Consider the following 72,089-nt stretch of genomic DNA (forward strand, 5'->3'; position numbering starts at 1 on the left):
CACAAACACACACAAACACACACAAACACCCGCTCTCGCATACACACATACACACACCTCCAGTACCGACACACACATCTACAGTACACCCACACTCACATCCACTCACACACACAAACAAACACACTCTCTCACACACATATACACAGGCACACACACACCTTCAGTAACAGTACACACACTCACCCTCTCTCACCACACACAAGCACAGACCTACAGTATGCACATTCACACACACACACACACACAGACGGCTCCCTACAAGGTCACCACTGTCAGGCAGCAGTCCAATATGTAAAAGTGAAACTAAACTTCCGCAGCAGGGTGACTGATCCCTGAGCTGTCGATCAGCCAGGAAGAATACTTCCCACATCACACGACAGATCGGCTCCCAAGGCTAGCGCAGACAGACAGACAGACAGGCAGTCAGGCAGGCAGGACAGGCAGACAGACAGGCAGGCAGACAGGTAAGGCAAGCAAGCAGGCAGACAGGACAGACAGGCAAGCAGGCAGACAGGCAGACAGGCAGACAGGTAGACAGACAGACAGACAGACAGACAGACAGACCAGACAGGCAGACAGGCAAGCAGGCAGGCAGGCAGGCAGGCAGACAGGTAAGCAAGCAGACAGACAGACATGCAGGGAGGCAAGCAGGCAGGCAGGCAGGCAGACAGACAGGTAAGCAAGCAGACAGACAGACAGACAGACATGCAGGCAGGCAGGCAGGCAGGCAGGCAGGCAGGCAGGCAGGCAGGCAGGCAGACAGGCAAGCAGGCAAGCAGGAAAGCAGGCAGGCAGGCAGACAGGTAGACAGACAGACAGACAGACAGACAGGCAGACAGGCAGAAAGGCAGACAGGCAAACAGGCAAGCAGGCAGGCAGGCAGGTAAGCAAGCAGACAGACATACAGACAGACATGCAGGGAGGCAAGCAGGCAGACAGACAGACAGACATGCAGGCAGGCAGGTAAGCAAGCAGACAGACATACAGACAGACATGCAGGGAGGCAAGCAGGCAGACAGACGACAGACATGCAGGCAGGCAGGCAGAACAGACATGCAGGCAGACAGACATGCAGGCAGACAGACAGACATGCAGACAGACAGACAGACATTGCAGGCAGGCAGGCAGACAGACAGACAGACATGCAGGCAGGCAGACAGACAGACAGGCAGACAGACAGACAGACAGGCAGACAGGCAGGCAGGCAGGCAGTGTCCCTGCTCCCCTCAGAGCTGCACTCTTTCTGTCCTGATGGGCAGAGGCTAAGAGGCTGAGAGGCTGAGAGGTTTGTGAAGGTTGGGGGTGTGTGTTTGTGTGTTTGAGTGGAGGTTGCATTGGGTGTGTGTTTGTTTGTGTGGAAGCTAGGTTTGGGGGGTTTGGATGGTTGGCCAAACACAGCAAAAAACACAACCCTGGCATACTGAATGAACCAACAGCATAACATTACAACACCACCGACGGCCTTTAAATCCTCTGAGCAATGTGTGTGTGTCTAGGGTGTGTGTGCGTGTGTCTGTGTGTGTGTGTGTCTGGGTGTGTGTGTGTGTGTCTGTGTGTGTGTGTGTGTGTGTCTGGGTGTGTGCGCATGAGTGTGGGGGCATCAAATGGCTACCTTATTACAAATACATCTGTGCTTAAACACACAAACACTTACATACACACACACTTACATACACACCGACACTTATATTCACACACACACACTTACATACACACCCTCCAGCTTGTACACCACTCTCCCTACTGGAAGTCATGATAGATTGGGGGGGGGGGTCCAACCCCCCTGTCCCCCTCTGCTGGGCCTTAGCTCCTGAATATGCATGCATCACAAGATTATGCTCACAACTTGGACACAGAGAATACTAATTGCCAGTTGCTCCCAGCTAATGACACAAACATAACCCTTTGTTCAACTGCATTGACTTACTGAGCTCCAAATTATTTCTTGCGGCTGGCAATTATGTTTTCACTGCTTGTGGACTAGTGTGAACAGAGATCACATTAGTCTAACTGAGGGGAAACTAAAATGTGAAGCGTCTTTTCTCAGTCGACCAAACTGCACTGTAAGACAGAAGACGTGAGGTCCGATTCAACGCTACCTTTTGAAAGCCGAAAGATAAATAAATGAAGCTGAAAAGAACAGAGGTACTTATTACGTGTTATTCGTGACGCTTTCATCCAAAGCGACAAACAAATAGTGCTCTTAGAAAGCACAGCAGAAAGTGAAGGATCAGATGAGATTAGGGGGGGTCAGATGGCTGGGCGGTTAGGGAGTTGGGATATTTACAGTTTTTCTCAGTCGCTTTGGTGCATCTCTCACATCACTATTTACATTTGCACAACAGTTAGTTCAACCTCCACAACATTTAGTCATTTGTGCACATCATAGTAGCAGTTTATCATTCCTTCCAACAAATTGCAAATGCGTTTGGACATGCATCAATTGCTTTCTTACAACTCTCTGCTGTTTTATAACATTATCATTTGCTTATGTCATGTCAGACAAAATTAACTATACTTGTGAATGCTGAATAGTCATTCCATATAAACCTAATAGTCCTCATTTCATTGTTTGAGTCATTATATAAAAAAAAATTGGAACTAGTTGTCAAAATCTGTCAAGCAAAATTTAAAAAGTTTTTTAAAATCTATTTTTTCCTGAAAATGTCTCCTAAATTGAACCATTTCTCTCAGGTGAATCTCAGCTTTCACTGAAGAGAAGGGGTGTGTGAAGTATCAGTTGCAACCAATGATAAGCCACTTCTCTATAAGCACTGTCAGAGCTGAGTCCCATAAACCCCCACTTTACAAGCACATATGAACCAAGCAGGACATAGTGTGTACCATTTCTACAATACTGTGACACAGAAATGGAAGGTCAGCGTTGAGGAAGAGGGGTGAGGGTGCGGGGAGGAAGGGGACAAGACAGGGGAAGAGGAAGAAGAGGCCAAGTACATAGGCGGATCCCTGATGTTGTTGTTGCATGTTGTACTGCAATATTGTTTACCGTTGTGCACAGCTGTACCCAAAGGGAGTTTATATTTGTTATAAATAAGGGTGTATTTTTTCGTTTGCACAATGCTATGAACAAATTAGAATTGCAAAGAGCATATGCAGTAAAAATGTGAAACATACATATTCAGTGTCTTGTACTCATTTACCTCCTTAAATACAGTAATGTGTAACTTTACTGTATTTTTCAAATGGCTGTGCAAATAGTATATAGTGCTGTCTTGAGCATTTTCAGGTAGTGTCACCAAGATCTGACTTTTTTGCATTGGAAAACATTTACAGAGTAAACTGTCATAATGAAAACATGACAAAGCCATTTGACTATCTTGTTCATAAACAATGGTGTCCGGACTTTTCATCTTGATGACACTGACACTTTCATTGACATGAATACTTGCTTTTGAGGAATGAGTTATCCATTTTGAGCAAGTGACACGCTTTTGCAGGTTATCAACTAGGTTTTGCAGTTTGTACTAATTGTTTTGAGAACTACATTAACTGTTGTGCAAATGTAAATAGTGATGTGAGAAATGCACCAAAGCGACTGAGAAAAACTGTAATCAGAAGGTTGCCGGTTCAAATCCCAGCCGTGCGAAATGACGTTGTGTCCTTGGGCAAGGCACTTCACCCTACTTGCCTCGGGGGGGAATGTCCCTGTACTCACAGTAAGTCGCTCTGGATAAGAGCGTCTGCTAAATGACTAAATGTAAATGTAGTTTACAGTATTTCCGTGGTCATTGTCAAGGAACGGTCTGTATAAAAACTGGTCACATCATAAAGTACCCACATCTGAGCTACCAGGCTGGGTAAACAAAAAATTATATCACAGGTACAAAATCTCTCAATTATTGAAGTACAGTAAAAAAAAAAACAATCACAGTAGCTAGATTATTTACATAAAGTGAGCGAATAATGGTTGGGTTAATTAGATCTTAGTTCTTGATTTGTGCTCATGGTATACTGAAGGTCACAATGTGTCACCTCTGAGATCATTACTTTTTTATCTCTCTCTTTCTCTCCCTATCTCTCTCTCTCTCCCATTTCTCCCTATCTCTCAGTCTATCTCTTTTTCCCCTCACCATGTCTTCCTATTTCTATCTCCATCTCTCTCCCATGTCTCCTCATCTCTCCCTCCCCATCTCTCTCTCCCTCTCCAGAGCGGTGCCTGGAAGCAGATCCCAGACAGTTTGTGTGTGCAGTAGAAATGCTCCAGCTGCTTTTCACAGAAAGATACTCACTAAGACAAGGAAATGCTCTCGCTCAGATTAATGACTACTTAAATGCAAGCGGACAGCAGTGGAATTAACAAGAGTCTAACCCCCCCCCCCCCCCCCTCCTTCTCACCCTGCCATCAACACCCCCATCATCCCCCCTCCTTCTCATCCTTGTTTTCAGAAGATTGTGCTCCACTGATATCTAATTAGAAAACTTCACCATGAAATGTGCACTTCACACTTATCTCCCCTCTGGCTTGACAATCTGAAGGGAGTCACAGCTATCTCACCACCGGCTGGCCAATCAGAGCGAACAGTTTGTTCTGCTGACTAGCAGGGTGGCACCCTGAATCAGAGGAGATGAGCTAAGCACAGCTCCATCCCCCTGTCATTCCTCACTTCCGACCATGATCAAAAAGTGTCAGCCCTCAGTCCATCCACACAGCACGACCCCCCCGTCAACCGAAACCACTGAGCTACGCAAGGAAAGAGAATGACTCGAGGAAGTGATGATTGGCTGGAACGAGGCGTCCAATGCCAGGCCCAGGATTCAGCAGTTGGGGACGATGACAATGTAGGATCAGGGAAGGGTGTGATCTTCAGACAGGGAGCCTGTGGAGGCTGGAGGTGATGGATGGGTCTCTGTACGGGGGAGAGAGGGACTCCAAGTACTTTTTCTACTGTCCCCAATCGTCCCATTCATCTGCGTCAGGGCTAAACTCAGATGTGCTGGAGTTGGAGTGGAGTTCATTGTGAAACAGGCTCGCTTTGGAAACAGCCACACTCTGTCCAATCATCCGTCCAATCTGTTCTCCAATTCCCAACAAAGAAGGCTCGCTTATGAACCCTCAGCCTGCGCTCCAAAACTTCTACAAGGGACAAAATGAAATGTGGGCTCTGCCAGCGGCTAGCAAGGGAATCAGCAGGGTACAGATTACTGCTGCACATGACAAGACAACCTACCCCCTACACCTGCCGGGTATTGAATATTGGATACTGATATTGTCTCCAATCAAAGAATAGCAAACTATTCATTTGTTTATAAATAAGTTAAAAAAAAGAAAGAACTGATAAATAAACAAGTCAATACGGAAAAAAGTTATAAATAAGTAAATGAGTGTGTCTGTGTCTGCTCTTCCTCTCCTCCTCCCCTCCCCTCCTCCTCCTCTCCTCTCCTCCTCCTCCTCTCCTCCTCTTCCCCTCCCCTCCCCTCCCTTCCCCTCCTTCTCTCCTCCTCTCCTCCTCCTCTCCTTCTCTTCCCCTCCCCTCCCTTCCCCTCCTTTTCTCCTCCTCTCCTCCTCCTCTCCTCCTCTTCCCCTCCCCTCCCCTCCTTCTCTCTTCCTCTCCTCTCCTCTCCTTTCCTCTCCTCACACTCTCTTATTTTCTTCTCTCCTCAAACTTCTCATCCTTTCCTCCCCTCATCGTCCTCTCCCCTCCTCTCCCCTCCTCTCACCTCCTCTCACCTCCTTGTGATTTGTTCCTTTCCTCCTCCTCTCCTCCTGGTCTCCACCGCAGACACATGGTCTGTTCCTCACCAGGCACACTGTCACATCAAATAAATTGCCTTCGCTCTGAAGAGGTCAAAACAACACAGAAACGTCATTATTTTCTCTGCAATTGATCATACCTCGGGAGACACAAGTCAATAGTTTCTATAATTGCGCTGTCCCCAGTCCCAGCAGGGAAGAGGCTGAACGCAAGCGAGGTACATCCACCGTCCGTCTCCATCACACCGTGTGTCGTGTTCTCGCCTTGCACTCCGCTGAGGTGTGTCAATGGTGAAGGTATTTAAAGATCACTGATCATAGAAGATATTTGCATGGAAGACCAGATCACAAGTGGTTCCTGCCTCATTTTTTCCCGTCCAACGTACGTTTTATACATCACATTTACATCCTTTGGAAGGTAAACATGTTAGTTTCCCTGAAGCTCACCTGGAGTTCAATGAAAGATGAGTCTGAGTGGTTATGTTCCTGAGGTTGGACCCCATTACAGCAGATCTGGTTCATACTATGTGCAGCCTCTCAGCCTGCTGACTTCACCTGGTGCCAAATCTCATCCGTGACCTTGGTCACTGCATGAATTGCCAGCTCCTGCATGCTGCTAAGCTCCACGGTGTTCCTGTTACCCTGGATAACTCGTTACCAACAACCTCTTCCCTGGAAGGAAGTGGAACAGTATACACATTCTCCGACACACACAGCACACACACACATGCATCAGTATTCACACACAGTACACACACACACATACACTTCCAGGACACACACATACACACACTCACGGACACACACAGTTAATATAGACAAACACATCAAGGACACACACACACATATTCAGGACACATACACACATCCAGGACACACACACACACACCCAGGACATACACACATAGACCCACATTGTGTCAATATCATGACTCCCTAATGTAACCATCTGCTCTTCTCCGAGATTCTTTTATGCATAAAATGCTAAGCAAGCTTTGGCAGGAAGCCCTTCATCAGCATATCCATGCATCACAGCTGATTAACCAGTTACCTGGGAGAGAGACTAAATTGATCTTTTGTGGGTCTGATGGGAAATTAAAAACGTCTAACAACCTGGAGTCCCACTAAGCTAATGGAGAGAACACAGAGGGGGCAGAGAACACAATTCACAAACACTCACCGACAACACAACACCTTCCAGGAACCCTCAAAACAATGACCCTGAAAGATACATGAAACATTAGGAGCAATTAGTGGTTTAAGGTGATTGGTAGAGAGAGAGAGAAAGAGAGAGAGAGAGAGAGCGAGAGAGAGGGACAGCGAGAGAGAGAGGGAAAGAGAAAGAGAGAAAGGGACAGAGAGAGAGAGAGAGAGAGAGAGAGACAGAGAGAGAGAGAGAGAGAGAGAGAGAGAGAGAGAGAAACTCAGACAAACATCATTAACACTAACAGACGGGAAAAGAGAGATAAAGACAAAGAGAGAGACAGAGAGCAAGGAAGCAAGAGAGAGAGGGAGAGAAAGGGAGAGAGACGGAAAAGGAGAGAAAGAGAAACAGAGAGATGGCGATCAGGCAACCATCATTAACAGTTGCATGTGTCGCCTAAATAGACGCGCGATCCCTCATTAATCATGGGAGTCAGATGGCTGAGCGGTTAGGGAATCGGGCTATTAATCAGAAGGTTGCCAGTTAGTTTCCTGGCCGCGCCGAATGACGTTGTGGCCTTGGGCAAGGCACTTCACCCTACTTGCCTTGGGGGGAATGTCCCTGTACTTACTGTAAGTCGCTCTGGATAAGAGCGTCTGCTAAATGTAAAAAAAATAATAATAATCACCCAGTCTCTCAGCAGCGTCAGAGCAGGAGCCAACACCAAGCGTGTCTGTGGACGACAGTCTGGTCCTGCTGAACTCTGCCTCTGTCTGATCCCTCTCTTCTCGCTGTTCCCATTTCCTGTGAGTGACAGGGGTCTCCGGAGGACAGTGGCAGGGGCTGTTGCCGCGCTGTCACCGCCCTCCCGCCCGCCCGCCTTGCAGGGGACAGCTGTGAGATCGGCCGAGTGCTCCGTGACGGGGCCGAAGGTGCGGGACGTCTTGACGGCTGTCGGAGGGATGAGAACTTCTTCCTTCCGTGTGACAGGCTGGGCCTGATGTAAGGCAGGCAGAGATGCAGGCAGGCAGGCAGACAGGCAGACAGACAGGCAGACAGGTAAACAGACAGACAGGTAAACAGACAGAAAGGTAAACAGACAGGCAGGCAGGCAGACAGGCAGACAGACAGACATGCAGCCAGACATGTAGACAGACAGACAGGCAAGTATGCAGGCAGGCATGCAGGCAAGCAGAACAGACAGTGTCTTAAACTGTCAATTAAAAGGAAACTTCCAGAACCCGATTGGTTCCTCTGTCAGATCCTCATACAGGAGCGTCATTAGGCCGCGTCCAACACACAGAGAGCTGTTCTGGAATGTGCATCTCGGCCCCTTCACAGTCACCAGGTTGCACTGCGCAGGAAAGCCCTGAAGACTCTCAGAGGATCAGTCAGTCCATGTCTGGAACTCAAAGCAGTCATGCTCCAATGTTACATAACGCAACACAAGTACACCTCGTGATTCAGCATGGGGGGAGGAGGAGGTGAGGGGGGGAGGAGGAGGTGAGGGGGGGGGGGAGGAGGTGGGGCAGGATTGACTGTGAAGATATCAACACCCCCCCCCCCCTTAAAATAAAAACAATCCTCACACCTCCCTCCTTCTCACCTCGTCTCCAGCCAACATAGCTTCATCCGGCCCTGGGCCCGAGGTTGCACAAGTCACGGTACATCTTGTCAGGATCATATTTTCACTGCCTCCATTCCCCAGTGGCGGTGACCTTTGCACTCCCCAGACGCCCAGCCTGCTCTGACATGGCTGTGAACGCAGCCCAGCATGGCTTCACCCTGGTCCTCCCAACTTGGCTTCCCCCGGCCCCCCCGGCCCCCCCCACTGCCCGTGCCGAGATGGAGAACCTCCATCCTCTCATTTATTTATTGCTGTCTCTCTCTCTTGTTCTCTCTCTCTCTGTCTCTCTCCCTCTCCCTCTCTTTTGTTCTCTCTCTCTGTGTCTCTCTCTCTATCTTTCTTTCTGTCTTTATCTGTCTTTTACTCTTTTGCTTTCTGTATCAATCCTCTCTCTCTCTCACACACACTCTCTCTCTCTCTCTCTCTCTCTCTCTCTCTCTCTCTCTCTCTCTCTCTCTCTCTCTCTCTCCAGAAGGGGCTTCCTCCATCTTCTACTCCATTAGGTAGAGCAGGACATGTCTGTTTGCACAGAAGGAGCCCTGGGTTTAAGACAACTGGCACAGAACCAGGACTGCTCTGTCATCTTGTGTTATCGAGTTAAAACTCCCTCATTTCTCTGACCCTCGCCTTCGTGAAATATTGAGAGGCTGTTTGACGAAAAGTAAGCCCACCATTTCAACGTGCTCTGCTTGTAAATGCTTCTTTGTTCAATTATTCATGTAGGTAGTAAATGTGCTAACAAGCCTATGGTAGACTGGGGTGTTCAGAGCAGAAAAAAATCTTTTTCAGCTTGGATCTCGAATTTCTTTTGAAAGATATTCACACATAATTAATTCTGCACACTTTTAAACCAGTTCTCAGCAATTAGGCATGGCTTGTGAATGACTGAATTGATCAATTTCTGTTTTGTAAGCTGTAATAAGTTCCGATCTGGGCTCATTATTTGGTAATTGGATGTTCCAAACATGCTAAAACCAGTCTCGGAACGATGAGGTCAAACCTGTTAGTGAAGCCCTTCCTCTCCATAACAACCCAACAAACCCGAGACAGTAAACCACACCATCAATATATGACAGACAGACGTGCACTCAGTCTCGTACCACACCATAAACTTTTCTCTTTGTTCTTTGAGCACACATCCGCTGTATCAACAGGAAGCCAGCTGAGTGGCGTTGTTACAGCAGCTTCTGTTGAGCGGATCATGGCTGGCACCTGACAACAAGAGCCATCGGTTCCTTCATCACTGCATAGCTGCTGGTGTGGAACCCTCGCTGTGACAGATGGCCAGGAGAGCCCGAGGAACCGCGGGCAGAACCCAGGATCCCCAATACGGGCCTCCAGGTTCCCGCCGGAAGACCCACCCAGCACTGGGAGGTTCTGGGAAGAACGTAAAAATAGATAATTAGTCAGGAACAGCTGGTGAGGGAGGCATGCACCGCCTGCAAGGGCCCAGGATCTTTAAAGAGTTGTACGCAGCGAGGAGGAGGAAGGGTGGGAATGAGGGGAAGAGAATAAGAGAGGGTGTTGTTTACCTTGATGAATCATTTGTATTAATCAGTAGGTTCACCTGTACTGCCAAATGGCTGTGCCGAGTGGACCAGGTCTACAGCAAGTTCAATCACAGGTATTTAACTCAACAAGAAAGCAAGTTAAGCTCAATATATAAATTCAGATTGAGACACTAAATTAAACATTTAACACTGGTCTGAACTTTCAGACCTTATCTCCCTCGCCTTTCAAGTGGAGTCTCTGGTATCTCAAGCCCTCAATGAACCATCGTCTGACAGCAAGCCCATCTCTGTGATCTAATCTTCCTCTGAGTCGATTTTGTTTGAAATCTGGACACATGCTATCTCTGCAAATTACATCAAAAGCATCAGCAGATAGCCTCCCAGATCCTGGTGGGGGTGGTGGTGGTGTGATGTGGGGGTGGGGGGGGGGGGTGGTGGTGTGGGTGGGGGGTGATGTGGGGGGGCGGGTGGTGTGGGGCGGTGTGGTGTGGGGCGGTGTGGTGTGGTGTGAGGTGGTGCAGAAACGATTCATCTACTGACGGCCAGCTTAACGAGCCAGGACAGGAGAGAGAGAGAGAGAGAGGACAGGACAGGACAGGAGAGAAAGAGAGAGAGAGAGAGAGAGAGGACAGGAGAGGACAGGAGAGAGAGAGAGAGAGAGAGAGAGAGGACAGGAGAGGACAGGAGAGAGAGAGAGAGAGAGAGAGAGAGAGAGAGAGAGAGAGAGAGAGAGAGAGAGAGAGAGAGAGAGAGACAGCGAGAGGACAGGAAGAAGAGAGAGCACAGGAAAGAGAGAGGACAGGAGAGAGAGAAGACAGGAGAGGACAGGAGAGGACAGGGCCTGTGACCTTAGGGGAGAGACGAGTACAGAATCTCTAATTTATGCAGCATCATCAGCCTTTCCTGAGCTAGTCAGCACATCAGCTACTCTATCAGTGTAGCCCTCCTTCCTCACACCCTCCCTCCCTCCCTCTCCTCCTCCTCACCCCCACCCTCTCAACCAAAGCTCAAACCTGTCCATTAGGCAAAAATGTGCTCTCTTTCGTCAAGACTGATACATACGGGGCTGAATAAATAAATAAATACACCGACACATCAAGAAATGGGGCCAGGGAGAGAAAAGGCTGTTAAAAATCCATCAGAATGTCATTTTGTGAGTGACTCTCTCTCCGTCTCTCGTTCCCCTATCCTCCCTCTCTCTCACCCACTCCTCTCTCTCTCTCCCTACCTCCCTCTCTCTCTCTCTCTCTCTCCTCCCTCTCTCCCCTCCTTCTCTCTCTCTCCCTCCCTCTCTCTTTCTCATGATAGGCATCAGCTCATTCCAGACCTCACTCCTATTAACCTGTTCACAGGTTGCCAGCAGAGGAAGTTTTTTTTTTTCCCCTTTTCTTATATCTATCGGTATGTCCTTCCTCCATCTTCCACATGACCCCCCCCCCCTCACACACACACATACCCACACCCCCCACACACATTTCATTGGCAGTGCATCTGTTATGTGCATGTGATGATAAACTTCGACAATTTGTGACAATGAACCCGTACATGCTGCCCTACCTGCAGAAGACTGTGATGCGTGTAGAGGAACAAGAACATGCGTGGAGAACAAGGCGAACATGCCGGGAGGGGAAGGAGAACATACATGGAGGAGAATGAGAACAGGTGTTTCCCAAAGCTTCAGGTTGAGCCAGTCAGCCCCAGCTCGACTGGTTATCAAACACTGTGTTACATTTACATTTAGTCATTTAGCAGACGCTCTTATCCAGAGCGACTTACAGTAAGTACAGGGACATTCCCCCGAGGCAAGTAGGGTGAAGTGCCTTGCCCAAGGACACAACGTCATTTGACTCGGCCGGGAATCGAACTGGCAACCTTCGGATTACTAGCCCGACTCCCTCACCGCTCAGCCACCTGACTCCACTCAGGTGTTAGTGGGGAGCAGGAAGCCTCAGATAGAGCTGAGGCCTTCCGACCAGGAGAGGAGCCTTTGAAGGGGGGTGTGCGCTCCCTGTCAGCCCAGCGGGAAACCTCCCAGGCAGCAAGACCCCCTGGCTGGGCGGGGTGGAGATCCACCGTATCAGGGCCTCAGACCAGCCTGGGAGCAGGATGACGAACAGGAGGACGTGTCAGGCGCAAGGCAGGGATACTTTGATATTAGAATTCCAGGCGTTTGTGTGTCGCTCTGAGGAGGATAATCCTATTACGACCCGGGGTCACAGAATATGAGAGACTGTGGAGCTCCCCTTCAAAATAAACTGCTTATGGCTGACGGGAGTTACCCAAAAAAAAGCCGTCAGAACTACATCAAACCGTAGCCGAAAGTGAATTAGAACATCCAATTTAGAAACGGGAAATACCAGAGATATTGAAAACTGAGAGAGAGCCGCAATTAGATCAACAAGCGGGGGGAAAACTTTTTCCAGTCAGATTTTACACTTCATCTCGTGTGTTTTCAAGATCCAATGGTTTTTCATTACACTCTGTCAGTTTTCATTAGGAAGCATGGGAATCTAATTTTGCTCCATGTATCTGACAGTCTCTCAAACTAATTCATCCTGTCAAGGTACAGCCACAACAAGAACAGCAGATGGTGCTTGTGTTTGTTTCTTGTCCACACGAAGCTCTGGATTTACTTCTACTCCCTTATCAACCTTCTACATAAACATCCACTGTTTAAAATAGCTCCTCAAAGACATGCTTCCTTTCCTGGGGTCTTGTAAACCGGATCATGTATACCTGCGGATTCAATTCTTCTGTCAAACGTAGACCGACCATGTTCAGGAAGGCAGAGCGTAATACCGCTATGGGATGTGCAATACATCCAAGCAACTTAATCAATACTTGTGTATCATTGATAGAATACATTTATTCCATGCCGACATTTCACTCACAGTGAGCACTCTGTGCTGTGCATCATTGATCAACATTGAATCAATCACTGCGAAGTCAGAGAGCATGTTTTTACAGAAGACAACAAACGTCACTTCAACAAACGTCACTTCTAGAAGGAATCTTCGTTTAGGCCTATCGTCCAGGACGCAGAAATTGGTGAATAAGTCAAGTCCTGTACTTGACTTTTTCTATCGCTTTTTTTCTATTTGTTGAACCAAATCAGGAGTCTTGCACAGTATTTATAAGTAGTGCTTGAGACAGGTCTGCTGCTGTTTCTGAGTCTTCAATCTATCGTAGCCTATTTCTTTATTAATTCTACTATTTTAGCACACCACATACATCCACACCCCCCTACATGCACACCAGACTGTCCTTCCAGCACTTATTTATTGTTGACCTGATGTGTCTTTGTCCAAAGAGCTTTTCATCAGGACGTGTTTCATTCACGGACACACTGCTGCATTCCTGCCGTCTGTCAGGAACGTGACGAAGCCTCGTACAAAAGTCCAGGGAGGGGAGAGCTTTCAGACACACCCTCGCTGTTGACTTTCCCCCGCCCCCACCCCCCCCCCCCCACACACACACACACACTTCCTCTGATCATCAGGGAACCCCATACCCCAGTCCAGAGCAGCCCAACGTCTCCGGGGCGCAAAGAAGATCTTCAATATTAATAGAATATTACAAGAAGATAAAGGATGAACCACAGAAGACTTGTGTTCCGACACAAATAAAGAGTACAGAGGTTAATACTGCGATCCAAGGGTAGATCTGGATCATTGTTGGGAGATTGAAAGGGTCTGTCATGGGGCCGGGTCTCTCCCGTTCTCTTTCTCCTTGCCGCTCCACCGCTGTGCATTGCTGTCTGATTCATCTTAATGAATTATGCAAATAGCCTTCATCTCAAATCATTTAGGATTGTTTCCTTATTGTTTTATTAATGCACTTTTCAATTACTGTGCAAAATCACGCAGGCCTTTCGTAAGACACACGGTGCTTGGTATTCACATCCAGATCTTTATTAAATCCTTCGCGGTCTCAGAAGGCTTGCACGCAGGAATGAGAAATTAGTCATTACTGTAATTTAATGATTTCTTACCAAACAAGAGGCAACCTGTATCGCTAACCGTAGAGAACCCTTCACCCCCGCCTCCTCCCCCCTCCTCCCCACCTCCTCCCTCCTCCCCGCCTCCTCCCCCCTCCTCCCCACCTCCTCCCTCCTCCCCGCCTCCTCCCCCCTCCTCCCCACCTCCTCCCCCCATCCTCCCCCCTCCTCCTTCCTCGTCCCCCCTCCTCCCCCCTCCTCCCCCTCCTCCCCACCTCCTCCCCCCTCCTCCCCGCCTCCTCCCCCCATCCTCCCCCCTCCTCCTTCCTCGTCCCCCCTCCTCCCCCCTCTGGCTCTCCCCAGGGTCTGATCCCAGGAAGCATGTCTCTAAATTTGTACTTAATTAATTATGTTCATTATCACGAGCAGTCACTGGTGAATATACTGTTTCAATTACTGCTGAGAATTGGCTTACAAAATATAAAATTCCCTTTAAACCAAAGGCTTGTTTCAAGTCTCTTTAGAAACCACTTGGGCTGGAGTTGCAGGCTACTTTTCTGGTTTAGACAACGCACCATCATGAAGATTGGGCTTTTAAGTTGAATTAGGACATAATTTATTCTTTTTCTGGATCATCTCTTGGCGTGCTGGCTGGAACTCTGGTGTTTCCTGTCTCAATTGAGTCACAATCCTCTCTCTATCCTGGTCCTCGGGACCCCCTATCCTGGCGTGTTTTAGATGTTTCCCTGACCGCACCCCCCTCAGAGGTAGGCTATACTCGGCCGACGTCCCCCCCCACATGGGACGGAACCCGCCACCTCCGACCTCCTATGGGACCACTACTAAGCCATCGAAAAGCTATAGCGGTTTAATGGCGCGAAGACCTGAGGGGTGAGTTTAACCGATCTACACTGGCTATTCCAACACACCTGGTTTGAATGCATCAGGCTTCTACTGATCTTAAAGCTTAAATCAGTAACACAGGTCTTCTACAATCAGTGCAAATAGAAAAACATCAGAAGATCAAGGATCCAAAGTGCGTAGTTCTAACTAACAGTATTTCCATGGTCAGGGCCAAGGTATGGTTTTTATTTCACCAGACATAGTGCAAAACATTTAAATTGAGCCTGCACTATACCCTCAACAAAGTGCGTCGAAAAAAGCCGCCATGACAGATCAGTCACACGATAGCCGACTCTATTTACATTTTGTAAAAAATAAACAAAAGTTCGTCCTTATGAAAATTGAATTTGCAGGCCAAAACATAAACACACTTCCACCAGATGTGAGCCGCCGTTCTGGAACGGGCGTCCAGCTGCCACCGGGAAAAGAGCTGGGGAAAACGGGAAAAATGTAAAAGATGACGCTGCATATTGATAAGAGTAATAATAGCTACAGTGGTTAGGTCTATCTGCGTTGAAACGGAGGGGTGTGTCATTCGTCCTAGTGCCCCCACCCCCTGATTACCACGGCAACACCAACTGTATGGCAGCCAGGGTGGGTTAATCCAGGCAGAAGCTTGACAGGGCCACTGATCTGTCTCTCTCTCTCTCTCTGCCCCCCTCTCTCTGAGCTCTCTCCGTGTCCATCCTCCCCTACCCCGCCCCTTGCCCCAGACGGCTCGTGCTGAATCCCACAGACGGTTTATTCTCGGTAAGCTTTTAATGACATGCACTAACAACGCTCGTGGGATTTCTCAAAGGCAGCACATACAGCAAATCGCTCGAGCTGAATATTTTTTTTCTTTAAAATAAAATAGGCTAAATAAAACATCTTTGTGGATGAGGCTTTCGTTTAGCAGCTGGAGTGGAAGCCGTAGTTGGTGATGCGTTTTCACTAAATGGTAAAAAAAAGGCTTAGAGTTGTTATAGTTAAAAACGATATGCATCATCGTTGGCCGTATGTAGCACATCTGAAGTCTCTCATCTGTATTAAAAAGTAATTTGTAACAGATGAGGGGGGTAATTATTGAGTTTATAGAACATATCACGGCCTCCGTGTTCACGCCTGTATCGTTCAGAGTTGAGCGTTTTCACACAGAACCAAGCTTCATTCTGCGCGCTATTACCCTTCAAAAATCCGCGGATTATCAAGTGGCTAACTGGGAATTAGTTCCACTAAAACCCAGGATAATAACTTTCACTAACAGCATTACTACACTTATAAAATTCTCTATGAAGGCCTATACTTACATTTTGTATACTTCTAGTATACTATGCCAATTGTAGGCTCCTTTTAGTTCATTATAATATTCGGATTGTAACTCATCTGAGACTGACAGCAACATCATGGATGTCGCTCGTGACTCGTCAGTGGGCTAACTTGTACACGTGTCTCTCCATGTCGCTGTTAAAGATGCCAAAGAAGACCGTCACAGAATACCACAACGTTCCCATCCAGAGGTGTCCATCGAGATAGGTTTATTGACATAATACTGACATTTGTAATTAAGGGTGGTTACCAGGTTTAGAAACAGATATCAATAACAGTTAGAGACCAATTTAATGTCATTTTAACTGGACCGTGAGACTCCGAACACTCAAAACACCTTTACACATTGTTTTTTGCTGTTCTATATTCACTTGTCGAATCTTCTTTCAATGTATCAAACCTTTAAAAAAGCAGCGGTCCAACTGAGGTCACGAAAACCAAACACATCTCATTTGAAAAATTAAACTAAGGGATATTAGTTTTATGAGGCCGAAAGGAATTAAAACTTTGACGATATAAACAGATCTTTAATAACACAGATATATCAGGGATGTTCAGTCACTGGGCTATCGGCAGACAAACAAATGGACGAAAAATTAATACTGGAATATTTTCACATGATGATTTTCACTTGATTCCGTTTAAGGGTGTATCTTGCGTAATTCCAAAGTATGTCCTTTCTCATTCAACACCTTGAAATCCGGGTTCAACTGCCCAGGCGGGAAAACAAACACAGCGTTCTGGAAGGAGAATGTCTCACGAGGTTGGATGGATTCTAAACAGTTATCCTTCAAGATAGGCGCTCGCTTGTGTTGCCAGGCCCGCCCTTTTCCTCCTTGCATCCAATCAATGGAATGTCTCTGTTATTCTTGTTTGTCCTTAATGGTCCCTGGTTTCTACCAGTCATCAACACTCAACCAATCACATGCAGCAGTCCCAAGGTTTCTGTGCAGGAACAGGAAGCGTGACGTCCGGTACCAAGGATCCACAGAGGAGTAGAGGACTATCGCGTGACCTGGAATAGAATAACGAGATGTTACTTTTCACGTTTAGAATCAGAAATCAGAATCAGAATCAGAAAGGGATTTATTCGCCATGAAAGTTTGCACAGACAAGGAATTTGCTTTGGCAGGAAGGTGCATACAATAAACATATACCTAAAATTTAAATATGTGGACTAACTATACTAAGGGTACATAAACTAGCAGTACTAAGTGGGATAAATATAAGTTGCCGTAAATTACAATATAAAAATACAAAAATACAAATATTACAAAAAATACAAATGTACAAGATACCATGTTGTGGTGCAGTGCAAAAGCAGTGTGTTTTAAGCAATAAGTCATTTGAGTCAGTGTGGTCCCTTGGCCTTGTTGAAGAGGCCAACAGCGGAAGGGAAGAAACTGTTTTTGTGGCGTGAGGTATTGGTCCTGATAGACCGCAGCCTTCTGCCGGAGGGGAGTGACTGAAACAGGGAGTGTCCAGGGTGGGAGGAGTCGGCCTAGTTTAGCAGATGCTTTGATCCACAGCGACAGGACTTTGGGACAGGAGGTTTTGGCACCACTAATGGATGGTTACAGATGCGATTAAGGGTGATCATGACAGAGAATGTGGTGAGAGCCTCACGGGCCAGTCTGCTCTGATTGGACGACTCGTCCAAAAGAAGAGGGAGAAATCTAGGCAATACTAGTTAATGCCAGTACTAATACTGAAAGTTAAAGGGTTAGAAATAAAACCTATATCAAACTACCCATCTTGTTTCAGATTCCCAGTAACTAACATAGTTAGTAATGTAGCTCCAAGCTGCCTCCCAGTATTGCAGCTCGCCTGAACAGCTGGGGGTCGACAGCTGCTGCCAACTCCACTGTCACCCAGTCAGACCTGTGTTTAAAACCAGGGAGATCATCCAGAGAACAAGCTTCTCTGAGCTTCCCAGGCCCAGACCAGGCCTCAGCTAGACACCAGCCTTGTGGTGCTCAGTTAAACGTGTCTCTCTGGACTGGGATGAGATCCGTCTGCATCTCAGCCTCCCAGGGTCTGCATGCTGCATCTCCACACAGCCTCCCAGGGTCCCAGTCCTGCATCTCCACACAGCCTTCCAGGGTCCCAGTCCTGCATCTCCACACAGCCTCCCAGGGTCTGCATCCTGCATCTCCACACAGCCTCCCAGGGTCCCAGTCCTGCATCTCCACACAGCCTCCCAGGGTCCCAGTCCTGCATCTCAGCCTCCCAGGGTCCCAGTCCTGCATCTCAGCCTCCCAGGGTCCCAGTCCTGCATCTCCACACAGCCTCCCAGGGTCCCAGTCCTGCATCTCCACACAGCCTCCCAGGGTCCCAGTCCTGCATCTCCACACAGCCTCCCAGGGTCCCAGTCCTGCATCTCAGCCTCCCAGGGTCCCAGTCCTGCATCTCAGCCTCCCAGGGTCTCAGTCCTGCATCTCCACACAGCCTCCCAGGGTCCCAGTCCTGCATCTCCACACAGCCTCCCAGGGTCCCAGTCCTGCATCTCCACACAGCCTCCCAGGGTCCCAGTCCTGAATCTCCACACAGCCTCCCAGGGTCCCAGTCCTGCTCTGTGTTTCATGTGTTGATTCATCAGATGCAGACACACAGGGTGTGTGTAGTTGAACGGCAGCAGGTCATCATGGAGAGCAGAGTTTGGACAGCCTTCGTTCCTGCTCTCTCTCTCTCTCTGGCCCGTCACTGGTCTAAGCCCAGTGTGAACCCACAGTCATCCACTCTACCACCACTGTCTCCATCTACAATACTCTCCTTCGCTTCACACACACACACACACACACACACACACACACACACACACACACACACACACACACACACACACACACACACACACACACACACACACACACACACACAGACACACACAGACACATGCACACAAACACACAAGATGATGTGGCTAGGCAGAGATGGGATTTTTTGTACAGTAGTTTCGTTTATTACATTAAAAACACCATGAACATTATTCAGGCTGACATTCTGCTGGCATAAGTACTTCCCAGAATATGAATCCAGTGGAAGCCAGCAGAGCAACATGCTGTACTTGTATAAATAAGACTGTTGTCCTTTTTTAGGAGTTTTGCCCTTTAAAAGTGGAACACTTCACAACAACTTTCACAACAAATCATGCTACTTCTTGAACTGGTAAGAATGAAGTTAACACACAAACACACACCAATATCTGCATACACGTGCACGCATGAACAGATTCATATTTTCATACATTTTCACGCACACACACAAACGCTCACACCTCAGTTTCTATTTTGAAATATCTGCACCTATTAGTGTAATCTAATTAACAGCTGGCAGGGGTTCAATTGTTTTGTCCCAGCACCCACAGAGAGCTGTGTCAGGTGACGAAGGTGAGAGGGGCTTACATTTCCTGATCTCTCTCCCAGACCTCCTCCATCTCCTGCTCCCTTGCTCGCTGTTCAGGGACACACAGTCTAATCTTCGCATTGCCGTGGCAGCGCTCCAGAACCCTCGCCATGGAGACCCCGGACAGCGAGGGCATGAGGTGGAGATTCAGGACTGCGCCTCTCTGGCTCGCTAACGGTAACCCCCCCATCCCCCCCCCCCCCCCCCAAAAGCATCTTCTGAAATAACAAAATATATAGGAGGGGAGGAGTAAACGAGGAGGGCGGAGGAAGGTGGGCCATCATCTCACCAGGTTGGTGTCTGTACACCTTCTCCTCTTCCCTCCCTTCCCCTCTGGTATCTTGGCATCTTGTTTGTATGTTTGTTTGTTTTTCCTCCTTTGTTTTGTTTCTCTGTGATTCTTTTGAAGTTCCATCCAAGATGCGCATACATCTCAAAGACAGGACCCCACCGGAAGCCTCTCTCTCTCTCCATCTCTCTCATCCTATCTCTGCCTGTCTTTCTCTCTCTCTCTCCCTCTCTCTCATCCCATCTCTGCCTGTCTTTCTCTCTCTCCCTCTCTCTCATCCCATCTCTGCCTGTCTTTCTCTCTCTCCCTCTCTCTCATCCTGCTGCCAAGTGGAAGTAGGACAGGCTGCCTCAGCACACCTGCAGTATCTGCATCAGTGCTGCTAGTGAGAGATGTAGGTTGTTCAACTAGGGGGCTGCCATGCTTTCTGCTGCTGCTCGAGCTGGGAGTGGAGTTTAGGAGAGAGAAAGAGAGAGAGAGAGACAGGATACTGAGAGAGGGGGGGGAGAGTTGGAGAGAGATGGAAGGAGAGAGAGATGGAGGGAAAGAGAGAGATGGAGATGGAGGGAAAGAGAAGGAAGAAGATGGAGGAAGAGATGGGAATAGGAGAGAGATGGACGGAGCGGGAAAGAGAAGGAAGAAGATGGAGCAAGAGATGGGAATAGGAGAGAGATGGACGAGAGACACTGAGGGAGAGAGTAAAAAAAAAAAAACGTCATCGTCGTGGCCGCGGTTGTCAGAGCGACGGCGGAGCCCCACCTTGGTGGTCTTGACCTTGCTGCCGGTGCTGCAGCTCCACCCCTTCTGGTCTGGCAGGACCTTGCACTCCTCCCCCTGCATGCAGGGCTGCATCTGGCACCACCAGCGCTGGGCCACGATGGAGGCTGCAGGGCACACACACTCTGATCAGCACTGTTACACTGGAGCACACACACTCTGATCAGCACTGTTACACTGGAGCACACACACTCTGATCAGCACTGGTACACTGGAGACACCCCCCAAAAAACTACAACCCTGAACTACATTTCTTCATGATGCTTATAAAAAGACCTGCTCACAGCTTACCGTCCACACAAGATGGCGCCGCCCTTGTTGTCCCGGCAACCTGTCCGGGAAAACAGGAGCACTTGACGGTCTGAGATCGTTCCTCGATCTTGTTCTTGTTACAGCATCGATGAGCAGCGATCACCTCACAGGTCCCTGCCTTCACGTGCACTGAGGAGAGGAGAGAACTGTTAGACTAGACCCAACACGTCTGTAGAGACAGGACAGAGCTGTGTTTGTGTTTCATAGACACAAAGACAGCTACACCATCAAAAAGCAAACAACTTGGAGGCAGACAGGTTGTGTTTACGCTGAGGTCTGAGTTGAACCAGCTACACCCATAGACCCATAGATTTTTTTAAAGGGACAATAAATAAAAAAAAATATCACATCTACCCACGTTATACAGTATATATATATATATATTTGTTTTATTCTTTTTCACTGGATCAAATATCAATACAACGGTAGTTTTGATATAAATCTCCTGTCAGCTAGGATCTTTTATACATGGTCGGCAAGATGAGGCGAGGTAGAGAAAGTTTCAATGTGCTTTTAGATCAGCTCTAATTACACCTGTAAAGATTTTCAATTTGGGTTCTCGGGATGAAAGTAGATTGAAAAAGTGCTTCCAACTCCACGCTGCAGCGTAATCCCAAAACCTCATCTACAACATTAAAAAAACATTTTGCTTCCAATCAATAAGGTGCCGTTCACGTACCCACAAAAGGCCAGACAACAATGACCAATTGAGTGGTTTTTGGAACAGAAACTCAATGATGCCTAAACAGGTAGGGTCTCTGCCCTTGGTTTGATTAGTGAAAACAGAGGAGAAAGCCCTCAGGTCAAAGTTAATTTCAGAAGTTGGAATTGCTTTAAATAGCATATTCAGACTTGTTCAGGCAGAGAGGGAGTGGGCGGGGTTAGCTGAGAGAGGCTGATTGAAAGTCCCTGAAGGAGGAGAATCACTCCTTCAGAATCAGGGATGAGACTGGGCTGTTAGGGAAAGAGGCTGGAGGTTGGGGCTGGAGCTGAGGTTATGGATAGAGGCTGGAGACTGGGCTGTTAGGGAAAGACGTTGGGGCTGGAGCTGGAGGTGGGGGCTGTTAGGGGAAGAGGCTGGAGGTTGGGGCTGGAAGCTGGGCCTGAGGTTGGGGGGGTCGAAGCCTGGGCTGGCGCTGGGACTGGAGGCTGGGGAAGGAGGCTGGGGCTGGAGGCTGGGGCAGGAGGCTGGGGCAGGAGGCTGGGGCAGGAGGCTGGGACTGGAGGCTGGGGCAGGAGGCTGGGACTGGAGGCTGGGGCAGGAGGCTGGGACTGGAGGTCGGGGCAGGAGCCAGGACCATGCTGGGTCTAATCAGTGGTCCACCCAGGTCTCCAGAACCCTCCAGTCAAGGTCCCAGCCTCTCGCACACAGTCCCAGCATGCACCACGGGTGGGGAGGTCAGGGGTCAGGGGCCTGGGCACGACCCTGGTGAGGGGACTCCTCCAGGAGACAGAGAGTGTCGCTTAAAGCATCTGCTAAATGAATACATTGTTATTATTTTAAGAGCAGACAAGCAGAAAGGAATACATCAAGGTTGTTTCACCACCAACCTGAACTGACAAGTATGCAACATATCTTGTGAATATCTACACGTCAAATGCCAGTACTTTGAGGTTTGTACTATATGTGAATAAATCTGAAAAAAAATTGACATTATTTGATTGGTTTTAATTGTATGAAATCAATGATTGATGTAACACTATAATAATAATAATAATCATAATAATGCTTATATTAAATAAGGATTCCCATGTACAAAAACACATTCCCTCCGCACAAAAACATATTTAATATTTGACCTGTGTATTTAAAACTGCGGTAATTGAATTACCATCAGGTTTGTGAGAAAGTCTCTATTTGGACAAGCTGTCAGCAGATACAGAGGGAAGACTAAATATTTGTCCAATTAACTAACACATGTCAAGTGCTATTAGCGTCCCAGTAAGACTGCTGTGTCCATTAGCATGTTGCTATTAGCACGAAGACAGAGAACAGATGACACATCGTTTGTCTCCAGAATGGAGGCCATCTATAAATAAAACAGAGTTTACAGCATCCGTCTCCAAAGACAGAGTATAGACCTACTGGAGGCTCATCCTTCACACAAGCTTATTTCTCTTTTAACACAAGCAATTATAATCCCTTTAAGTTGCTGTCACATTTATGAATAGATTGTTGACGAGCGACAAAAATTAATAAATAAATAAAAGAGTAATATTTCCCCTTCGAGTTTATTTATGAAATCAGTTCAGGGGAAGATGCTTCAACACTGTCAGTCATGAGTCTTGAGATGGAGAATATTAAACCTTGCGCTTCTCAAAAACAATCTCTAAAAGGTTTGTTTTCTATCATTATGCAAAAACAGTACAATAAAGTGGAGAGAAAGTCAAGGTTCAGGAGAAATCTGCCAATTTATTAAGAGGCACAAAACCACAACCCAAACATTTTATATGTACAAGAAACTAGGTCATTTCAGCAACAGAAATTGAATATTAATTGTATTTTCTCAACACTGTATCCCAAAAATATAGACAACCATTAAAAGCTCTTCTCCATGAAATACCTTACAGGTAACATGCCTTCTTCAACTGTGTATGATCTGATTGACAGCTGTACTGTCCTACCAAAAAGCATCTTGCCAGCTCTTACACAGTGTCTGCTCTTATCCGCACCGATGGGGAACCCTGGAAACGCAACCATTTCACGGCACCCGGGCGCGGATCATTAAACGCTGGTCCTACTGATCAGCTGCAGACACAAACCTCTCCAGGAGCCCCACAGGGTTCTGTAGCAGGAAGAATCATATTGTATTTATAAAGCCCTCTTTAATAAGCGGTTTTACAGAGGGCTTCACACATGCTCGAGGGAAAGGGGCGGGGGGGGGGGCGGGGGGGGGGGGAATGACTCATCCAATCAGCCATAGTGGGAGCCCGGTCCAGCCAGCTACAGGTGACAGGGCTGTGAGGAGGGTTCAGGCCATCTGGGTGTGAGCAGAGATCAGCTCGACGTGACAACCTCCAGTCATCCTGCTCAGCAACACCACACACAGGAGACACTGGAGATGAGAGGGAGAGGGGAGAACAGGGAGGAGAGGAGAGAGGAGAGGGGGATGAAAAAAGAGAGAACAAGGAGGAGAGAGAAAAAGAAAAGATGAGCTCGAGGAGGAAGAGAATAGAATGAAGAAAGAGAGTGAAGAGAAAGGAGAAAATACAGAGGAGAGAAAAGGGAGAGAGACAATAGACAGAATAGAGAAGAAAGAGAGAAGATAGAAGAGAAGAGAAGGAGGGAGAGGGGAAAGCTGGCAGGGCTGCCTCTGAGATCGTTCGGTTGTATTAATGTCAAATCAAAATGTTATTTCCTGACGGACCTGTTACCATGGGCAGTTTCTCCTCCGAACCCCCCCCGCCAACCCTGGCCAGGAAACCAGCTTCTCTGCCCACCCAGGCACGACCCTCGGGTCCGGCTTCATCACAAATTAAGAGGGAGAAGAAAACAAAATGTCCTCACTTCCTCTTCTGACCTTCCTCTAATGCAGGACCTGCTCCATCGCTCTCAGACTGTTACCAGGGAGATCAGAGTGGAGCTGCCGGAGACACGATCAGTGCGCTCCTCGACCACAGCAGGAACAAGAGAAACACACTTTTAATCAAATAAAACTTTATTTGTACAGCCCTTTTCACAAGCGATGTCACAGAGGGCTTCACAAATCAGCACCTGTAACCAACCTCAACCCTAAGACAGAACAATTGATGAAATGTTGGGAGGAGCAATTCAGTGAGGGATCTGCCTGTCTCTCTGTCTGTCTGTCTGTCTGTCTATCTGACTGTCTGACTGTCTGACTGCCTGTTATTCTATCAGGTCAGATTCAACAAACCCAACCACAGCACAGTCACCATACCAGAGCTCACAACAACCAATCAGACAAGCAGAAAACAGCCTATCAAGGAGCTGGAGACAAATCACACTGTGGAAAACAGCCTATCAAGGAGCCGGAGACAAATCACACTGTGGAAAACAGCCTATCAAGGAGCCGGAGACAAATCACACTGTGGAACAATATCACATGAAATGTACAGCCGTGGCGACGTACATTTCGTGTTTGCAAAACTTGCTGGGCCTTGGCATAAATTGACTGCTAACATAATTTCAGTAAGTCATATCATCAGCACAGGGGAAAGTGTGAACTAGTTCTAGCCAGGTGAAATCACTATCATTCTGATTGGATTTTAAGAGCAGATTGACTGCTGTAAAAGAGGGGACTATTTGCATATATTGAAAATGTCCGCCCCCAAAAAGCTTAAAAATATATTATATGTGCCTTATTGTATTCCAGTATTCTATAGAAACATGTGAAAACTCTTTCCTCAAATACTGAACCAGCAAACTTTGCAAAACACAACATTTGTCATTGCCAAAACCTATGGCCACGACTGTACCTCAAACGGGTGCTGTTATTCCGTCCGTATAAAGTAAACACACTCAGTGTGGTGAAGGGATGATAGTTTTACAGTAAATCGTCCACTAGGTTTAGGATGAGGAGAAGAGTATGTTTAATTGGATTACCGTTTCAGAAAAGACTGAGTCATTTCTTCTGTGAAGTAGACCTGCTGCGCTGACAACCACCCTCTGCTCAGGAGACACACACACTAACTGACACACACAGGAGATACTACACACTTTCAGCTTACACAAGCTGCTGTTTAGCAGCTCAACACAGCCCAACACAGACATCTTTCAGGAGACTGGCATGACATGTTATCACCTTAAAAAACGGTTTATTTGGAGAGACTTGCAGTTTTTTGATGCCTTCTGAAGTCGAACCAGACAAACACTTGAGAAGAAACTTCTTTTTTTTTTTCTCACATAGAACGGTGTGATTATCAGTTCAGGTTCTGGGTTAATAAGTATGACACAACCAGCTGTTAACGAACACCTCAACGGAAAACATTTCAATAGACCCGTTCAGACACACACTGGTGGTAGACAAGCTGAGGCATGAAGGTCACAGGACAATGTTTATAGTGCATAGGGAAAAACATTTAGCCAACAGATGTTAATGTCAGCCTACAAGTCTGTCAACAGATTGTATTATTCAATCAGGCAGATATTACAGCCGTGGCCAAAAGTATTGGGAGCAACATACATTTTGTGTTTGCAAAGCTTGCTGGGACTTGGCATAAAATGACTGCTAACATAATTTCAGTAAGTCATATCATCAGCACAGGGGAAAATGTGAACTAGTTCTAGACAGGTGAAATCACTCTATCATTCGGATTGGATTTTAAGAGCAGATTGACTGCCGTAAAAGAGGGGACTATCTGCAAATATTGAAAATGTTCTGCCCAAAAAGCTTAAAAATATATGAAATGTGCCCTATTGTATTCCAGTATTCTATAGAAACATGTGAAAACTCTTTCCTCAAATACTGAACCATTAACAAAACATTTGTCATTGCCAAAACTTATGGCCACATCACAGACCCCTCACTGTAATCAGAATATTATATAGGTTACAGCAGTAACACATACATGTGAATGAGTTAAAGATAGAATAGACCGTTCACCAGAAAAAGCCCCCCCCCCACCCTTGACCAGCATGGCCCCTCCCCCTTGACCAGCATGGCCCCTCCCCCTTGACCAGCATGGCCCCTCCCCCTTGACTCAAGAGGCTCCTCCCCATGAGGGTCCCCATCCCGGCCGTGCCAAATGACGTTGTGTCCTTGGGCAAGGCACTTCACCCTACTTGCCTCGGGGGGAATGTCCCTGTAATTACTGTAAGTCGCTCTGGTTAAGAGCGTCTGCTAAATGACTAAATGTAAATGATGGAAGAAGCCCCTCCCCCTGTCTCAATAGGCCCCTCCCCCAGCCTGAGGAGGCCCCTCCCCTGGACGGAGGGCCCAAGAGAGTGGGAAGAAACAGATGAAGCATCCCGATGAAGGATTAATGGCCCCCTCGCGCCGGGCTTAAGTCCTTGTCAGGCCTATCCATCTGGCTGCCCCCACACATGATCAATCCCCTGCCAGCACACAGGCCAACAGGCCAGCCCGTTATTAAACACAGGGCCAGCCTGTTATTAAACACAGGGCCAGCCGCAATGAAGAGACAACACTTAACAAATGAACTGTCTCCACGGTCTGCTGTCCACCTGACAGCTCCAGAGAAGGCAGGAAGCAGGAAGCTGTGTGTTATTTAAACTATGAGAGCTGAGAGAGAGGTATGCAGCCACATCAAGTCCTCCCAGCCGGCTGCTTTTCCTTCGACCAAATGAAGTGATGTGAACTTGATTCTATTCTGTATCTTGCTATTCGGTCAGCCCCGCTGTGGTTTGAGGTGTGACTGTTCTGTTAAGCAGGATCCCTGGGGGTAGGCTGGGCTAAAATAGGCTATGCTAGGTTAGGCTGGCTGGGCTGGGCGAGGATAGGTCAGGCAGGGCTAGTTCAGGCTGTGCCGGGCTAGGCTAAGCTAGACAAGGCTAGTTCAGGCTAGGCTAGGTCAGGCTGTGCTGGGCCGTGCTAGGCTAGACAAGGCTAGTTCAGGCTAGGCTAGGTCAGGCTGTGATGGGCCGTGCTAGGCTAGACAAGGCTAGTTCAGGCTAGGCTAGGTCAGGCTGTGCTGGGCTAGGCTAAGCTAGACAAGGCTAGTTCATGCTAGGCTAGGTCAGGCAAGACTAGATTGGTGTAGAGATAGAGTGGTAGACAGAGAGAGAGAGAGAGAGAGAGAGAGAGAGAGAGAGAGAGAGAGAGAGAGAGAGAGAGAGAGAGAGAGAGATAGGTAGGTAGGTAGGTATACAGATGGAGAGGTAGACTGTATTTTAAAACCTTATAGTTCACTTCACTCATCCAGCCAGGGCAAACACAGGAGAGTGTGCTGGACCAAGATAATACAGGAGGATGGTGTGGGCGTGTGAGTGTGTGCATACGCTTGTGTGTGTGTGTGCATGAGCTTGTGTGTGTGTGCATACGCTTGTGTGTGTGCTTGCGCTTGTGTGTGTGTGTGCATGCGCTTGTGTGTGTGCTTGCGCTTGTGTGTGTGCCTGCGCTTGTGTGTGTGTGTGCATGCGCTTGTGTGTGTGTGTGTGTGTGTGTGCATGAGGAGGAGACTCTCGTAAAAGTCTGTCAGGATTTATATGATCTGACTGCGCCTTTACAGGAACGAGCTTTCAAACGACAGTTATTAAAGCAAATGTGTTTAATTCACGACCGGGGCCCGTCAATCTGTCACAGTAATAACAGCAGGGAATTAGCCCTGCGAGACCACGTCCCACTCTCCAGACATATTCTCTGCCACATTGTAATAGCGCTGTGCCAGAGCGCGGTTTGAGCTAGACCAGGTACATTTACATTTAGTCATTTAGCAGACGCTCTTATCCAGAGCGACTTACAGTAAGTACAGGGACATTCCCCCTGAAGCAAGTAGGGTGAAGTGCCTTGCCCAAGGACACAACGTCAGTTTGCATGACCGGGAATCGAACTGGCAACCTTCGGATTACTAGCCCGATTCCCTCACCACTCAGCCACCTGACTCCCCCTGACTAATACTTTAATGAGTGGTGGGCACCAGTTCACACAAGTTCTGCCCTGCTCCGTCTCTAAGCTCTGGCTTTGCCGAGTCGCTACCTGGCCCCCGTCACTCACCCAACTGACTTTCTCTGTCTCTATCCCTTTTCTCTCACTCTCCCTCTCTTTCCCTCTTTCCCACTCCCTGCCTCTCCCTCCCTCTCTCTGTAATCACTGCTGTTATGGCAGGAATCGAACTGGCAACCTTCGGATTACTAGCCCGATTCCCTCACCGCTCAGCCACCTGACTCCAGGTAAGATCAGTGAACTCAGCAATACTGCTCTGTCCTCGGGAGAGAGGTTTCTTCTCCTGAACAGGAAGAAGCTCACCATCTGGCAAACCGAAAGGTTATTTGCTACTTCGGTTAATGTCAAATAAATATCCCTGTATGGAGAACGAAAAATCCTGTCAAACCGTGTGATTAATCCAGAACTAACAGTCTTCGTTGTGCGTTGCTTCACAGGAACATACATCAGTGTTCTGTCGAGACAGAGGTGAGTGCCGACTCACTGCGCTCCATCGTCAGGGAGACAGCACCCTGCGAAGAGATTAGGCCTTCCGCACTCACCAAACCCAATCAAACTTTATTTGTACAGCCCTTTTCACAAGCAATGTCACAGAGGGCTTCACATACGCCCATAGATCAGCACGTATAACTAAGCTTAACCCTCAGAGAGGACAAGGACGAGCACCCAGGAACACTCAAGAGAGAAAAAACTGAAGAATCCTTAGGAGGAGCAGTTCAGTGAGAACAATACATTATTCTGTTGGGCTCTAACAACAGTTTTCTTTTAGGGCTGTAACAACACCATCTACAGTGGGCTGTAACAACACCATCTACAGCAGGGCTGTAACAACACTACAGCAGGGCTGTAACAACACTACAGCAGGGCTGTAACAACACAGTCAACAGCAGGGCTGTAACAACACAGTCTACAGCAGGGCTGTAACAACACAGTCTACAGCAGGGCTGTAACAACACAGTGTACAGCAGGGCTGTAACAACACAGTCTACAGCAGGGCTGTAACAACACTACAGCAGGGCTGTAACAACACTACAGCAGGGCTGTAACAACACTACAGCAGGGCTGTAACAACACTATAGCAGGGCTGTAACAACCCTACAGCAGGGCTGTAACAACCCTACAGCAGGGCTGTAACAACACCATCTACAGCAGGGCTGTAACAACACCATCTACAGCAGGGCTGTAACAACCCTACAGCAGGGCTGTAACAACCCTACAGCAGGGCTGTAACAACACTACAGCAGGGCTGTAACAACACAGTCTACAGCAGGGCTGTAACAACACTACAGCAGGGCTGTAACAACCCTACAGCAGGGCTGTACCAACCCTACAGCAAGGCTGTAACAACCCTACAGCAGGGCTGTAACAACACTAAAGCAGAGCTGTAACAACACCATCTACAGCAGGGCTGTAACAACACCATCTACAGCAGGGCTGTAACAACACCATCTACAGCAGGGCTGTAACAACACTACAGCAGGGCTGTAACAACACGACACCAGGGCTGTAACAACCCTACAGAAAGGCTGTAACAACACTACAGCAGGGCTGTAACAACACTACAGCAGGGCTGTAACAACACTACAGCAGGGCTGTAACAACACTACAGCAGGGCTGTAACAACACCATCTACAGCAGGGCTGTAACAACACTACAGCAAGGCTGTAACAACACTACAGCAAGGCTGTAACAACACTACAGCCAGTAACAACACTACAGCCAGGCTGTAACAACACTACAGCAGGGCTGTAACAACACTACAGCAGGGCTGTAACAACACTACAGCAGGGCTGTAACAACACTACACCAGGGCTGTAACAACCCTACAGCAAGGCTGTAACAACACTACAGCAGGGCTGTAACAACACTACAGCAGGGCTGTAACAACACAGTCTACAGCAGGGCTGTAACAACACAGTCTACAGCAGGGCTGTAACAACACTACAGCAGGGCTGTAACAACACCGTCTACAGCAGGGCTGTAACAACACTACAGCAGGGCTGTAACAACACAACAGCAGGGCACCACCCTCTCTGTTGCATATAACAGCGTGCTCATCATTCTCAATTATTCACCCCATTAAAGATCCTGCTACTGATGAGTTTTACACATCCCTGGGGGGGGGAGGGGTGGGGGGGGTTGTTCAGCCTCACTGATTGGACATGTGACTGCAGATCAAGAGCTAGCAGGTACAAATCCACCCATAATTCTGAGTGTATATTTGTTTATGATTTTTTTAAGTTAACATTTTATTACACTATAATATTATACTACTACAAATGTTTCTTAAGTGGTTTATTTACTTAACATTGGTACTGTAGTTGAGATATCATTTATATTATCCTTGCCCAGTACCTGGTAGCACCTAAGATCTGGTGACTCTCCCCTGAGCCTTGGAAATACAGAAAGGTCTTTGACTCCAACCGAAGAAAGTTGGTTAGAACTATGCACAATTCAGTTTTACTTTCTACATGAACTATTGTTATGTCGCTTTGGATGAAAGCGACATCAAGCAGTGAATCAACTGTAATGTAGAAGGATAGGGTTGTGAGTGCCTGCGATACTATTTCATAATGTGATGGTTTTAATAAAGGAAGCTCTAACGGTTGCTTGCTTGAAGATCCAGAACCGAGGGTTGTGGTTTGGAGAAGATGGAAGCTGCAGTTAGAAGCTATTGGGCCTTTAATGTGTATATTTCTGAGAGAAAGAGAAGAGAGAGAGAGAGAGAGAGAGAGAGAGAGAGAGAGAGAGAGAGAGAGAGAGAGAGAGAGAGAGAGAGAGAAAGTGAGTATATATATATATATATATATTCATTTGAACTCCACATGAACTGTGTAAATGTAAATTCTTGTTTGCACACAGAAGCATGCCTGGGAGCAGAGGGAGCAGCTTGGGACTGTGCAGTAAAAGTCCAGCCACAGGGTCTAAAAATACTTCACAATAAGAGCCCGGTCACAGGGTCTAAAAATACTTCACAATAAGAGCCCGGTCACAGGGTCTAAAAATACTTCACAATAAGAGCCCGGTCACAGGGTCTAAAAATACTTCACAATAAGAGCCCGGTCACAGGGTCAAAAAATACTTCACAATAAGAGCCCGGCCACAGGGTCTAAAAATACTTCACAATAAGAGCCCGGTCACAGGGTCTAAAAATACTTCACAATAAGAGCCCGATCACAGGGTCAAAAATACTTCACAATAAGAGCCCAGTCACAGGGTCTAAAATACTTCACAATAAGAGCCCAGTCACAGGCTTTAAAAAGGTATGTTCGCCGTAAAAACGCAAAACCTTGAGATAACACTAAGAACGAAACGGTACAAAACGGCACAAACACGCCGGTTACCGAGAGCGATAACAACTAAAAGACGGGACAAAAGAAACGGATGATGTTGGATTCCAGGTGTGCGTGATGATGATGGACAAGACGGGCGATGCAGTACAACCCAGGTGACCTTGCGTGCCGGAGGGGAGGAGCAGGAAGACAGACGCGGTCCCAGTGAACCCCACCTCCAGCCTGCTCCGTCTGTTCCTCACGCCTCCTACTCTGCCCAGGAGTCTCAGCGCAGAGCCCTGGGGCGACTTGACTAATCACAGCTTGATGACTGTTTTCCAATGAGAGGGCAGAGGACCTGCTGCGGTACAAAGCTCTTGCTTTCGGTGTTTCGGATGTTTGAGGATGTTTCAACCTGGTTGCATTTGAATAGTGTAGGTTCCATGGCAGCTCTCTCTCTTCCTCCATCTCTCTCTCTCTCTTCCTCCATCTCTCTCTCTCTCTTCCTCCCTCTCTCTCTCTCTCTCTCTTTCTCTCTCTCTCTCTCTCTCTCTCTCTCTCTCTCTCTCTCTTTCTGCTTACATTCCTCACGGTTTCTCTCTCTATTTCTCCTCGTTTCATTATTTGTTTCTCTTTTCTCTTTTTCCTTCCCTCTCACTCTCCCTCCATTCCCTCTCTTCCTGTTTACTTCTCTCCCTCCCACTCCCTCTCCCCCCCTCCCTTCTTTCCCTCCGCCTCCCTCATTTCACTCCTTCCCATTCTCCTTGCCTGTCTCTCTCTCCCTCCTTCTCCATCCCTCTCTCTCTCATTTCTCCCTCCCTCTCCCCCTCAGATGTGCAGGTCCTCTGGGTTGTGTGGTCTTATTACCGAGCCGTGTGCTCTGAGCGTCTCTCGTCGGCGCACGCTGAAAGGTTCAATTGGTTCTGGCGAGGGCCCCCACCCCGATAAAACAGAGGGGCTAAAGAGGTTTGTTTGTTGGGCACACCTTGACATGACCTCCACAGGCAGGTGAGCCAGCCTGGTGATTACCTCGGTGTAGCGACAGCAGTGGGCCGCTAGAACTCCTCTCAGGGCTGATTGGCTTAGCCGCTCAGCCCCTCTCTGGAGTCCAGCACCGCAATTATTTCTCATTTGTGCAACTTGGAACCGCAGAAATTGTTTTAGTTTGTGTGTATCCACAGACCCCCCCCAATATACGACCACCAAACTCTCTGAAAGGAGTCTCACTCTCTCTCTTTCTCTCTCTCTCTCTCTCTCTCTCTCTCTCTCTCTCTCTCTCTCTCTCTCTCTCTCTCTCTCTCTCTCTCTCTCTCTCTCTCTCTAAACTCTCCTACTCTGGGCCAGAACGCCCACCTGGGGATTAAAAACTAAACCTTGTGTTTCATGTGGAGAGTTTGTGAGTGTGGACTGTTTATGTCTCTCTAGCTGCAGGACGGCAGTCAGGCTGGTAACCACGGTGACGAGGGTGGAGTACACATACTCAACAGTATATACCCATTACAGGCACTGATGCATCGGTAAGGCAACACGTCCACATCGGCTATGGTTCCCCCATGTCTCACTCTGAGCTTCCCCTCTCCCTCACCAGCACGGCAGCCAGGGTTTTCATTTACATTTTACATTACATTTAGTCATTTAGCAGACGCTCTTATCCAGAGCGACTTACAGTAAGTACAGGGACATTCCCCCGAGGCAAGTAGGGTGAAGTGCCTTGCCCAAGGACACAACCTCATTTTTGAACGGCCGGGAATCGATCTGGCAACCTTCTGATTACTGGCCCGATTCCCTAACCGCTCAGCCACCTGACTCCCAGTGTTTAAACACTTAGTCACTGAACACACTCCAACCTTCACTCCCACTTCCTGTATGCTCAACTGTCAATCACACGCTGATGTGTCCCCAGCACAGCTGCAGCAAATTAACAATAACAATGTTATAATCAACCTCTGTTTGTTTCTCTCGTGTGGGTGTGTGCGTGTGTGAATAAGTGAGTGTTTGCATGTGTGTGAGTGTGTGCGTGCATGTGTGTGTGAGTGAGTGAGTGTTTGCATGTGTGTGTGTGTGAGTGTGTGCGTGCATGTGTGTGTATATGTGTGTATGCATGTGTGTGTGAGTGAATGAGTGTGTGAGTACGTGTATGTGTGTGTGTGTGAGTGTGTGAGTGTGTGTGAGTGTGTATGTGTGTGTGTGTGAGTATGTGTGTGTGTGAGTGTGTGTGAGTGTGTGAGTGTGTGTGTGAGTGTGTGTGTGTGTGTGTGTATGTGAGTGTGTGAGTGTGAGTGTGTGTGCGTGTGTGAGTGTGTGTGAGTGTGTGTGAGTGTGTATGTGTGTGTGTGTGAGTATGTGTGAGTGTGTGTGAGTGTGTGAGTGTGTGTGTGAGTGTGTGTGTGTGTGTGTATGTGAGTGTGTGAGTGTGAGTGTGTGTGCGTGTGTGAGTGTGTGTGAGTGTGAGTGTGTGAGGACTGCTCTTACCTATGTGACTCCTGTGTGAGGAGGCGAGGGTGAGTTCTCCCCAGAGCGACAGCATGCACAGGGACAGCAGGAGCAGTCTTCTGCACGCGCTCCGTAGCTCTCTGCCCCGCATTCTGCAACAACACAACACAGGCCAGGTCGTTACAGGAGACCTCATCAAGACTCATCAGAATCAGAATTGGTTTTATTCGCCATGAAAGTTCACACAGACAAGGAATGTGGCAACTGTTACTGTATGGAGTCAGATTAGTTTCATAATTCAAACAAACAAACGTAACACGATTCACAAATGTATTTCATGATTCACAAATAAATGTAACCCGATTCACAAATGTATTTCGTAATTCACAAATGTAACGCGATTCACAAATAAATGACCCCATTACATTTGTTTGCAACCTGACGAACACGAGTTACAAATCGGAGAACACGAGTTACAAATCGGAGAACACGAGTTACAAATCGGAGAACACGAGTTACAAATCCCTGGATTAGCATTTGTATTTGTTGCATTTGTGTATGTGGACTTTCCTGACGCGCTTAGATTCACAAATGCATTTTTTTCAAACAAATATTCTCTGCAGCCTATCAGATCGTCTCTTCAAATTTTAGCCAATCACATTAACGTGTCTATGTGGACTTCAACAACCTGCCATAATAACGGACAAAATGTCTCTTTCAGATCACGAGCAATGTCGTCTGGTAGCATGTAGGTGAAATATTGCTTATTAATCTTATTAAACCGATTATCATACGTGATTGAATATTCTTGAGAATGGCAAGATCCATGTTTAGTAATTTTAAGTGTTTCCTAGGCTAACGTTTAGCAAGCTAGCTGTGATTGGCTAAAATTGGAAGAGACATCTGATAGGCTGCAGAGAATATCTTTTAGAAAAAATGCATTTGTGAATCTAAGCGCGTCAGGAAAGTTCAAAAAATCCACACACACAATGCAGGGATTTGTAACTCGTGTTCTCCGATTTGTAACTCGTGTTCATCAGGTTGCAAACAAAAGTAATGGGGTCATTTATTTGTGAATTGCGTTACATTTGTGAATCACGAAAATACATTTGTGAATCACAAAATACATTTATGAATCGCGTTCCATTTATTTCTGAATCATGAAATACATTTGTGAATCGTGTTACGTTTGTTTGTGAATTATGAAACTAATCTAACTCCATATTACTGTGGCATCCAGACTAATCCACAAACTCAACCACAAACTCATCCAGACTCTTCCACAAACTCATCCACAAACTCATCCAGACTCATCCACAAACTCATGCACAGCCTGGGGAGCGGAAGAGATAAGTACAGAGGAAATATGCTGGTTTTTATAAGGAAGAGGGTCAGATTATTCTGCGGGCCTCACTAAGACTGATCTCCAACTGTCTCCCTAAATGAAGCCAAAAAAAGGCTAACAATTCCAGAAAGCTTATAAGAGGATCGGATTCTAATTCTGAGAAAGAATCACATTGTTATTTTAAGGGCCTGAAAGAGAGTTTAAGAAGTACTTTGTTACACTGTGTGTGTGTGTATGTATGTGTGCGTGTCACTGCCACACACCCTGGGACGTAGTCTCAACCTCACAAGCTCCAACTCCACCCAGAGGACGTTGAATTTGATTGGCAGCCCTCCTTTGATTGGAGCCACCTGCACTCTGATTGGCCTGCTGCGTTCCTCCGCGCACAACAGGGAGCCCCAATCCTGCCAACATGGCCGCCCACAACCCAGAACTAGAAATCAGGACACGGCCTAGAAGACATCCACAAAGTCGAGAGCGAGCTGTCGCTCGTCATTCTCAGATTGACGGTGAGGATTCATGTTTTTTTTTGCAAGATATTTTCCCAGGTAAAACAAACAGCTGGAGAGGGCTGTGCTCTCGCTGATCTCCCACAGCGCTGTTTGTCTGTCTTCACGCCATAGCGTGTTTTTACTGACAGCGCGCTTAAATACGTTTGACTCGTTGACTCCAAAATGGCCGCCTACGTGTACATCCATAAACGAGGACTCGAAAGTTGAGGAAAGCTCAACTTTTGAGTTAGTACGGAGGCATGAGTCAAATCTGAGCACGGATGTTTCAAAGCAGCATAAACCGTTGCCTTTCGTTATGTGGCACAAGCCATCTGGAGAACACCCACCCTGTGAGCGCAGGTCCGTCAAAACTATCTGTTGTGATCAGGTGGGGGTCAGGTGGCTGAGCGGTTAGAGTATCGGGTTAGTAATCAGAAGGTCGCTGGTTCGAATCCCGGCCGTGTCAAATGACGTTGTGTCCTTGGGCAAGGCACTTCACCCTACTTGCCTCGGGGGGAATGTCCCTGTACTTACTGTCAGTCGCTCTGTTATGTAATTACATTGGTAGTTAATGTTACCTTAATGTTAAAATGTTGCTCATTTTCCTATTTAGAAAGAGAGAGAGAGAAAGAGAGACAGAGAGAAAGAAACAGAGAGAGAGAGGGAGAGAAAGAGAGAGACAGGGAGAGGGAGAGAGTAAGAGAGTGAGAGAGAGACCATGTTGAAGGCTAGGCTGAGGGAGAGAGAAAGAGAGAGAGAGAGAGAGAGAGAGAGAGAGAGAGGGAGAGACCATGAGGATGATCCAGCAGAATTCCTGTTGAATAGTTGTTAGGAGAGACCAAGCCGCTTGTTTTGGTTGGAGGGCACAACAAACCCAGTGTTGTCTCTCCCAGTCCTGCTTCCTGATGTGTGACCACATCCAATCAGCTGCTTCCTGATGTGTGACCACATCCAATCAGCTTTGGCCCAACATGCCCTGGAGTCCCCCGGACCTCCCCCTGCTCTGCTCCAACCTCCAACATCTACCAACTTCTCCTTAAACCACCACACTCTCCACAGCGAAGACCACTGTAGCACATGCTAACCCATGTCAGCGACTGAAATCTAATGAGTGCACACTAGGTTAAAACGTGCGGATACGATTTTGCTCTACGAAACAAGCTTTGTCGAGTATGAAAGACTCACAGTGCAGCAAACCCCATTCTGTGATTTCTGTGATAGTAAACATACAAGGCCCGTCAAATTCACAGTTTGAAGCTGAACAGATCAAGCAGTCAGAGTCCGACTGGTTTCATCCAGACATCAGCGAGGAGACAATTAGATCCATCTGATCCTTCCACTTCCTTAAAGCTCATTGTATGTCCAGGAGCAGTCAGAGGAACAGGGAGTGAAGAACTGGCAGGGCTGTGAAGGAACGTTCTCCATGAGCAGACGCCGCCAGGAACTCCAACCGCCCGCGATTCCATGGTGAGTCAAGAGACTGACCTCCCATGATGCTTTGCGAGATCGCTCTGGTTTCAGACGAGCCGAGCTGCCTACCTGCCTGCCCACATGCCAGCTCGTCTGAGTCGCTAACGAGTCCCTTCAGAGCGCTCGTCTTCCGGTGGACAGACGTCTCGACATGGTTATATCTGTTCCTGGCTTCAGACTCGTCTTGTCTGCCCGCGCCACGAGGTGGCACACGGAGGTCTGGGAGAACGGCGCCTACGCTCAGATGATGTCACGCGTCCGTCCCTCGTCCCTCGTCCTCGCCTCATCCTCTCCGTCCGTGCCTCCGGCGTTAAGGGAGAGGTGGGTGAGACCTTGCTCTCGCCGATTTTCTCTCACGCCCGCCCGAGGGGGGTGGAGTGACTCCGCAAGCACGCCAGGCGGGCTGCAGTGCATTGTGGGCCAGATCTGGGGTGCGTGTCCCCAGACGGGTGAGTGGGATGAGAGTCGAACAAGCTGGAGGTCGAGCCGTGACCGGGAGCATGCTAACACGCTGACGTGCTCTCACGCTAACATGCTAACACGCTGACGTGCTATCACGCTAACATGCTAACACGCTGACGTGCTATCACGCTAACATGCTACAGTGAGTTCAGGCGTGGTCAAGTGGAAGTTCGCGGAAAGAAGTCCTTCCCACAGCTGAGGAGTCCAAGCTGAGGGTGGATGTGCCCTGGGAGATGAGTCAGAGGAAGGAGTGGGTTACAGACACAGTCTCTTGTGGTGGAGTGGGCAGGGCAGGGTGGGGGTAGCGACTACTGTCTGGTGGTGTGGGGGTGGGGGGGGCAGCGACTACTGTCTGGTGGGGGGGGGGTGGAGGGGGCAGCGATTACTGTCTGGTGGTGGGGGGGGACTCTTACACTTGTGAAAGCTAGCTAACTACCAACTGTGTTTCCGACAGAGAGGCCAAGTTTTGGATCGCACGCCAACGTCTCCGAACAATAAAGAAACATAATGTGGGATGTAATGAAGAAAACAAAGCCATCGCAGCCCACAGGCAATTAAAACCTGAGCATATGGCCTCTCTGGCACAGACACGCAGCAGCGGAGATGTGAAACACTATTTCTGGCATCGACGTGAGGAAACGCCAACCAATACAATAATCCTCTGCTTACTGCAAACGAGTTGCAAAAGAAGAAACAGAAGTAATTTCCCTTGTCGTTACCCTTGACACCGGTGACAAAAAAAGTGAAGTTACTGTTAGCTAGTTAGTATTTAGTATTTAATTAGTAAGTGAAGTCTTGGTATAACACATTCATTTGTTATGAATTGCAGCAATGAATGTGCAAATGATGTGAATAGCTTTGTTGGCCTTTTTGTTTATAAACAGAATAATTCAAAAGAAGGGTTTTGGAACAGCCTTGCAGGTGTGTAGGGACCAGGGCTGTTATCATGAGTGGCAAGGAGACAGCTGATTGGCTAATCTTCAAGCAGGTTTCAGAACCAGAATGAATTGGAACCAGCATTTGTGTGCGTGAGAATGTGTGTGTGTCTTATGTGTGTGTGTCAGGGCTGGAAGTGTCACACACCGGAACACATACCTCTTAGTCTGTCCTCTTTAACAATGGCTCCAAGACATCTGCTTAACCCTTGTGTTATCTTCGGGTCATTGTGACCCATCAGTCATTGTGACCCACCGTCGTATCGCGACAACTTTACCACATACAAAAACAAAGTGAAGCATTTTCTTTTAACCGTCAGGCTGTCTCAGACCCCCCACATCGTGAAGGTTAAAAGAAAATGCTTTTTATTTGTTTTTGTATTGGGTAAAGTTGTCGCAACACAACGATGGTTCGTTGTGAACCTTCGGGTCATGTGACCCGAAGGCAGCAAAAGGCATCTTTATAGACACTGTTTTTGTGCATGTGTGTGTGCACTTGTGTTTGCGTGCATCAGTGCGTGTGAAAATGTATGCTCATGTGTGTGCCTTCGCGTTTGTGTACATAGGTGTGCATGTGTGTGTTTCTGCATGTGTGTGTGTGTCTGCATGTGTGTGTGTGTCTGCATATATGTGTGTCTGCATATGTGTCTGTGTCTCTACGTGTGTGTGTTTCTGTCTGCGTGTGTGTCTGTCTGCGAGCGTGTGTGTGTGACTGTCTGCGTGTGTGTGTCTGTCTGCGAGTGTGTCTGTCTGCAAGCGTGTGTGTGTGTGCGTGGGAGGCTGTGATGAGGTGATGGTGAAGCCTCAGTTCCGGAGGCACGAGACCATGTCTGAGAGGACCTGTTTAGGAACCATCTGCAGGGCTGTAGGGCAGATCTGGTCCTCCGATGAGCAGAAGCCTGGGACCTCATGCCTGGCTGCTCTGCTCCCCCAACTCCTCATTCTCCTCTCCCTTTCTCCCAACTCATCTCCTCTTCTCCTCTCTTCCCCTCCTCTCCTCTCTCATCCTATATCCTCCCCCTCTTCAGCAGACAGCAGGTAGATAACAAAATGCAAGATGCTTTTAGTAGAATTTAACATCATATTTGAGGTCTTACAAAGCACATTTTCTGAAATATTATTTTCACAAATTTCACAAAGAGTGATTATGAGAGTAAAGGAATGTACATATGAAAGCCTTGCATGATATCTCGGTGACAAAAAAAGAAAACATTCAAAGAGAATGATTTTGTCATTTGCATATTAAAGTGTAAAGCTCTTAATGGGATTAGCATATTGGGTTAGGGTTAGCGTGTGGCTCCTTGTCAAAGCTTGTAGTCTCTCAGCGATGTTGAGTCCAAAATGACATTTTGGACTTTGGATTTCATTTACTTAAATTAATATTCAAAAAGTGTGAAGACAATCTGACATAAATTGAAGGCATGAGCTGAGTGTAGGCTGTAATAAGATCAAAGCGATGCTAAGTGGATCTCCAGGCATTATTTTCACATTCCACCCAACAATGTGACTTCTGAAGCAAACAGTTATGGCAATGCTTTAAAGCTATACAAGTCACTCCAGAATACATACTGTGCACCTCTCAATATTCATGTGATTAACTGCCAAGCACTCCAAGCGTAGATATGAATCTTCTGGAGCAGAAGAAGACCCAGTCAGGCAAGCAGACACTAGAATGGTGTGAACTTCCCCTTCACTAGGCCAGAGATGTGATAAAAGGATGATGATTGGTGGCGGACAAAAACATTGTTATTCGATTTCTACATTAGAAGGCTCTCCAACCCTGCTCCTGGAGAGATACCCTCCTGTAGGGTTACACTCCAACTCTGCTCCTGGAGAGATACCCTCCTGTAGGGTTACACTCCAACCCTGCTCCTGGAGAGATACCCTCCTGTAGGTTTACACTCCAACCCTGCTCCTGGAGAGATACCCTCCTGTAGGGTTACACTCCAACCCTGCTCCTGGAGAGATACCCTCCTGTAGGGTTACACTCCAGCCCTGCTCCTGGAGAGATACCCTCCTGTAGGGATACACTCCAGCCCTGCTCCTGGAGAGATACCCTCCTGTAGGGATACACTCCAGCCCTGCTCCTGGAGAGATACCCTCCTGTAGGGTTACACTCCAACCCTGCTCCTGGAGAGATACCCTCCTGTAGGGTTACACTCCAACCCTGCTCCTGGAGAGATACCCTCCTGTAGGTTTACACTCCAACCTTGCTCCTGGAGAGATACCCTCCTGTAGGGATACACTCCAACTCTGCTCCCTCCAGCTCCAGATGTAACTGAGCAAATTAATCTTGACGGTGAGGTAATTATAAGAATATCAGAAATTGAATTATTAAAATAGCTTATTATGTCAAATTAAGGTTGACACAAAACCCTACAGCTAGCTCTCCTAACACAGGGCTAGGCAGCTCTGCTATAGAATCTAATAATATATCACATCATATTATATAATATTTTATTACAGCAAATCTATATTTGTGATGGTTCTGGGTCCAGACCTGTCACTGTAATTAAAAAAGTTGTTGGATGGATGCTACAATATGCTGACCCCATTACTAAGATGAATCTAGATTAGATTTTACATGAGGCAACCTCTCACCCCTCATTGCTCTCTGAGGGACAACAAAATCTGGATACCCCCCCCCTCCAGACTCCCCCCCCACACACACACACTCACACATACACACACACACACACACACACACACTCACTCACACACCCTCTAACCCAGTCCTGTCCCATCAGCAAGCTGGAGTCTGTGAATAACACAGAACCCAGACAGGCCTGGATAGGTCATTTTAAACTTCAAAAACAAGGCATTTTTTCCCCTGCACCCTCAAACTTTTCCAACTCGGGTTGTTAACATTTACGGAGAAGATTGCCAAGGATCTCTCAGGAGTTTGGTGCAGCCCGAGGCTGGGTTTTCTGAGTACTGAGAAGAACCCCGGTCCAGTTCACATTTACATTTACATTTAGTCATTTAGCAGACGCTCTTATCCAGAGCGACTTGCAGTAAGTACAGGGACATTCACCCCGAAGCAAGTAGGGTGAAGTGCCTTGCCCAAGGACACAACATCATTTTGCATAATAATGTGTGTGGAGAATTAGGTAGTTGTTTGGTCCAAAACTTGTGAATTAAACAATCCATGTTCCTCTCTCTCAATCTTGCTTGTAATCTCCTAGTACATACACACACATACAGTAGACAAGACTATGTATATACTATAAATGTGTGCATCATCTACAGTTTTATTGATTGCATGACAGCCATACAGGAGATGGTTCATAACAACACAATCCATATTATTCTCGATCTCTCACTCTGTCTAATACTCTAGATAACAGTATATACTGTATGAGTATATATATATATATATGTGTGTGTATATACACTGTCTAAACAGTATGTGTGTGTGAGAACACCTCTGACCTCGTCAACCCCTCAGAGCTAACACTGGTGTCATCGCGCCAGCCTGCTGCCTCGTCCATGGCGAGCTAAACACGTGTTCACGAGGGAGTCGGTCGAGTCTGTGTCAGAGAACCCCAGATCGAACTCTCGAGAGGGAGGGGAAGGAAGGGGAAGTTTTTATCTGTGAAAAGCTTTCAAAGACAGGAAATTCAAATGGCCACCATAAACCCAATGCACAAATAATGTGTTTTGTCATGTGCATGATGTTAGAAGTACAGTGGACCAACATAGCTGCAACAGGTGTAATGGCTGTGTTCTGGAACAAACCTTGTTTGTGCTACCGCTTTGAATAGTAGGCTAGTAAGAAGGTGTGTGGTCTAGTATGAGGTAGTTTGGTATGACGTCGTTTTGTAATAAAACTGAGATGACCGTCCAGGGTGGGACCATGGAGCGCCCTGACAGAGCGGCGCGGAGCCCGACGGCACGCTGTGCTCCACCACCTTCCTGTCCAGTGAGCCCCAGATGAGAGCCAGGCTCATACCTGCTGCATTATTTACCCCACAGCCAGCGTGGCCCCACCTTCGCTTGCTCCCCACAGAAGTAGCTTTGCATGCAGGTATGAATAATTTAGGAGACCTGCACGGTGCGTGGGAACAGAGGAAGGGAAAGTGCCAAAAGAGGAGGAGGGGGGAGGAGGGAGAGGGGAAGAGAAGGGAGGGGAGAGGAGAGGGGGAGGAGGGTGACAAGGGGAGGGGGGCTAGGCAGTAGAAGGAGAAGGGAGGGAGGAGAGGAAGAGAAGGAGGGAGGAGGGTGATGAGGGTGAGGGAGGATGGAGAGGGGAAGAGAGGTGGAGGAGGGATGAGAGCGCCAATTGCACAGAACGTTAGTAGAAAAGGGGCAGAGCAAGCTAATCTTGGTGAAACTCTGCTCACATCAGCAGGCAAGTCGCCCGTGAACAACTGCTACACGACGAAAAACACACAGACCAATAAAAAAGAGGTTTGGGGCCGCAGAGGAAGATAAAACCAAACTTAGCATCTGTGTCCCTGATTGGGCGCTGTGCCACGTCGCTGCTATGAGAACATGACTGACCAGGAGGCCCTGACTCAGACCACCGAAACACTGTTAGAAACATAAATTATCCGGATGGGTGTTTTTTTGGGGGGGGAGGAGGGTCAAGCCAAATACATCTCAGCCCCCCTTGAGCTGGGAATACTGGAAGTGTGGGCTTAGTGGTTAGAGCATTTATCTGCAGATCAAGAGGTCACTGGTTCAAATTCCCCTTGTACGTGTCTTTGGGTAACAGCGTCTGGTAAAGGAAAACTTGCATGACTCCCATGCATAGGACGTTGGGGGTGAAGCTGGGAGACGTTAGCAAAATTCAACCAATCAAAGGAATTCTTAAATTATTGCAAAAAACAATCATTGAGGTTTAGCACTCTCGGACATTACTCACCATCTACTGAAGTCGTGTTGTTGTAGTATTAAAATACAAAATATTTTCTTAATTTTCCTACTGTGAGGGATTTAACACAAGCTTTTAAAGAGCGAGGCCTTTGAGGAAAGCTCAGAGGTAATTGGATGTCTAATTGAGTTCCCAGACATGTTTGGACAGTCTTGATTCTCAGAGCAATTTTGACGGTTTAATTTGACTCATTACAAGCAGTGCGTTCTCCCTGCTCAGGGAACGCAAAAGACCAATCCAACTCAAAGGAAAGACAAGGCTTTTAACTCCTATTGGAGTCTAGTCTGTCTGTGTGAGTTGACAAAACAAAATCCAAATGATAAACACAAGAAACCAAGCCTGTCTATTGTGTTAAGTGTTTCAGAGAAAAAAAAAAAAAAACATGAAAATATTTTCAGACTCATCTGTTACCAAGACAACACCCGATCGTGAGCTGGAAGTCCCTAATTAGAGCTGAAAGAACATCAGTGGGTCATCTGTTTCTTTTTCATATGAGGTGCAAAAATGATCTCTGCGTGAATTTATACTGTGAATTTTATTTTTTTCCCTCTTGTTATCTCTTTTTCTTTTCTCGTTTGCGCCTCAAGATGCGCAGTGAGCCGCTGTTTGGCTGCTGCTCGGCAGGCCCTGGTGCATTCTGGGAACTGAAGCAGTCAGGCAGCAAGAGCGAAGCTAAAATAATATTTTTCAACCCAAAGCCAGTTAAATGTTTTGACATGCCTGCTTAATTCCCTTCTATAGTTCCTTCAAGAGATTGTGTTCTGCGCCAGTCCTTTGTGTGTCCCACAGGAAAGCCAGTCATGTTGTTGTTTACAGGACACTCTCCTGCCTGTTAACTCCCGTTAATTTAAAACGTAAATGAGGGCAGTTTTTTGGGTGAGTGCGCACACAGTTGCAAGAGGGAATTGAGTTGAATGTTTATTCATCTGGGCCTATAGCCAGTTAGGTGAGGCTTTATCCCCTGACTCTTTAAGAATATGCTGCTGCATATAATCACAGACATCTAGGCGGTATTATGAGAAAATCCATATCTTATAAGACACCTAAAGGGGTGCATACAGAAGATACTTTTAAACGAGAATATATTTTCATCATCCAAACACCAGCACTGTCTTAGTTTACGACAAGCAGTTCCACAGCTACATTAAACTATCAAAGCATTTAACAGCTATGTTGTTCCACATAACAGTTCATTTTCATCAATTATGTGAGACACCTTGTGTGTATCTGTGAAAAAAAAAAAAGGTCAGAGTCCATCAGAGATGGGACTTCAACCGGTGTGAAAGCTGGAAGGGTATAGCTAAGCGGTTAGAGCCCTTGACTGCAGATCAAGAGGCCGCAGGACCAAATTCCCCCGGATACTGTACATTTCTCTGGATAAAAGCGAATGTATTATTATTTTAAGATGAACAGTAGAACAGGGTGGAATCGGGACTGGCTCTGCTGATGCCGGTGGCTCCACAGTTCTGGCTACCATGTTCACTGGGCGTCACTTGAAAGCCTGCCTCTTTCTGGATTGTTCTGTGAAGTCGGTGTGATTGATGCTCGGTAAAACTCGAGTTCCAGTCTCCATGTGTGCAGTGGTGTAGTTACAGTCATGTAACATTTACATTTAGTCATTTAGCAGATGCTCCTATCCAGAGCGACTTACAGTAAGTACAGGGACATTCACCCCGAGGCAAGTAGGGTGAAGTGCCTTGCCCGGCACTTCACCCTACTTGGGTGAAGTGCCGGGAATCGAACTGGCAACCTTCAGATTACTAGCATATTACTACAGATTTCATTTGCACAACCCTTTTGACATGCAACGTTGCAGAAGGTTTCACAGATGCTGTGTAAATAGTGTACTGTCAAAATGGAAGTCGCTTGGTAGATGTACAGTAAACAAGGAAATAGTTTAACATGTAGCAGCACACACAGGGTTAAATGCTTGCTTCTCAGTCACGTTGCATGACGAGCGACAAAGTGTGACCTGTCTCAATTACATAAAACTGACACTTCCCGAGAGATATTCTGAAATGTGTCATTGCGACGCCCGTCCTCCATGTTGCACATATATAAAAAACATTGCCCTTTGACCTTAGTGATGTCCCAGCCTGGTGTTAGAGACAGCACGACAGGGCCATGTGCCTGAACCATCAGCCCTGTAGCAGGGACAAGAGGAACAGCCTGAAGGCCGACCAGATGGTGTTTGTGTTTAAATGTATTTGCGTGTGCGCGGGTGTTAGTGTGTGTCTGTGCAAGCAAAGGGATGTCTTGTAGGGCTACACGTGTCGGTGTGCTGGATTGCATGAGGGTGCGCAAGTGTGCAAAATGTACAAGTGTGTGCATGGTTGGTTTTGTGTGCATTTTTGTCTGTGTGCACAGATAAGCATTGCTGCTTCAATGACTGTAAAATGTATTTATCCAACTTCACCATTCTTCATATATCCTCCTGTCTGAGCTGTTGTAGAAAATAATATGCACATTTCTTTTTTAAACATTTGGAAACATTTCAAAATCTTTTTTTTCACACACAATGATGAGCAGAGTACAATAGAGTACTGTAGAGTATAGTACAGTCCTCATCAAGTACTGATCAATGATGCAAACCTTTTTTTTATTTTTTTTTAAGATCATGCATCATCAATTAATTTTTTAACATTTCGAAACTTATTTTTTGAAAGCATTTGTTATTTTTTTCAAAAAAAAAATTGGTTGAAAGAATGATGCTAACTTTTTCACGGTTAAATATATTATTCTTATTGCATGTTGCCTTGCTCCATGGTAGCTTCATAGACTAGCTTATGTTCTCTTTCTCCATCTCTCATTGTAATGTTGACTTTCTATTGAACTATTTTCAAATGTTGGTGTTTACATACCTGTTGTATTCTGTGATTTTATGTATCTGGCTGCTATGACAATTTAATTTCCCACAGGGGATTAATAGTCATCTATCCATCCATCCATCCCACAATCCATCCACCCATCCATCAGCGGTTTGATATTGAGATGAGAGGAAGCCTGGCGATTGGTTGGTTCAATGAGAAGAAGCCTGGTGATTGGTTGGTTCGATGAGAAGAAGCCTGGTGATTGGTTGGTTCGATGAGAAGAAGCCTGGTGATTAGTTGGTTCGATGAGAAGAAGCCTGGTGATTGGTTGGTTAGATGAGAAGAAGCCTGGTGATTGGTTGGTTCGATGAGAAGAAACCTGGTGATTGGTTTGTTGGATGAGAAGAAGCCTGGTGATTGGTTAGTTCGTGGTGCTAGTCAGCAGACGGGGCAGAGTGAAAGCCCAGCTTCCGGAAATGAAGCTTAGCGCAAGTCCAGTCAGGCAAAACCGATCCCTGCACTCGGGAATACTGGATAATGTTTCACTACTTACTCCCCCCTCTAAGAACGCTCTACTTTCCCTCTTCCTATGTCGGGCTGTCATCTGGGTTTCAGTTCGATTAGCGCTCCCGTCTATCAATCAACGCTGTCAAATCTTCCTCGTTGATGTCAGCCTATCACAATGATCCCGTGCCTTTAAATACATTTACATTTAGTCATTTAGCAGACGCTCTTATCCAGAGCGACTTACAGTAAGTACAGGGACATTCTCCCGAGGCAAGTAGGGTGAAGTGCCTTGCCCAAGGACACAACGTCAGTTGGCATGACCGGGAATCGAACTGGCAACCTTCGGATTACTAGCCCGATTCCCTCACCGCTCAGCCACCTGACCCCCCAAATACGATTCTCTCCTGTGTAGTTTGTCCATGCTATCAAGTGCGCGACCCTCCACCTCCTCGTGGCCACCCGGTTTCTTGTCTCTGTTCTTCGACTCCTTGGCTGGGTCGTCGGCTGCCGCCAATGCCACCAGTGTCTGGACTCCGTGGGGGATTCTTCTTCGGATGTCGGGCAGGCGCCCTTTGATCATTAATTCCCTGTGGGGTCTAAGCTCCAAACACTGTAGTACATTTATCATTCTGAAATAAACATCACTTTACTCATCCCATGTCTCTCCTGATTGAAACTGCTTCCACAACATTCTCTGGTAAATGCCAGCACAGCACTCGTTCTCAGGTTATCTTAGCCAACATCAGGACGACGTTCATGCTCGCTATCGTTATTAATACAACTCTTCCTCTGAAGGCGTTTCCCCTGAGCTGCTCTGCGTTCAAATGAAAACCTTCATCTCCGAGGACAAAACGCTGAACAAGGCATCTTACTTTCAGATGAGTATTGTAGGCAGATAAGGCATTTAAAATGAATGTGCTGACATGCAGATGTTCTGAGTCGTGTTCCTTGGTCATGGAGTTGGTCAGCCACCCCTGCAGGAGACACTATTGTTGTGGCAGTAATCCCACGTAAGGACCCTTATTTAACCCTTGTGTTATCTTCGGGTCATTCTGACCCATCAGTCATTGTGACCCACCGTCGTATTGCGACAGATTTACCGCATACAAAGACAAAGTGAAGCATTTTCTTTTAACAGCTAGGCTGTCTCAGACCCCCCACATTGCAAAGGTTAAAAGAAAATTATTTTAATTTGTTTTTGTATTGGGTAAAATTGGGTAAACACAACGATGATTCGTTATGAACCTTTGGGTCATGTGACCCGAAGGCAGCACGAGGGTTAAGTCATTTAGCAGACGCCCTTATCCAGAGCGACTTACAGTAAGTACAGGGACATTCCCCCGAAGCAAGTAGGGTGAAGTGCCTTGCCCAAGGACACAATGTCATTTTGGCACGGCCAGGAATCGAACTGGCAACCTTCAGATTACTAGAACGATTCGCTAACCGCTCAGCCACCTGACTTCCTTAGGCTCATGACATTGTTGAACTACTAATCATCGGAAGATTCACTAAATAATGCAATGGAAACGTAGCCGGCTAACTGGGAGCTGCTCTGTCACACGTCACACATCATCACGAGCGCTGTTTGAGCCTCCTAGGCCCCCATAGCACCGAGGCTGTGAGCTAAGAAATACTCTCCTTGTGAGAAGTACAAGAGAGACTCTGGGGAGAGGGGAGGGAGGGGGAGGGAGGGAGAGCAAGCCACCTGACTCCCTATATATGTATATACAGAGAGAGAGAGAGAGAGAGAGATAGAGAGAGAGTCAATCAACGCACAGGCGGTCAGATTGAAACCTACCATTTACTGAACGTGAAAGAGTGTGGGGAGGGTTTTTTTCTCACAAATTACATACCCTTGGAGAATTACGCCGAAAGTCAGTTGGGTGAGTGACGGGGGCCAGGTAGCGACTCGGCAAAGCCAGAGCTTAGAGACGGAGCAGGGCAGAACTTGTGTGAACTGGTGCCCACCACTCATTAAAGTATTAGTCAGGGGGAGTCAGGTGGCTGAGCGGTGAGGGAATCGGGCTAGTAATCCGAAGGTTGCCAGTTCGATTCCCGGTCATGCCAACTGACGTTGTGTCCTTGGGCAAGGCACTTCACCCTACTTGCCCTGTACTTACTGTAAGTCGCTCTGGATAAGAGCGTGTGCTAAATGACTAAATGTAAATGTATTACTTTCCAGGGCATGACCGTGGTCCTGGAGCGGATCTCTCTCTAGTCCAAGTCCCCTGGTCTCTTCCATCCGCTTTCACCACACGTAAGTGTTTCCCATCTAGCGTTGCCCATATTCAGCAGGCCCGCGGGACGAGCCGTGCACATATGCTGGGAGCTCAGGCTATTAAATAAATACACATTCACAAGTTTAATCTGTGAGGTTTGGCATGGCTCTGTGCTCTCTCTCTCCCTCTAACTCTCTCTCTTATTTCCTCTCTACCATTCTACCTCCCCCTCTCTCTCTCTTTATCGTTCTCTCCCCCTCCCTCATTTTTTTCTGTCATCCTTTCTCTGTCTCTATCCCTTTTCTCTCACTCTCCCTCTCTTTCCCTCTTTCCCACTCCCTGCCTCTCCCTCCCTCTCTCTGTAATCACTGCTGTTATGGCAGGTGTGGGTGAGGCCTGTTCTGGTGGGTGAGGCCTGTGCTGGTGGGTAAGGACACTGACCCCTGTTCCACGCCTGCTCTTTTAAAAATAATCTGCAGGATTAAACACAGCTCTGGGGATGGGTGATGCACTCGCACACGGCCTGATTGGCCCAACAGATGGGTTTCAGAAGGGAAAATTATCTTTAATCAATCCAGTTTAGGCCTTGTTTACAGGGTCCTGTTGAACATAAAGCGTAGTCAGCAGACAGAAGGGAGGACGAGGCTGGATGAGGCAGGGAGAGGGGGTTGGATGAGAGAGGGTTGGATGAGAGAGGGCTGGATGAGAGAGGGTTGGATGAGAGAGAGAGAGGGTTGGATGAATGAGAGAGAGGGTTGGATGAGAGAGAGAGAGGGTTGGATGAGAGACAGAGAGGGTTTGATGAGAGACAGAGAGAGAGAGCTGGATGAGAGAGAGAGGGGGTTGGATGAATGAGAGAGAGGGTTGGATGAGAGAGAGAGAGAGAGAGGGTTGGATGAGAGAGAGAGGGTTGGATGAGAGACAGAGAGAGAGAGCTGGATGAGAGAGAGAGGGGGTTGGATGAATGAGAGAGAGGGTTGGATGAGAGAGAGAGAGAGAGAGAGAGGGTTGGATGAGAGAGAGAGGGTTGGATGAGTGAGAAAGGGTTGAATGAGAGAGAGGGTTTGATGAGAGAGAGACGGGTTGGATGAATGAGGCCAGGGCAGGGAGCCTGAGGACCTTGAGGGTTTAGGTTGGTTGAGGGGCAGTTCTATGGGCATATGTGAAGCCCTCTGTGACATGCTTGCGTGTAAAAAGGGCTATACAAATAAATTTGATTTGATTTGAGGACAGACATTACATAAAAGTCTGCAACTCTAATTGATTTACTTGTCCTGGTCTCTGCTCCTCTATTGACCACATCATCGCACAGAAAACAAGGTTATTTGGGGTTTGAATTCATTTAGGCTACAGAGAAACAACCCCTGTCCAGTTTATCTGTGTTTGCGAGGCCTCAGGGAAGCAGTCTAGGATGTCTGCTCTGGCATCGTGGAGTACAGCAACGAGACAACAGGTCAAGCCTGGTCAGGTCAGGAACACAGGAGGACAGCATCGTCCATCTGTCCAGCACAGGAGGACAGCATCGTCCATCTGTCCAACACAGGAGGACAGCATCATCCATCTGTCCAACACAGGAGGACAGCATCATCCATCTGTCCAACACAGGAGGACAGCATCGTCCATCTGTCCATCACCATGGAGCAGCACAGCACACTGTTCCATGACAAAACAACATTGTTTGGCAGAAACAGAACTAACAGGAACATTTTTCAACGGGAGAGTCGCTAATGGTTATCTCGTTACTGTGACGATACACGGAGGTCTCCGCCTCGTTGCCTCGGACACGGACGGGTCGCCGCGGCGTCATTTTACGATATCCGCCGAGAGGCATCATCCGATAGGAGGACCATCCCTCAGTGGATGGGTGAGACGACAGAACTCCACGCCCTGATTGGACAGGATTCACGCTACAGACGTTGTGATCTCTAATAACTTCCCATGAGGACTGTGCTTTTCCCTGTCTCTCATCAGACGTGTGACTGACAGGCTGCTGCCAGGCTGCTGACAGGCTGCTGCCAGACTTCTGGCTGGCTGCTGGCTGGCAGGCTGGCTGCTGACAGGTTGCTGACAGGCTGCTGGCTGCTGTCTGGCTGCTGTCTGGCTGCTGACAGGCTGCTGGCTGGCTGCTGACAGGCTGCTGACAGGCTGCTGACAGGCTGCTGACAGGCTGCTGACAGGCTGCTGGCTGGCTGCTGACAGGCTGCTGACAGGCTGCTGACAGGCTGCTGGCTGGCTGCTGGCTGGCTGCTGGCTGGCTGCTGACAGGTTGCTGACAGGCTGCTGACAGGTTGCTGGCTGGCTGCTGACAGGCTGCTGACAGGTTGCTGACAGGCTGCTGGCTGGCTGTTGACAGGTTGCTGACAGGCTGCTGACAGGTTGCTGGCTGGCTGCTGACAGGCTGCTGACAGGCTGCTGACAGGTGGCTGACAGGCTGCTGGCTGGCTGGACTTGATGAGGTTAGCAGGCTGATGATGGACCATGGACGCTTCTTAACCACCATCGAACTTTAATTATGGGATGTTCCAGGCAACAGGACCAGAGGCCAGACAACTGTTACTGCATAGCTACACTTGCATGGCCCTGAACACACACACACACACACACACACACTGTAGGGGTGTGTGTGGTGGGTGGGGGAAGGGTCCAGCTCGGTGGTTAGAGCATTTGACTCCAGATCAAGAGGAAGCGGGCTCCCTGTATGTTGCATTGGATAAAAGTGTCTGCAAAACGAAAACTCAATAATAATCAAAGATATGATTGTGTTCATGGTTCCAGAGGGTTCTGTGAGAACTGCAAGATGTGTGTTCATGGTTCCAGAGGGTTCTGTGAGAACTGCAGGATGTGTGTTCATGGTTCCAGAGGGTTCTGTGAGAACTGCAGGGTGTGTGTTCATGGTTCCAGAGGGTTCTGTGAGAACTGCGGTATGTGTGTGTTCATGGTTCCAGAGGGTTCTGTCAAAACTGCAGGCTACCTGAGGTCTGAGTCATTTTGACTGCTTTCTGTCTCCCTCTCTCTTCTCCCTCTCTCTCTCTCTGTCTCTCTCTCTGCCTGTCTCCCCCTCTCCTCTCTCTCTCTCTCTTCCTGACTCCCACTTCACAACACTGAGAAAGCCAAGCATCCTGTGACATCACATGAAGCTGTTTGGAACATTGTGAGATCCTGGCTCATTCCAGAATCCACAAAGGCTTCCATTAAAGCCAAAAAAATAATAATAATATGAATGGGATAATAATGAGATTGCAGATTGTATGCATGAAAAATGGATTACATTAAGATAAAATCAGTGTTTCCCCTACCATTATATTAGGGGCCCCGCCCCAACGGCCCCCCCCTGTCCCTCCTGGAAGGTCAAGTTAATAATATATATATTTTTTTAATCCATGTAGAGACCATGTCTACATGGTAGCCGCCCCCCCACCCCACCCCCCCCCCGCCGTTTTTATCCTTCTTTCATCGAAGTGGTTTTCTGTGTCTGTGCTTTGTTCCCAACTTCACAGCGAGCCATCAACACACCAACAAGGATTCTCACAAACAGATTGATGACCAAGGACACCGCAGAACACACCTGTCAGCATGCACACTCAACCTTGAAAAAAAAGAAAACACGTATGAAAATACCGAACCTCTGCTATGGAGAAGAAAGAAAAAAAATAGGTGCCATCTTTCTCTACAAAATAAAATGCTAAACAATAGACTCCCCTCTGGCTGAAGAGGCTTCGTATGTAAATACTGACAAGGCTTAAGGGCTTAGGTATTCTGTCTCAAAGCCCTCCACACCTTCGAAGATGATCTGCTACATAATGCAACGGCGGTCGATTGGAGACTCCATGCACGTCTGGTTGCCCTCTCGCAGGAGCGTGGGGGGGGGGGGAGAGCGAGGGGGGGGCTTACAGCCAATCTCAGACGGACATCACACTGCAAGCTGAGAGCCTTGTCATATTGAACTGAGCTCAGCTCTGTCATGTTAGATTGTGCGTTCGCGGCGAGAAGTGTCATATACCACACGGATGGACACATCCTCAACGCACTTTCACACACACACACACACACACACACACACACACACACAGATGCACATCCGCAACGCACTTTCACACACACACACACACACACACTGATGCACATACCATCACACTCACTATCACCCTCACACACACACATCCTTACGCAACGTATCATACACACTCCCACACCTTCACACACACTCCATAACACGCCCACACCAGCATCTTACACTCTTGACTTCACTTACTTCACTTTCATTGTTTCGTTTTCTCTTTAAAATGTAGTAATGTATCAACACTGTGGCGTGGTGTAATTAAATTAAAAATTGTGTTGCTAGGGTGTGTTCTCACCTAAGACTGAGTCATGTTATTGAACAAATCTATCAACAGATGATCCGAAGAGCCTTCTGCAGGTCCCCCCCCCCCCCAGCCCTCCAAGGACACGCAAACACAGGGTGTAGCCAGCAGACTAACCCCCTCTGCTGGCTGTCTGGGGAGGGTTGGAGCTCAGTGGTTAGAGCATTTTGACTGACAAAAGATTGCAGGTTCAAATGTCTAAATTACTTTAGATAACTGTGTCTGCTGGATTAATGCCATGATGTCATTGCTGGTCACTACACACAGACCGGAGGGCCAGCTTATCATCATTTTACCTCCTCCTCTACAATGTCCCCAGGTATGGGGGGTGATGGGAGGGGGGTGAGGAGACGGGGGTGATGCGTGCGGTATCAGCATGGTTTCTGGGGGCACACAGGTACTGGGAGTGGTTCAGTGTCAATCACCACAACCAATCACACGCATGACTCAAACTGAGGCTGGAGACAATTTAACGTGTTGAGCCGAAGGCATGTGATGGGTTGTGATGACATTGACAACGTCCAATTTACACACACACACACACACACACACACGTACTGAGACAGAACCGCCCTCCCCCCTTCTATCAACACCCAAACATAGAGTGAGAACAGCAGACGTTGTTTTCAGTGCGGCTCCAGAAAGTGAGAATGACTCATTGCAGAAATGCTTAATCATTTTTACAGTCTCACCATGTCCCTCTACCAGACAGTGTCTCTATGTCCCTCTACCAGACAGTGTCTGTATGTCCCTCTATCAGACAGTCTCTCTATGTCCCTCTACCAGACAGTGTCTCTATGTCCCTCTACCAGACAGTGTCTCTATGTCCCTCTATCAGACAGTGTCTCTATGTCCCTCTACCAGACAGTGTCTCTATGTCCCTCTACCAGACAGTCTCTCTATTTCTCTCTACCAGACAGTGTCTCTATTTCCCTCTACCAGACAGTCTCTCTATGTCCCTCTACCAGACAGTGTCTCTATGTCCCTCTACCAGACAGTGTCTCTATGTCCCTCTATCAGACAGTCTCTCTATGTCTCTCTACCAGACAGTCTCTCCAAGTCCTTCTAGTCTCTCCATGTCTCTCTGCCTGACAACAGTTTCTCCAGCGCAGCCAAGAGACCCCATCTTATCCTCCTCCTTTTGTTTTCATCTGTCATCATTTGTTCTCTATCCGTTTCTCCCCTCCCCACCTGCCCAGCTCGTACACTGCGTTTCTAATTACCTCAGGCTATTCATTACAAACACTCCCAACACACACACCCAACCACACACACACACATTTTCACCACAGAAAGAAAAGAAATAACGAAAATTGAGTCCACCACCATGCTTATATCAGTGCTGATACAAAAGGAAGATAAGACCAAATAATGTTAAAAAACAACAACATCTTTGACAAAATACTACAGAGGGAGACCAGGTATTTTCTTGGATTGTTATGACTCGAGTCTGAGGCTGCGGTATCTCAAAGGAGTCAGACCAGGTTTGGGAGAAGGTGCAGTTTGATCTGCGTTCCGCCAGAGGATCTGAAACCTCTTCAGATACTGTGGATATCCATCAGACAGGAGAACAGCGCTCTCCTTCTCTAATAGTTCTAAGCAACAGGAAAAGCAGTAATTTCAAACACACACACACCTCCACATCACACACACTATATTCATAACTTCACACCAATCGTATCATACAGTTCCCATGGCTCCATGGATGTGTGACTTCTGACCCCTGACCCTCCCCACTGGTGGTGAACTCACCTGGCCCAGAACCTGGCATCACTCAATCCCTGACCATTAAGCCAGATGGAGTCATTCTGAAGCTCATTTTGTCATCAGTTAATCAGTGGAGTGTGTTCTTGAATCTCCTTTATGGCCATACTTGATGTTTGTAGAAAAATTAATACCCAGCAACTGAACGTGATTGCCTCTTGGCTTTGGTCCTGCTGTAGCCAAAGTGAAGTGGTTTCAAGCTAGTTATTTGGGGGGAAAGGGGCTGGGGGAAGTGCATAAACTTCCTGCATAAACATAGGGAGTCAGTTGGCTGAATCGGGCTAGTAATCAGAAGGTCGCTGGTTCGATTCCCGGCCGTGTCAAATGACGTTGTGTCCTTGGGCAAGGCACTTCACCCTACTTGCCTCGGGGGGAATGTCCCTGTACTTACTGTCAGTCGCTCTGGATAAGAGCGTCTGCTAAATGACTAAATGTAAATGTAAATAAACTGTAGAAAGTACAGCTGTAAAAGCCACGGTCACAAGTGCGTATAGTGTTCATAGTTCGAACAGTATTTCTGTGGTCAGAGCTAAAAGCACGGTGTGAAAACAATCACTTTAATACGGTGTCATCTCAACTGGGAGTCAGAAGAGAGGGTGGAGAAGAAGGGAGCGAGAGATGGAGACAGAATTCAGACAGAGGGAGAGAGAGAGAGAGAATGAGAATGAGAGAGGGACAGAGAGAGAGAGGGAGGGTGACAGATTAGAAAGAAAGAGAGGAAAACATAGAGAGAAAGTGTGACAGAGATAGAGAGGGGGGTGGCACAGCGGGGGCTCAATTAGCCCAAATTCCAGCTGATTCTCTGGGTAGCTCTGATTGGAGAGTTAGAGGACCTCACCTCTAGCAATGAGCTCATTAGAGTCGATTTGCGCATCCTTTTAAACAAAGCACCATTTGTTACCATAATCACATGGAGTTTTATGCCGGTTGGAAACGGTAAACATTTGATAATCACTCATTAAAACAAGGACTTAAACTATGACATAAACTAGGACTGCCATGAAAGCAGAGAGAAAGAACACAAGATCCGGCAGATCGTTGGAAACGGCGTTGGGGTTGAAGAGAGACGACAGAACCTCAGACTAATAATAACCTCCCTTACATCCTCCTTCACTCACCCCTCCATCTCCAATCTTTCATTTATAGACACACACAAACAAAAGAAAGAAAGCCTTCCAACAGACAGTCATGAATGCAGGACGACCACGGACGGATCAATAGGCCTTTGGATATTTAATAAACAGAAAAATCACCGCAGAGCTGGGATTGCGCAGTCAGTCAGCCTGTGTGTATTTAGAGAGCTATTCCTTGGGGTAAGGCAAAGAGCAGCCCAGCTCAAACAGTGGTACTGAGTCATTATTTTTAGTCCTGTTTGCTGTGGGCTTGTTCCGACGCCCCTCTTTTCCCTCGAAATGAACAGCAGCTTAGGAGTGAGAGGCGAGGGAGGGAGGCAGGGAGGGAGGGAGGTAGAGAGGGAGAGAAGGAGACAGGGAGAGAGGAAAGAGAGAGAGGTGGAGAGAGCCAAAGGGAACAGACCCTTAATAAAATCACATGCATCATAATTATAATCACTCCAGTTTCTCTTTTTCGCGGCCCCGGCCAACGAGGGCTGTGTTTAAAGCAGGCTGGTGGCGGCGAATTAGACCAAACGGAGCGCTGCGGAGCTCAGCTGCAAACTTGTAGATTTGAAGACCTTAGTTCAGATGGAAGTCAGATTTTACACCAACACATTTACATTTAGTCATTTAGCAGACGCTCTTATCCAGAGTGACTTACAGTAAGAACAGGGACATTACCCCCCCGAGGCAAGTAGGGTGAAGTGCCTTGCCCAAGGACATAACGTCATTTTGGCACGGCTGGGAATCGAACTGGCAACCTTCAGATTACTAGCCCGATTCCCTCACCGCTCAGCCACCTGACTCCACACATTCCTCCTCCCACATGAACTGGAGTAGATATACAGTTAGGTCCATAAATATTTGGACATTGACACAATTTTTTATCATTTTGGCTCTGTATACCACCACAATGGATTTGAAATGAAACAATCAAGATGTGCTTTAAGTGCAGACTTTCAGCTTTAATTTCAGGGTATTTACATCCAAATCAGGTGAACGGTGTAGGAATTACAACACATTTTATATGTGGCCCCCCCTTTTTAAGGGACCAAAAATAATTGGACCAACTAACAATCATAAATCTAATTGTCACTTTTAATACTTGGTTGCAAATCCTTTGCAGTCAATGACAGCCTGAAGTCTGGAACCCATAGACATCACCAGACGCTGGGTTTCGTCCCTGGTGATGCTCTGCCAGGCCTCTACTGCAACTGTCTTCAGTTCCTGCTTGTTCTTGGGGCATTTTCCCTTCAGTTTTGTCTTTAGCAAGTGAAATGCATGCTCAATTGGATTTAGGTCAGGTGATTGACTTGGCCATTGCAGAACATTCCACTTCTTTGCCTTAAAAAACTATTTGGTTGCTTTCGCAGTGTGCTTCGGGTCATTGTCCATCTGCACTGCATCTTCCCTTCTCCATAATCTTCTCTTCCCATCATTCTGGTACAAGTTGATCTTGGTCTCATCTGTCCATAGGATGTTGTTCCAGAACTCTACAGGCTCTTTTAGATGTTTTTTGGCAAACTAATCTGGTCTTCCTGTTTTTGAGACTCACCAATGGTTTACATCTTGTGGTGAACCCTCTGTATTTACTCTGGTGAAGTCTTCTCTTAATTGTTGACTTTGACACAGATACGCCTACCTCCTGGAGAGTGTTCTTGATCTGGCCAACTGTTGTGAAGGGGTTTTTCTTCACCAGGGAAATAATTCTTCTGTCATCCACCACAGTTGTTTTCCGTGGTCTTCCGGGTCTTTTGGTGTTGCTGAGCTCACCAGTGCGTTCTTTCATTTTAAGAATGTACCAAACAGTTGATTTGGCCACACCTAATGTTTTTGCTATCTCTCTGATAGGCTGAAAAATAAAAACAAACCTAACGATGACTTGCTTCACTGATGGTGACAGCTCTTTGGACTTCATATTGAGAGTTGACAGCAACAGATTCCAAACACAAATACCATACTTGAAATGAACTCTAGACCTTTTATCTGCTCCTTGTCAATGAAATAACGAACTCCCTTTATGAGGGAATAACATACACCTGGCCATGGAACAGCTGAGCAGCCAATTGTCCAATTACTTTTGGTCCCTTAAAAAGGGGGGGGCCACATATCAAATGTGTTGTAATTCCTACACCGTTCACCTGATTTGGATGTAAATACCCTGAAATTAAAGCTGAAAGTCTGCACTTAAAGCACATCTTGATTGTTTCATTTCAAATCCATTGTGGTGGTATACAGAGCCAAAATGATGAAAATTGTGTCAATGTCCAAATATTTATGGACCTAACTGTATACGTGGACATGTGACCCTGGTCTCTTTCCCTGCTAATCAAGCGTCCCCATCAAGCCTGGCGACCTCGACAGGGAGTTAAAGGAAGAATGATCTTCAGATCCTTGATCTTCTGCTGTGCTTTCTACTGTACCGTCTGTGCCTCCCTATGGATGATGCTCGATGAATAAAATGTCAAATGTAACTGTAGAAGATCAAGCCCAGTGATACCAGAGGGTTTTAGGGTAAATCTCTTTTCCTGCTCCCCGGAGTCCAGACATGGCGAAACAGAAGCATGATCAATGACATACCCCAACACACACACACACACACACACCCACACACACACACTCTCTTCTCCAGGTCCAGATCGTACGAAGCAGAGCCGAGATCTGACATCTATGATCTATCACACCTGGCCACCTGCCCCCCTGCAGAGAAGCAGGCCATTTACACACAGACATCTGCTGCCTTCATGCCTCCGTCCACAGAGGTGGAGGAGCACAGAGAGGTGGAGGAGCGCAGAGTGGTGGAGGAGCACAGAGTGGTGGAGGAGCACAGAGTGGTGGAGGAGCACAGAGAGGTGGAGGAGCACAGAGTGGTGGAGGAGCACAGAGGTGGAGGAGCGCAGAGTGGTGGAGGAGCACAGAGAGGTGGAGGAGCACAGAGAGGTGGAGGAGCACAGAGAGGTGGAGGAGCACAGAGAGGTGGAGGAGCACAGAGCACAGAGTGGTGGAGGAGCACAGAGAGGTGGAGGAGCACAGAGTGGTGGAGGAGCACAGAGGTGGAGGAGCGCAGAGTGGTGGAGGAGCACAGAGAGGTGGAGGAGCACAGAGAGGTGGAGGAGCACAGAGAGGTGGAGGAGCACAGAGAGGTGGAGGAGCACAGAGCACAGAGTGGTGGAGGAGCACAGAGAGGTGGAGGAGCACAGAGAGGTGGAGGAGCACAGAGCACAGAGTGGTGGAGGAGCACAGAGAGGTGGAGGAGCACAGAGAGGTGGAGGAGCACAGAGCACAGAGCGGTGGAGGAGCACAGAGTGGTGGAGGAGCACAGAGCACAGAGTGGTGGAGGAGCACAGAGAGGTGGAGGAGCGCAGAGGGGTGGAGGAGCACAGAGAGGTGGAGGAGCGCAGAGTGGTGGAGGAGCACAGAGAGGTGGAGGAGCACAGAGTGGTGGAGGAGCACAGAGAGGTGGAGGAGCACAGAGGGGTGGAGGAGCGCAGAGGGGTGGAGGAGCACAGAGAGGTGGAGGAGCACAGAGGGGTGGAGCGCAGAGTGGTGGAGGAGCACAGAGAGGTGGAGGAGCACAGAGGCATTTGGCACTTTAGGGAGATAAACATAATAATCATAATACTGCCAATAACATGGGTTTCTTCTTGAAGGAGGAATCCTAAATAACCTCAACTAAGATGTCTGGCGTGGGGAGGACCAGCTGGGCTGGGACTGGGTCTTGGTCTAAACCTGGACATGTGGGTGTGACTGGGTGTGTGGGCTGGGCTGGGCTGGTCTGGGGTGGGACTGGGTCTTGGTCTAAACCTGGACATGTGGGTCTGGTCTGGGTGTGGGTCTTGGTCTAAACCTGGACATGTGGTCTAGGCTGGGACTGGGTCTTGGTCTAAACCTGGACATGTGGCTCTGGTCTGGTCTGGTCTGGGCTGTAGTGCCAGAGGTCTCCCAGAAGGTGTTGAGGAGGTGGTTATTTTAATCAGCTGTCTTCCAGGTTTCAGAGTGATGAATTGGGTGTCTGAGCTCTGGATCTGCCAAGCCTTCTGAGGCTCCACCAGCCCATCTAATGAGCCCCAAACTACACACACACACACACACACACACACACACCCTAAACCACACTACACACACACCCTTCCAAGACTACAGTCATACAAACACACACATCTTAACCCAAACTACACACACCCTACCAAGACTACAGTCATACACAAACACACACATCCTAACCCAAACTATACACACCCTACCAAGACTACAGTCATACAAACACACACACACCTTAACCCAAACTATACACACCCTACCAAGACTACAGTCATACAAACACACACACACACCTTAACCCAAACTACAGTCACAACACACACTGCACTGAGGAGTAACTAGAGTCACATCTCTCGCACACACATACGCACACTTACGCACACACACACTTTGAACTGCTAGAACAGGCACATACATACACACACAGACGTGTTAGAACAGGCACACTTACGCACACACACACACACACACACAGTGGGCTACTGTACGGTAAGTAATGCTGTAGCAGTGGGGACACAGGAGTGTACATCTGGGGATTACTACACACAGTTACACAATAAACTACTGAGGGATATAGAAACATGGCATGAAAACGACATCAGTGCAGTATGCTGGCCCCTATGGTTCTGCACACGATACAAACACCATGTTTAATAGACTGCCAGTCCCATCAGATCTCTGCCTGTTTTATAAGTATTTCGTCATTATATAGCCAGCAGTGTGAAATGCCTGCGGTCGGAGAGATAGAAAGAGAGAGGGGCGGGCGGGCGGGGAGGAGAGATATTGAGAGAGGAAGGTAGAGTGATAGAAAGAGAGAGGGGCGGGCGGGGTGGAGAGATATTGAGAGAGGAAGGCAGAGGGATATAGAAATAGATAAAGAGAGAGAGGCAAAGAAATAAATTGATAGATAAAAAGTTGGAGAGAAATAAAGGTAGCGAGAAGTTAAGAAGGGGGAGAGAGAGAGGCAGAGATAGAGACAGAAAGAGAGAAATTAATAGATCTAATAGAGAATAGACATAAAGAGGCAGAGAGAGAAAGGGACAAGATGGAGGGCAGGGTTCAGGCATCCAGTAAAAGGGCTCCTGAGCCTGTCAGAGGGAGAGAGGAGAGAGAGAAGAGAAAGAGGAGGGGGAGAGGGAGAGGAGGGGGAGGAGGAGCAGAGGGAGAGAGGAAAGAGAGAGGAGAAAGAAGAGGGAGAGGAGGAGGAGAGTAGGGAGAGAGGAGGGGGAGGAAGGATACAATACAATCCTGTCTGCTGGTTGAATGCCCTCTTACGAGACAAAGTAACATGTCTCAATTGTCTGCATACTGCATCCGACGGAGCATGGTTTACAAGAGCTGCTGCAGCAAATATCAAAAGTAAAAACATTAAGTATTAGATTTGGGATGCTACTTTCCACCAAGGCTGCAACTGCTCCGGAGCGCAAACACCGTCCACCTGCCATGAAGTAGACCTCATTCTGCTTCTCCACAGTCTCCTTAGGCTGTCTCATTTCCCACAATAAAAAAAAAAAAAAAACACTCCTTCGATGAATCTCAGCAGAATCATATGCTTGGGGGCGTGCGCATTGATTATAGGTAGGCTGTGTATCTCTGCATGAAGATGACTCCATTAAACATCCATCTGGCCGGTGGTCAGCAGGGATTAGATCCTTTCTACTCTGCCCACTTCATCTGGTGAAATCATCTGATGAGAAATGAACAACTGGAGGCAATGTGAGCAAAACCACAGAACCCAAGCGAAAACATTTGTACGAAAAGTATACTTACAAGTACGAGTCGTCAGTGTGTGTTTATGTGAATATACCGAAGCAGTACATTTTAAGTACATTTCCAACTGTGTAGAAAAAGATGAGAACGAAAATGTACTTTATTTTTAATTGTTTAGGTTTGATTGAACTACATAGCACCACTGGCCTGTAAAGGCACGACGTCTCACTCTACTGTGTGTCTGTGTGGTGCTGCTTAGGGTGAAACAAAAAATAAAACCGAACTTGACTCCAACATGGAGTCAACCCAGTTCATTGAAAGGGTCATTAACTGCAAAACAGAGTTTACCTTGTCATAGTTGAATAACGACAGTTCGGTGGGTAAAATGGACATACAGTGAACATCAAGTCCTATTGACACCTCTTTCCTATAAAAATCTCATGATTAATTTTTTTTTGCTGTAAAACGGTTGGTTTCCAAAAAGCCACCGAACTGACATCTGGTGTGGAGGTGTGGAGGTGAGGCCGGGGCAGAGAGGTGAGGCCGGGGCAGAGAGGTGAGGCCGGGGCAGAGAGGTGAGGCCGGGGCAGAGACGTCCAGAGCAGATACTGGACCATGTGGCTTCTCTATAGTCCAGCTCTTAGACCCAGAGCTAGCCCCAGACCTATCCCTAACCCTAGCCCCAGACCTAGCCCCAGACCTAACCCTAGCCCCAGACCTAGAACTGGCCTGGTTTTGCTATTGCCATAGCTCTGACACTGGCCCTAGCAGAAGCGATGATAACACCCAGTGCCTTTCAGAAATGTGCAAAAGATATTTACGTTTTCAATTCATCATGTTGGAGGTGTGTGTGTGCCTGAAAGCCAGTTTTTCTTATTCTTTAACCCGACACGCTGTTAAAAATGTCCAACTTTTCAAGGACTCTGTCACAAAGTACAGGAGTTTATGCTCTCCGGCAGTATTACTGAAGCTTAAAATCTGACAGACAGGGAAGAAAAGACTAAAAATAAAGTCTTCACCGCTACCGTGCACCATTTCTTACATTTCCTAATGAAGTCACCTTTGGCACTACCTTTCCCGTTTCATTTCCCTTGGAGAAAAGGAGCAGGCAGTGGGTTCCCAGAACCCTCTCCTCCTTCAAGCCGTCAAACCTTTAAATTGCAAAAAAATAAATAAAAAATTAATAAATAAATTAAAATGAAGAGACCATAACCCCCCCTACACCCCCCTTCCAAACCCCTTTCTCCCACCACCCTCCCACCCACCCACGCCAGTCTGACAGAGGCGAGAATCTAGGGCCGGGCTCAGGAGAGCAGAAACGAGGACAGAGGCAGACCAGCAGAGGAGGAAAACTAAGAGGAGAAAAAAGGATAACTGTCTTATCAACTTTCCTACCTCCTGTAGTCTGACCATAGCCAGTCTTCCTTCTCACCCCTCCTTTTATATCTCCTCCTCATCCCTCCTTCTTACTCCTCCTCACCCCTCCTCCTCATCCCCCCTCACCCCTCCTCCCCACCTCACCCCTTCTTATAACTCTTCCTCCTCGCCCTTCCTCCTCCGATGGGAGTTTGAGCCCTGAGCAGAAAATAGCTGGGGGAGAGCGTGGGAGGGCAGGGTTGGGGGAGGGGGGGGTAGTAGGAGGATGAGTTTACAGTAGACAGGGGGGGTCTGGTGGTCCGGGGTGAAAACACACCCTTGCGATCCCCCACACTGACACCATGACATCCCACGTCGCCCTGCAAACCAGGGTCCTGCTGTCCGAGAGGTCAAACATGGCAGAGAAGGATCAGTGGAACAAGCAGAGAGAGTGCATTACGCCCGCTGGCACGGACAGACTCATCAATTAATGAGCTGGCTGGCAGCGCGGGCATCCAGACACACTCCTGCAAGTGTGGCCAGGGAGGCCAGGGAACATGAATAATGAAGGAGCCTTCTTTAAATGTTTAAATGAATTAAAATCAGACGTGTGAGTTATGGTGTTGGAGAGGTGTAAGAGGCCATGGCCTTAAAATATCTCTTATGTAATAAAAGTAGATATGCTGATAATAATGATCTGACTAAGACGAGACCCTGGCGGTGTTAAGGGCCAGATACTCAATTTTAGCAGAAAGAGAAGATACAGGTGAACCCATGATAGGTGAAATGATGACAGACGCAAAGGCTAGTATGCTTCCGATTTTGCTAAGCCAGTGTGCTAAGGTAGTATGTTAGTTAGTGTGCTACATTAGTGTGGTAAGCTAGTGTGCTAAACTAGTGTGCTAAGATAGTATGTTAGTTAGTGTGCTAAGATAGTGTGCTCTCAAGTGTGCTAACCTACTGTGCTATACAAGTGTGCTACAGTGCATAAGTGTGCTAAGCTAGCGTGCTATACTGGTGTGCTTTACTAATGTGCTAAGTGTTGAGCTAAGTGAGTGCTAAGCTTTATGCTAAGATAGTGGGCTAAACTTTCTCTTAAGTATGGATCAGGATGTTGTTTGATGATGTTAAATAGTAGTTGGATGTTTACAAATGGGAGAATCTTCTGACATAGCGAGGACTTAAATAGTAGTTGGATGTTTACACATGGGAGAATATTCTGACACAGCGAGGACTCTGGCATTGGCAATTGACAACTGCTGCCGTTCTATAAACGCATCAAACTCAGAGCTCCAAATGACAGTGCTGACTGACAGTCAGTCTTAGTGATGTTGAGGAAGCAGTTGTGCGTTGCCGTGACAGCAAAGTCTGGTCACGGCAAACTGTCAACAGACGAGGGAAGTACGCTTCCCGCTGACAGACAGGTGTGTAAACTGCAGTGACATCCAAAGAAGACAACTGAAATCGGACGCACACACAGAGAAACACACACACACAAACACACAGAGAAACACACACAGAGAAACACACACACAAACACACACAGAGGAAAACACACGCACAGAAACACAAGACCCGAGGATCAGACAGGTTTTTCTTCAGAAACACACAGTTGCCTGTGATTTGTCCACACTGCCTTCAACTCCAGAGTAAACACTGCTCAAATAGGCACACACACACACGTGTTGACACACACACACACACACTCACAACTGCACACACACACACACAAACCTTCACTGTTACAGACACACTTGCACACAACTGAAAACGCACACACACACAAATCTCAGAGTAGTTACCACCCGGCTCAACACGCTGGGCTCACAGAGCTGACAGAAGATGAGAGGGGGCTGTGGGAAGATGAGAGGAGATATCAGATCCCTGCCATGTGGGCGGCCTCCTCTTCTAAGCTGCCACAGCTCTGTATCTCTCTCTCTCTCTGGATCTCTCTCTCTCTCTGTATATCTCTCTCTCTCTGGATCTCTCTCTCTCTCTGTATCTCTGTTTCTCTCTCTCTCTGAATCTCTCTCTCTGTGTATATCTCTCTCTCTGGATCTCTCTCTATCTCTCTCTCTCTCTGTATCTCTCTCTCTCTCTTTGTTTCTCTCGTTCTTTCTGCCCTTTTCTCTCTGTCTGTATCTCTCTGTGTCTGTATCTCTCTCACACTCCTTCACTTTCTGTATTTATTTCTCTCTCTCTCTCGCTCCATTGCTGCCTCTCTCGGCCTCTCTTTATCCTCCATTTTCTCCCTTCCACCCTCTCTCACTCCCAAAGTCCAAAGCCCAAGAGAAATTAGTCACCCACTCACCCGCAGCTGCTGAGGGGGAGAATCAGATAGTTTTCCCCGGCCAGGCTTATAATCCTGCCCCGGATCTGAAAACGGATGCGTCACTACAGAGACATGTATCCGTCTAAGGACTAGGCAGGACTGAGACGGGGGGGGACGGGGGGGGACGGGGTTTATATTGATAATCACGAGGAGAGCCTGATTTCATTTCAACAGAGGGAGAGGTTACAGGAACTGTGTTTACAGGTGAACCTGTGCTTTCAGGTTAAGCTAAACTACTGTGCTAAATTAGGGTGCTAAGCTGGAGTTCAAAGCTAGTGTACTAAACTGGTTTTAAACTGGTGTACCCATCAGAGTAAGAGGAACAAGTAAAGCAAGTGGCAGGAAGTATACAGTAGCATGGAGATGACAGAGAAGAAAACCACATTTCAACTAAGGTTCAGGACTGAACACGGACAGAGGCCTGTTCTCTTCACTGGAACATCGTGTTTGAACTCATTTTCTACTTCTACTGTAACTGCAGATCTATGGTCATCAGTGAAGCCATCTGACAAGACAAAAAAAAAAAGGCTTAACAAAAAAATATATAATTTGATACTTTGACGTTGATCCAGGGAAGATTCTCGGATTTACTCTGAAGATGTTCATTAGTACAGACAGGAGACTTGACGGAAGGAAATAAAATATGTTTTGTTGTTGGTAGACAACTACTCACGATCACATCATACAGTAAAAGCACTGCCTCATCATTGCCTGGTTTACACTCAAGTGAACTTGTTTTTGTAAAAGATTTCTCCAGAGCTGTGTTTTATGATACTGACGTTTCTCAACGTTTAGGGCCACAAATATAGTCAACAGACAAAACACACACACACACACCAGAACAAAACTAGACCGGAACAGCAGAACAAACTTGGGGTGCCAGACGCATGCAGTAACATCAATCCACCACTGAGGTGGACATCAGCACTATGTGATACTGCAACGTTCAGCACGTGTCCAAGCAGAGAGGAAATGACATCACGCAGATGGAGATGATCAAAGCAGAGATGGGGCTGATGCCATCCTCCGGATGATTCCATCAGAGGAGAACACAGAGCTGCCGTTCCCCAATCCCCGTTCTCATTCTAGCCCGGTCTAGACCTGAACAAGCCTGCTAGTCGAGGCCACTCCGCGCGTTTTAATGACACGGGAGCTTTCGTTTGATACCGGCATTTGTTTGAAGTCCGCTCTCTTCCGTAAAGAGATCCGACGGGGGGAAACTCGAACGGTCTGTGTATTTGGTCAGGAAATCCACACCGTAATCTGTTGTGCGCGCGCCAACGTGGGGGTCAAGGGAGAGCCATGTGATGTCAGCGAGGCTGAATGAGGCCCAGGAGAGGCTGAACGAGGCCCTGGAGAGCCATGTGATGTCAGCGAGGTTGAACGAGGCCCTGGAGAGCGATGTGATGTCAGCGAGTCTGAACGAGGCCCTGGAGAGGCTGAACGAGGCCCTGGAGAGCGATGTGATGTCAGCGAGGCTGAACGAGGCCCTGGAGAGGCTGAACGAGGCCCTGGAGAGGCTGAACGAGGCCCTGGAGAGGCTGAACGAGGCCCTGGAGAGGCTGAACGAGGCCCTGGAGAGGCTGAACGAGGCCCTGGAGAGACTGAACGAGGCCCTAGAGAGGCTGAACGAGGCCCTGTAGAGGCTGAACGAGGCCCTGTAGTGGCTGAACGAGGCCCTGTAGAGGCTGAACGAGGCCCTGGAGAGGCTGAACGAGGCCCTGGAGAGGCTGAACATGGCCCTGGAGAGGCTGAACGAGGCCCTGTAGAGGCTGAACGGGGCACTGGAGAGGCTGAACGAGGCCCTGGAGAGGCTAAACGTGGCCCTGTAGAGGCTGACACACAGCGGCTCCTTTAGACTGTCTGCAAAAACACTGGGTGCCAAACACACCCACTTTGACTCTAGTAATAATGAACTGACTTTATCGAGTCCTACTCCCTTAATTATAATCAGAGTGAGATCACCTTGTCCCTCTGATTTTTCAACAGAGTAATAACAAGCATAGAAAATCACAGGCCCATTTTTAAACCCCCTAATTGCAATTTTCTGCCCAAATTGCAGCCTAATGATCGCGAGCATGAGGTGGAGACTGCAGGAAGAAGAGAAAGGTAGGGGAGGAAGGGGGGGGTGGAGATACTCACTAACAAATTCATGTTTGGTGTGGGAGCACATTAGAGCTTGCATCATTTTCAATGTTCGGAATGGCTTAAAAAAGAATAAACTGTGGAGTTCTGGCCTCGAGCAATGAGAAAGCTGTTTACCTTCTGTTTCCCAACAACGTTGCCTGATCTGTGACGGGCCCCTGGAAGTCCGCGGCCTACGGCCCCCCAGTCACCCCACCTGGACAGTAGCATCTCGGGTCACCTCGGTTTTTACTAACCAACACGGCAGCAAGCATGGAAGAGCACACAGATTCACCTCCTCCACTTTCACACAGTGACACAATGCAGACACACACAGAGGGGATTGACACACACACAGATCAGATGGATCTCATACTGTCGACACACACAATCTCTCTCTTAGGCTCATGAACACACCCACTCTCTCATACACATTCACACCCGACAAATCAGCCTATAGAAATAAGAGAAAAAGTAGTGTTCACAGCCTAATCTCTGAGGAGCAGTCAGCCTGCCTTTCCGGAAGATCTGCCTGGCGACTGAGTGGGACACTGCTGGCTCCAAAGCAACCAATTTGTTTGTTTATTGTCTTGGTGTTTTGTCACGGTTACAGTTCATTGCAGCCAGCCTGGCTCCAGCATGCTCCTTTAAACGGCATCTATAAAACATGGGATGCTCTCTCTCTCTCCCTCCTCCTCACACGACGGAGAGCACAGTGTCATCACGACACTGACGATCACCAACCTCCCTCTCTCTCTCTCTCCTCTCTCTCCCTCTCCTCCTCTTCTCTCTCCATCTCTCTCCATCTCTCTCCATCTCTCTCATTGTTATGAAGCTCAGATGTTCTCAACACCTCAACAGATTCTCCTCTGCAGCTGAGAGCTTTGAGGGTTGAGAGACAGAACGGGTGCAGTCTGCTCTCTCTTGCTCTCTGCTCTGATCTCTCTCTCTCTCTCTCTCTCTCTCTCTCTCTCTCTCTCTCTCTCTCTCTCTCCCTCTCCCTCTCCCTCTCTCTGTGCTCTGTCCCTCTCTCTCTCTGCTCCCTCTCTCTCTCTCTCTCTCCCTCTCTCTCTCTGTCTCTCTCTCTCTAAATCACCCAGTGGTTCTTGCATATCAAGAGCCTTAAGCAGCTTCAGTCAATCCCAGATGTTCACCTCAGTCCTTCTGTCCTGTGCTTGGCTCTCTGAAGGGGTCCTGCCCTGGTATCTCCTCTGGAACAGACTATGGGAAGACTGCTCCCCTTGTTCTCATTCACATGGTCATAGGGGCCTGCTGTACACAGATTGCTGTGTGCAGCAACTAAAAATGTTCTTTCCTTAGTATTAGGGGGGGGGAAATGTAACAAAAAACCTTTGATCTGGCAGTTTTTCAGGACATAATTGGTCCCAAATTGGCAATGGGAGAATGCAAAATGACAGTGCAGGCTGGCCAAGAAGACAAGGTGTGATCTTTCCCTGAGGTAACTTGATCATCACATTCATTAATGAACATCTCTAGACACCATTAACCCAGTGGGATGTTGTTATCTTCAATCAGTCGTAGGATCTAAAATGTCCCTGGCTGTCAGACGGTGAACCAGCACCTGAATAATCAACAACAGTACAGTTTTCCTTGGTGTTCAAGGACAAATCAGGAGCAGCTGAGAATGCAAAATACATCTTTTGCTTGTCTCACGCATTCTCGACACAAACCCATGGGTTCTTAATGCATTGATCTGACAGGAGAGACAGAAAAAGAGAGAGACAGAAAAAAAGAGAGAAAGAGAGAGAGACTCCCAATCTCTCTCTTTTTCTGTCTCTCCTGTCAGATCAACAGACATATTTAGACAGAGACGGAGAGAGAAAGAGAGGGGGAGAAAGAGAGGGATAAAGAGAGAGAGAGGGGAGAGAGAAAGAAAGAGAGGGAGAAAGAGAGGGACACAGGAGAGGCAGTAATAGAAGGAGAGAGAAAGAGAGGAGATAGTGAAAGAACACATGCCTGGGGTGGCTCCTTAAAACGAGAGACAAACCTTTCTCCCTCATGTTGTCTTTCTGTCTCAATCACCTGGTGGCTCTCCCCTATCTCTCTCTCTCTCTCTCTCTCCCCCTCTTCTGTTGTCTCTCTCTCTCTCTCTAAATCACCTGGTGGCTCTCCCTATATCTCTCTCTCTCTACTCTCTCTCCCTCTTCTCTGTTGTCTCTCTCTCTCTCTCTAAATCACCTGGTGGCTCTTGCATATCATGATCCTTGAGCAGCTTTAGTCAATCACACAGGTTCACCTTACTGTGGGAACAGGAAGCAGGATTTGTTAGTGAATAAAAAAGGTAAAAAATAAAATAAAAAGACTCATGAATATCAACGAGCATGGTTACTCATTTAATATTCATTGTAATGAGTGATGAGGCTTCTGTCATTGTTAGATGGAGAAATGGGTCTGCCTGTTAAAGAACAATCCGAACCACACATTCATTTTTGAATGTTGGTGCTACTGGTGTCATTGGTGCTATACGGTAAAGGCTGCAAGTACTCATTGCTGACGTCACTGCTGATGACGTCCGAACCACAACGGGAATTCGTAACAATGTTATCAAGAGTCACGACATTATGTCTCCACAGCCCAGCTCGTAGGAGCAACTTCCGACGAGGACCTTAAACCCTAAACTGACCTCACTCTTATGAATTATTTTCACTCAGAGCTGCACTCACGCGGAGCAACTGAAGAGTCACAGCAGCGCGGCCTCAATAATCCCAGGCTGGCCTTTGCTCAGCCTGTCAGCAATCCACACCAATAACACAGCACAATAAAAGCCCCTCAACAACGGCGGGGGCCACAGGCATCTTCGAGGGCTACCCTGGGCGATCTATAAAACACCGTAATGGCCCCGGCTGTCTACTCGCATGAAAGAGAAGACGTACGCCTTCTGCGACTCTCGGGGGGGTACTTCAATTAATCACAGCAGAATTGTATCAGCGCGCGAAAGCAGGCCGCGAGGTTATAACCCTTGCAAGCCTTCCGCCGTGTGACATGTGATGAACACACTAATTGCGGGAAAACAGCTGACCGTGCCATGCACATCAAGAGGACGAAGGGCAGATTGGATGGGGGGGAATAATAGGAGATGGAGATGAAAAGGATTGTGTAGGAGGAATGGGGGTGAGGGTCGGAGAGAGAGAAGAAAGAAAACAAGATAGTGGTGTGTAAGCATAATAATAAAATAATATCCACAGTCCTGTGGCTTTTTAGGGGGGAGGAAATTATGTTTTCCATTGGGGATGGTGGTGTGGATGAGTAAAACTGTAAAACACAAGGCACGTTCTAGAGAATTGACACATTTCTGCAGTTTTCCTTCTTAAATCAGATTCTAGCTGGAACTCTCACATAATCATTTAACTTCCATTGCCTTGTCAAGAGACCAGACATGGGCTTCTGTGGCTGCACACTTGTTCTACAGTGTCATGAAAAGAAAAACCGAGTTTTCATTTGTTTTTCATCTCAAGTTTGTCTAAAACGGTATATCCAATCAATATATCATTTGACCCTCAGGTATCGACTTTTACATTAATATCCGCATTCTAACACTGAGTCTGTGTATATTACATCAGTGTCGTCTCTGTTTGATCTCAACAAACAACTCAAGAGCAGACTCTGGCCCAGAGCGAGATTATGGGCCACGTCTTCATGTGATTACAATTGATTTTGTGATTACAGGTTATGCTGCGTTTGAATGAATCATAGATCAGTAATGGTCGCAACAATGGGCTACATTTTATTAACCTTATTAATAAACCTCAACGAAGATGGAGCTAGTTAACGAGATTCAACATGAAGATGTTTTATGAAAGTGAAGTTTCCCCTCGGAGGCATATGGCGGCGCGCGCGCTACACACACACAGTGAGAGAGAGAGAGAGAGAGAGAGAGAGAGAGAGAGAGAGAGAGAGAGAGAGAGAGAGAGAGAGAGAGAGAGAGAGAGAGAG

General features: G+C 47.5%; 1 protein-coding gene across 1 annotated transcript; it reads right to left on the reverse strand.

Moving 5' to 3' along the window:
- Positions 1–17,096: 17,096 nt before the first annotated feature.
- On the reverse strand, positions 17,097–34,368 carry tafa3a (TAFA chemokine like family member 3a). The gene is made up of 4 exons (XM_067242492.1): positions 34,257–34,368; positions 20,909–21,058; positions 20,600–20,724; positions 17,097–17,161 (listed from the first exon to the last, which is right to left on the reverse strand). Exons 1-4 carry the CDS (start codon positions 34,366–34,368, stop codon positions 17,150–17,152), a joined length of 399 nt encoding a protein of 132 aa, XP_067098593.1. The 3' UTR covers positions 17,097–17,149.
- Positions 34,369–72,089: the final 37,721 nt, after the last annotated feature.

Source organism: Osmerus mordax, chromosome 1, assembly GCF_038355195.1.
Source record: "Osmerus mordax isolate fOsmMor3 chromosome 1, fOsmMor3.pri, whole genome shotgun sequence".
Lineage (NCBI taxonomy): Eukaryota > Metazoa > Chordata > Actinopteri > Osmeriformes > Osmeridae > Osmerus > Osmerus mordax.

What these genes read in the sequence shown, in the direction of transcription:
- tafa3a (XM_067242492.1), bottom strand. Translation starts at nt 34,368, where the DNA reads ATGCGGGGCAGAGAGCTACGGAGCGCGTGCAGAAGACTGCTCCTGCTG. An exon ending in CTCACACAGGAGTCACATAG is followed by an intron (nt 21,059 to 34,256) that starts GTAAGAGCAGTC and finishes TCCTCTCCTCAG; the next exon opens with TGCACGTGAAGGCAGGGACC. An exon ending in GGCGCCATCTTGTGTGGACG is followed by an intron (nt 20,725 to 20,908) that starts GTAAGCTGTGAG and finishes TGTGCCCTGCAG; the next exon opens with CCTCCATCGTGGCCCAGCGC.